Raw genomic sequence first — 72,089 nt, 5'->3', positions numbered from 1 at the left:
TCAGAATGATTTAAAAGCACTTCCTCCTTAAAAAGGGGGACAGAAAGGAGAAGGGAGGATGGTGGGGATTGAATGGAGTAAATCTCATTACATTAAGAGAAACAAAAGACCTATGGTAATAGAGGGGAAGAAGGGAGGAGATGAGAAACACCTGAATCTTCCTCTCATCAGACTTGGCTTAAAGTTAACTTGCACACACATGCTTAATTAACTTAAAAAATATCTTACCTTACAAATATTAAAAGGGGAAAAGGGGAGTGGGGTACAGAGACAGGGAGGGGGAGAAAAAGGGGGAACTAACAGAAAGAAGGGAAGAGAAAAGGGAAAAAGGAAAGAAAGGGGAGGCGTGGATATAGGAAGGCAAACACACTGAAGGTGGCAGTATTCAGATACAAAATACTGGGGAATACGGATAAGGGGGGAAAAGGGGAAAATACAGAGGGAAGATAGCATGGAGGGTAATAAAGAGTTAGTAATTACAACTTTGAATGTGAATGAGATGAACTCTCCCTTAAAATGTAAGTGGGGGAGGCTAGGTAGTGCAGTGTAGAGCACTGGCCCTGAAGTCAGGAGTACTTGAGTTCAAATCTGGCCTCAGACACTTAATAATTACCTAGCTGTGTGGCCTTGAGCAAGCCACCTAACCCCATTGCCTTGCAAAAACTAAACAAAAAACCAAAAAAAACCCCCAAAACATAAGTGAATAGAAGACTGGATAAAAAACCAGAATCCTACAACATGCTGCTTACAAGAAACTCATTTGAAGCAGTGAGGAAAGGTAAAAGGTTGGAGCAAAATATATTTTGCTTCAACTGAAGTGAAAAAAAGCAGGGGTAGCCATCCTTATTTCAGACAAAGCAGCTGCAAAAATATAGATAAGGAAGGAAACTATATCCTCCTAAAAGGTACCATAGACAATAAAGTGACTTCAATACTGAATATGTATACACCCAATGGGATAGTATACAAATTCTTAGAGGAGAAGCTGAAAGAACTACAGGAAGACATGACAGCAAAACTCTACTAGTGGGAGACCTCAACCCCCTGCTCTCAGATTTAGATAAATAGAATCAGAAAATAAACAAGGAAGAAGTTAAGGAGGTAAATAGATTGTTAGAAAACCTAGATATGATAGACTTATGGAGGAAACTGAATAGGGATAGAAAGGAATATACCTTTTTATCTGCAGTACATGGCACACAAAAATTGACCATATACTAGGGCATAAAAACCTAAAAATCAATTGCAGAAAAGCAGAAATAGTGAATACATCTTTCTCAGATCATAATGTGATAAAAATCATATGCAATATTGAACCAGGGAGATATAGACTCAGAACTAATTGGAAACTGAATACCTCATTTTAAAGAATGAGTGAATCAGGGGCAGCTATGTGGTGCAGTAGATAGAGCACTGACCTTGGAGTCAGGAGTACCTGAGTTCAATTCCAGTCTCAGACACTTAATTACCTAGCTGTGTGGCCTTGGGCAAGCTATTTAACTCCACTGCCTTGTAAAAAAAAAGAATGAGTGGATCAAACAACAAATTATAGAAAGAATTAATTATTTTATTCTAGATAATGACAATAATGAAACAACATACCAAAACCTATGGAATTCACTCAAAGTGGCTGTCAGGGGATATATTATATCTTTAAATGCTTACATGAATAAATCAGAGAAAGAGAAAGTCAATGAACTAAAAATGCAACTAAAAAAATTAGAGAAAACAAATTAAAACCCTCCAATTAAATACCAAATTAGAAATTCTAAAAATTAAAGGAGAAATTAATAAAAGCAAAAGCAAAAACACTATTGAATTAATAATAAATAAAACCAAGAGTTGATTTTATGAAAAAAAACAATAAAATTGATAAACCTCTGGTTAATTTGATTTAAAACAAGAAAGAAGAAAACCAAATTGCTAATATGATAAATGAAAAAGGTGAACTCACCACCAATGAGGAGGAAACTGAAGAAATAATTTAGAATTATTTTGCCCAACTCTATGCCAATAAATTTGACAATCTAAGTGAAACAGATGAATATTTGCAAAAATATAAGTTGCCCAGGTTAAATGAAGAGGAGATTAAATACCTAAACAACCCTATCTCCAAAAAAAATTCAACAAGCTATCATTGAACTCCCTAAGAAAAATCTCTAGGGTCTGATGGATTCACAAGTGAATTCTACCAAACATTTAAGAACAATTGGTTCCAATTCTATATAAACTCTTTGGAAAAATAGGGTAAGACAGAACTCTGCCTAAGTCTTTCTATGATACCAATATGATGCTGATACTTAAACCAGGAAGAGTTAAAACAGAGAAAGAAAATTATAGAACTATCTCCCTGATGAATATAGCTGCAAAAATCTTAAATAAAATCTTAGCAAAATGAATACAACAAGTCATTACTAGGATAATACATTATGACCAAGTAGGATTTATCCCAGGAATACAGGGTTGGTTCAATATTAGGAAAACTGTTAGCATACTCAATTATATCAACAACAAACCTATCAGAAATCATATGATCATATCAATAGATGCTGAAAAAGCTTTTGACAAAATACAGCACCCATTCCTACTAAAAACACTAGGGAGTGTAGGAATGAATGGACTGTTCCTTAGAATAATAAGCAGTATCTATCTGAAACCATCAACAAGCATTATATTCAATGGGGAGAGGCTAGAGGCATTCCCAATAAAATCGGGGGTGAAACAAGGATGCCTACTACCACCACTACTAATCAATATCATATTAGAAATGTTAGCTTCAGCAATAAGAGAAGAAAAAGAAAATGATGGAATTAGAATTGGGAAGGAAGAGACAAAACTCTCACTCTTTGCAGATGACATGATGGCATACCTAGAGAATCCCAAGAAATCATCCAAAAAACTACTGGAAGCAATTAGCAACTTTAGCAAAATTGCAGGATATAAAATTAACCCTCATAAATCCTCAACTTTTCTATATATATGACTAGCAAGATACAGCAAGAAGAGCTAGAAAGAGAAATCCTATTCAAAGTAACCTCAGACAATATAAAATACCTGGGAGTCTATTTGCCAAGGCAGACTCAGAAATTTTTTGAAAATAATTACAAAACACTTCTCACACAAATAAAATCAGATTTAAATAACTGGGCAAACATCAACTGCTCATGGATAGGTCAAGCTAATATAAGAAAAATGACAATTCTACCAAAACTAAACTACCTGTTTAGTGCCCTATCAATCAAAATTCCAAAAAATTACTTTAATGAGTTAGAAAAAGTAGTAAGTAAATTCATATGGAGAAATAAAAAGTCAAGAATTTTCAGGGATTCAATGAAAAAAAGTGCAAAAGAAGGCGGCTTAGCCCTATCTAATCTAAATTTATAAAGCATCAGTCATCAAAACTATCTGGTATTGGCTAAGAAATAGAGTGGTGGACCAGTGGAATAGACTAGGTGCAATAGAAGGAAATGATTATAGTAATCTGTTGTTTGATAAACCCAAAGGGTTCAGCTATTGGGATAAAAACTCTTCCTTCGATAAAAACTGCTGGGAAAATTGGAATTTAGTATGTAAGAAACTTAGATTAGACCAACACCTCACACCCTTTACCAAGATAAGATCCAAATGGATACAGGAGTTAGACCTTAAAAACAATATTATAAGCAAACTAGAAGATCAAGGACTAGTTTACCTGTCAGATCTATGGAAAGGGAAGCAGTTTATGACTAAGGAAGAGATGGAAAACATCACTAAAAACAAACTAGATAGGGGCAGCTAGGTGGTGCAGTGGATAGAGCACCAGCCCTGGAGTCAGGAGTACCTGAGTTCAAATCCAGCCTCAGAAACTTAATAATTACCTAGCTGTGTGGCCTTGGGCAAGCCACTTAACCCTATTGCTTTGCAAAAAAATAAAATAAAATAAAAATTTTTTAAATTAAAAATAAATTAAAAAAACAAACTAGATGATTCTGATTACATTAAATTAAAAAGCTTTTGCACAAACAAAACCACTGTACCCAAGAGGAGAAGAAATGTAGTAAACTGGGAAACAATCTTTACAACTATTATTTCTGACAAAGGACTCATTTCTAAAATATACAGAGAACTGTGTAAAAATAAATAAAGAAATAAAAAGCCATTCGCCAATTGACAAATGGTCAAAGGATATGCAAAGGCAATTTACAGATGAGGGGATCAAAGCAATTCATGGTCATATGAAAAACTGCTCTTATTAGGGGCGGCTAGGTGGCAGAGGCGGCTAGGTGGTGCAGTGGATAGAGCACCAGCCCTGGAGTCAGGAGTACCTGGGTTCAAATCTGGCCTCAGACACTTAATAATTCCCTAGCTGTGTGGCCTTGGGCAAGCCACTTAACCCCGTTTGCCTTGCAAAAACCTAAAAAAAGAATAAAAAATAAATCATTACTTATTAGAGAGATGCAAATTAAAGTATCTCTGAGGTACCACCTCACACCTCTCAGACTGGCCAATGTGACCATAATGATCATTGTTGGAAGGATTGTGGTAAGTCTGGGACACTATTACAGTGTTGGTGGAGCTGTGAACTCTTTCTGGAGAGCAGTCTACAACTATGCCCAAAGGGCAACAAAAATGTGCATACACTTTGATCTAGCAATACCACAATGTACACCTTAACAGCAGCATGGGGGTGATGATCAACTTTGATAGACTCACTCATTCCCTCAGTGTAACAATCAGGGACAATTAGGGGCTGTCTGCAATGGAGAATACCATTCTCTATCCAGAGAAAGAACTGAGGAGTTTGAACAAAGACCAAGGACTATTACCTTTAATTTAGAAAAAATAACTGATATCTTATTATCTGATCTTGCTATCTCTTTTACTTTATGTTTCTTTCTTAAGGATATGATTTCTCTCTCATCACATTCAATTTGGATCAATGTATACCATGGAAACAATGCAAAGACTGGCAGATTGCCTTTTGTGGGGGGGGGGGGGAGGAAGTAAGGTTGGGGGGGGGGAATTGTAAAACTCAAAATAAATAAAATCTTTAAAAAAATTCACTATGCCCAAAATGAAATTCATTATTCTTCTTCCTCACCAATCATCCTTTGTCTGAAATTCCTTATTATTGTTAAGGTCCTGTGACTCTTATAATCATTCTAGTTTGCAAACTCACTGTCATTCTGAATTTCTCACTCTCACTTATCCACATATCCAACCCAATGCCAAATGTTGTCATATTTGATTCCTTCTTTCTATTCACTGAAAAATCCTCCTACTAGGTATCTCTGGCCCATCTTTTCCTTATGATACTACTAATAATAATAATTACCAATAGCTAGCATTTGAATAGGGTTTTTTGTTTTGAAAATGATTTACATATCATTTCCTTTGGTTGTTTGATGTCATATCATCCTTCATCTATGTCATATACACACTCCCCAACTCAATAAATTTCACCATTATTTTTGAGGAGTATATATAAACTGTTCTACTTGACATTGAAAGTTATTCACCACACAACTTCTTCTTGTCTTTCCAATATTCATGTTAGTTTTCTCTACTTGCTATCTATGTTCTAGTCAAACCATTCTATATCATACAAAGGAATTGAACTCATTTCAGTGTCTTTACATTGGCTTCACCCCCATGACTGGAATGCTTCACCTCTATACTTCCACCTCTTTTAATCCCAGATTTAGGCTTCAGATCAAACTCCACCCCCACATGAAACCTTTCCTGATCTCCTTCACCCACTCAAATGTTGGTGCTCTTTCTTCCCAAATTACCTAGCATTTATTTTCCACATAATGTGTAAATATTGAAATATGTATAAATCATCTCTCCCACTGGAATGTTCCCCCAGGAACAATTTCCTCTTGTTTCTGCAACTTCTTCAGTAGTGCCTTGTCCTTAGTAGCTCTTTCATAAATGTTTGTTGGTGAATTGATTCATCTCTATGAATTTTTTTCTGATTAATCTTATACAACTTTATTATTTTTTTTCTGTCTCTATTCTTAATTCACACATTTATATAGTTGTAATTCATCAAAACATCATTTCCTTCTTCGGTCTTGTTTTTTTTGTCCTTTTCAATTGCAGACCTATATATAGTATAGGAATATAATTTAAATATTTATAATATATATTATATATATATATATATATATATGAATCTTAAATCTCCATCAATATTGCAAGGTCTTTGCATTATAGAGAGGATCTATCCTTTTGCAGGCATGTTAGCCTAGATGACCACTGAAGTCTCTTCCAAATTTGAAATTCTGTAATTTATAAAGACAGGGCAAGTAGGTGATGCAGGGGGATGGAGTGCCAGATACTTAATAGCTGTGTGATCCTGGTTAAGAGTCATTTAACCAGGGTGGCTAGGTGGCGCAGTGGATAAAGCACCGGCTCTGGAGTCAGGAGTACCTGGGTTCAAATCCGATCTCAGACACTTAATTACCTAGCTGTGTGGCCTTGGCCAAGCCACTTAACCCCATTTGCCTCACAAAAAAAAAACCCTAAAAAAAAGTCATTTAACCCTGTTTTGTAAAATGAGCTGGAAAAGGAAATCACAACTATGCTGGTATCTTTGTCAAGAATACCCCAAATGGGGACATAAAGAGTCAGACATGACTGAAATGAGTGAACAATAACAATAAATTGATAAAGACAGGGATTGTGCCACTTTAACAATTCCCACAGCAGTGCTCTGCTCAGAACAGTTATTGCCTCATAGTCATTTCCAAAGATTATGTGGATACAGTTCCTAATTGTATATTTTAGAAATAGAAATGGACATATTTTCCCCAAAGTGAAAGGGGGCTACCTTGAGAGGCTAACTGCTAGGAGAAAATCTACCAGACTTCCTTTCTTTATGATTTGCAGACAGACTGGTGCCAGACTGATACTATTCAATGTGGGAAATACTGCAGAGAATGAAAATCAGCAGGACTCAGCAACTGACTGGATATGGGGGGAGAAGGAAAAGAGAGAGAGAGGAAAAAGGGAAAGAGATATGAAGTGGCTCCAAATTTATCTAGAAGATGCTGTTACTATGGATGGTATTAGGGAAAATGGAAAAGTGGCATAAAAAAGGAATAAATTCCATTTTCAAAATGTTTTAGATATTGATAGACAATTTAGTTAGATACCAGAAGATACAAGACTAGAGAGATTGTGAATGATCAAGACTGGAGAAATGAATTAGGAAATTATTGTAAATAGGTAGTATTTGAAATCATGAAATGTTCAGATTTGGGCACTAGCTTTCTAAGTAGAAAATAGTTTCCTTCTCCTCTCTCTCAAACAAGTTCCTAAAAAAAGAGTTAGCTAAGTTATAATTTCCCTCCATGACAGCTAGCAATTATCTCTTTGGTGCCCCTTCGTAATGAAATATACTTGAATTTTGCACACTTTAAAAATTTTTAACTATGTGTATATCTAAGTACAAAGCTAAACATTTTAGTCTTAGGAGTTTGATTAAAAATTCTTGCAGTGGTATCCAAGAAAGGTTTCTGTACTCATTTTCCTATAACTACTTAAACTTTTATTTAACAGCTACTTTTATTAGATATACCTATTTCCTGGTAGCCTTAGGATTCATTTTTACAATTATAATAAAATATGAAAACTTCTATTACAGTTTAAATCTAAAACAACACAGTCTTTATGGCATAGAAGCAATCACTTTGCCCTTGTCCATATATAAGGTATGAGAATTAGGTTGAGCCTAACTTAGATAGGTCTGAGATTCATCATCTTATTACTCTATTGCCACACATACACATATACATACACATACATATAATATGTATGTATAGCATGAGTGGCTCTGACCTCATTATCTGAGGGGCTAGGTCTGTTACATTTCACTCTTTCTCTTTAATTCTCTAACACTCTGAGAGTTTGGAGGGGTCTCTGCTCTCTTCCATTGGCCAGAAAGCCAGAGATTGTACCCCCAATTTTAGGAGTCCCCAGCACTCCAATTCCCAGTTTAACCATTTAACATTGGATTAGCTTTTACAAAGAAATGTTTATTTTGAAGGTATAATAAGAACACACACACACACACACACACACACACACACACACACACACACATTCTCCCCAACATCTTGCAGGCATAATGCCTCCATATCACCTCAATTCCTGAGAGGAAAAGGAAATTAGAGTGGCAGCTTCATTCACTTCTAATAATCAATCCTCCCCAAATGCAGAGCTTTGCTGGGCTAGTGTGTCAGACCCTTGCTCCTCAAGTCTTCCCTGTTAGGATGGTTGCAACATTCAACCAATAATCCGGGGTTCCAAGATTCCCACAGCTTGAGCTTTTAGATCAAGGATCCCATTCCCAGGGTCCGAAACTAAAAAGAACAAAATAAGCAAGACCAAAACCTCAAGTCTGTTTCTCATAGGACCAAATAACCTAGGGGATCAAGAAGATGGCTACAGTCCTTTCCTCTTTGTGCTAGGGAATCTACACTTAATAAGGTGGCTCTCAAGACTCAAACCATTCTGGTTATGGAGCCAATACAAAGAAGCTGCTCCTAAACATTTGGTAGATCAATACAGAATGTCCACACATGCACCAGTTTCTCTATCTTACAGAAGCAGTTGCCCAGTTGCCTCCTCTGTGGGTGACTCCATCATAGATGATATAGACCTTTGCCAAACTCCCATTATATATGTATAAACACAAGTCAACTACTATTGTTGATGTGGATAACAAGTATATCTCTGTTTTATTTTAAAAATATAATCCACCCAAATCTGCATTTTAAAAACTATTAAAAGCTACAGGCATTTTCTCTCACTTAAAAATTTTTTGAAAAGTCAGTTCCCGATTTCTCCCTCTCTTTCCCGAAATATTGCTTTTCAAGTGGAAAAATATAATTTTGGTCTCTTAAATGAATTCTCAGAATTTAGAGTAGGGTTAATAGTAGTAGCAGCAGAGTGACACACAGTGGTATAAGAGGGAAGCGACAGAGTCCATTATAGATAGATATATATCTCAGAGCAACCAACTAAAGAGGTTCTTACACCTGTTTCCTAGGTTTACAAGGTTTAATTATTCTAGAATCTCAGGTCCCTGTTGTCTGGAACAGGTCCCTTATGAGGTCCTTTTGTTATAACAAATTTCCTTATATGAACCCACCTTTGATTTATTTCTACTCCAAATGAATAGTGTTATAGTTATGCAAGGGTAGATGTGTGTCAAGACAGAGACAGATACAGAAAGACAGAGAAAAACAGACAGTGAGACACAGACAGACAGACAGAAACAGAGACAGAGATAGACAGAATGAGATCTGGTCTCAGAATTAAAAATTCTCACTTCAATTCATCAAATCAATAAGTATTTATTAAACAGCTACATTGTGTTAAACAATGGGTATACAAAGAGAGGCAAAAAATGTTCTCTGATCTCTAGGAACTCAATCTATTGGGGGAGACAACTTGCAAAAAACTGTACAAACAAGACAAATATAAATTGGAGATTCTTTTTTTTTTAGTTTTTTTTTTGCAAGGCAATGGGGTTAAGTGGCTTGCCCAGGGCCATACAGCTAGGTAATTATTAAGTGTCTGAGGCTGTATTTGAACCCAGGTACTCCTGACTCCAAGGCCAGTGCTCTATCCACTGTGCCACCTAACCGCCCCCTAACTGCCCCCTAAATTGGAGATTCTTAAGTGAGTGAAAGCCTAGCATTAATAAGGAGCTGAAAAGTCTTCTTATAGAAGGCATGATTTTAGTTAAGACCTGAAGGAACCCAGTGAAACTAGGAGGTACATATGAGGAGTGAGAGGGTTCCAAACTTGGGGGCAACCAGAGAAAATGTCTGAAATCAGGAGATGGGGTATCTTACAAGAAGAATCACAAGGAGACCAGTGTCACTGATTCAGAGTATTTGGACAAATAATATGGAGTTATGAAGGTTTTAAAAGTCAAATGGGGGGCAGCTAGGTGGCACGGTGGATAGAACACTGGCCCTGGAGTCAGGAGGACCTGAGTTCAAACAGACACTTAATAATTACCTAGCTGTGTGGCCTTGGGCAAGTCACTTAATTCCATTGCCTTGCAAAAAACTAAAAAAAAGAGTCAAATGGATGATTTTATATTTAATCCTGAGAGGGAAAAGGAAGCCATTGGAGTTTGTTGATTAGGGGAGTGACATGGTCAGATTTGCACTTTAGAAAAATCACTTCGGAAGTTGAGTAAAGAATGGACTGGAGTTGAACTTGAGGGAAAGAGATGAGCCAGTAGTCTTTTGAAACACTCCTTATAAGGGAATCAATAGGTCTTGTTGATAGAATGGGTATGGAAGGTAAAAGAGGAGAGTAGAAAATGACACCTAGATTGTGGGACTGGGTTTCAGGGAGTATGGTGATATTCTAAGCAGTAATGAGAAAGTTAGGAAGGGTTTGGGGTAGAAGAAAATGTCCTAAGTTTTGGAAATATGGACTTGAAGACTTCTATAGGACACTCAGTTTGAGATGTCTAATGGGCAGCTGGAGATGTGAGAATGGAGATAAGGAGAAAGAGTAGTGTTGGATAAGTAAGTCTAAGAATCATCAACATAGAGATGATCATTGTATACATGGGAGCTAAACATATCACCAAGTGCAATAGTATAGAGAGAAAAAAAGCATAATAGTAATAGAGACGGTCACAGTTTATATATTTGTTCATACAGGGCAGAGCTTTTCTTGAGTTGGCCTGGATGAATATCTAGCAAATTGAATTGAGGAATGATAAAATTGGTAGGAGAACCAGGAGAGAGCAGTGCTACGAAATAGTGAAGAGACTATGAAGAGAAAAGGATGGTCAGTAGTGTCAAAAATTGCAGAGAGATCAAGAAAAATGCGGATCGAGGACAGTCAGTTAGATTTAGCAATTAAGAGATCATTGGTAATTTCAGGGGAGGAATCCAGACTTCAGAGTTTAGAAGGGATGTGACCAGTCTGGCCAATTCGCTTAACATTTCAGTGTTCCAAGCAGTTTTCTAAAACTACAATTTATAGAATAATGACAGTAAGCCTTATCTACCATAAAATGTTTTTCACTAGAATTTCCCCAAACCCATGAGAACATAGGTCCTGACCAAGTTGGACAGATAAAGAATGCAAGCAACATGACACAGTGGACAGAGACAGTCGTGGGGTCAAGAATATCTGGGTTCAAGGTCTGCGTCTGACATATATAGGCTGTGTAACCTGGAACAAGTCCCTTAGATCCTCAAAATACTAGGTAATTCTATAGATTATAAATTGTAGAACAGTTTGGGAATCTGCATTTCTAGGAGTTTTAATGGAATATCCTTTACCAGTGAAGTCATAGGAGTGATCCAAATAATAAATGCATGTATAAAATGACATACACATATGTACAATTATGAACAGAAACTCTACATCTTAAAGATATACACAAATGTAGTTAGTCTAAAAAGCTTTGTTAAAAAATGTTTGATATATACTGAATTTTGGTGGATGGTAGATATTGGTTCTTAAGGTTTAACCAGTAAGAATAATACTTGGATAGGTGATAACTTCTCAATATGACTGGTAGACATCAGTGTATTCAGAAGTTATGCAAGCAAAATCTCTTTCTCTTTCTCTCTGTCTTTGTCTCTGTCTGTCTGTCTGTCTGTTTCTCTCTCTCTCTCTCTCTCTCCCCTCACCTAAAACCCCTTAAGATTTATTGCTTTCTACAGGAGGCATTTCTCAGGTTCCTCAATTATCAGCACTTTCCCCTCTATGGTTATTGTGTATGCACATTTATGTAGCTATCTCTCTTCTAGTTAATACAAAGGATCCTTGAAGGCAAGAACCATTCTTGCTTTTTTTTTGTATCCTTAGCACTTAGCACAGTGTCTAAAACAGAGACTATGCTTTATAAATAAATGTTTATTAAGCCATAATAGCAATGGTAATTATAATACAACATTCACTTAATTGGGTTTTAAATATTTTTGTTAATTTTCTTTTAATATAAATTCTTAATTTCCCTTCAAGTACAACCTCAAGAACAGTCAAGTAAACAGCATAAAAGAAAAATAATAGCTGATAGTACATTTTGATGGTTTCCTTTTCATTAGAAATGTTTATACTTTATGAAAATTTTTCAATACTTTTCAATACTTTTTAACTGATTTTTGTTGCTCTATAAAGTTGTCTTCATTTATACAGTGGTAGTAACAATATTTATTGTTCTTTAAGTATTACTTTGTTCATTCTGCCTAGATTCCCTTTGTAGGTCCTTTTTAAGCATTGAAAATTATTCAAATATCAATCCCATTTAATGATGGAAATTATGCCAGTAATGTCATTTCCTATAGCAAGAAAACATAATTTAATTTCTTAAACAACTTTTGGATTTGAGAGAAAGAAGCTAGAATATACAATTCTATTTTTTGTTCTCTTCCTTTTAAAATTCCATATCAAAGGAATACAAACTTGTGTACTGCTTAGGAAGTTGTCCATGTAGTAGGACAAATATACTTATCCCCTTGTTCTGTGGTACCCCATAGTTTTGTGAAGGACAATGGAAAGGAACTGTAGGCCATGATGTTGTTGAGTCATTTCAGCCCTATCTGACCTGAGTTGTTTGTTTTGTTTTGTTTTTTTGGAAAAGGTAACGGAGTAGTTTGCCATTACCTTCTCCAACTCATTTTACAAATGAAGAAACTGAGACAAACAAGGGTAAGTGACATGCCCAGGGTCACATAGCTAGAAAGTGATTGAGATCAGATTTGAACCACAAAGATAAATCTCCCTGATTTCAAATTCAGTGTTCTGTTCATTGCATCACTTAGTTGATCACTGAAGCTCATACAGAGGACTATTCTAAATATTGAAAGAGATGTAGAATAAGAAATTTTAAAGCCTAGCAATATTCTCCCATTGATAGAATGGCTAAACAAATTCTGGTAAATGAATGTAATAAAGTATCACTGCACTGTGACAAATGATGAATATTATGAATGTAGAATGTGGGAAGATTTGAAAGACATGAAAACTGATCCAGGAGATCAGGGGATTAGAAGTGTGAGTCAGCAGTGTGAAGTGGCACTCAAAAAGACTAATGTGAATCTGGGTTTCATTGAAAGGATAGCTTCTAAGAACAGACAATAATCACACAAGAGACTATTTTGTTACTTCCACTTTTGCCTATATATGTGTGTGTGTGTGTGTGTGTGTGTGTGTGTGTGTGTATCATAAACAGTGTAATTCAAAGGAACTCATGGGTTCATGTTAGATCTCAACTTGAGCATTGTAGTTAGTTCAAATTATAAAATTTCCCTCTCCAATGAATAGTATGTTTTTATAAATGAACACCAGAATTTATCCTGGGAAATCTATTGTCTAGTAACAATGAGCATCCCAAGTAACAAAGTATCAGAGTTTTTATAATCTTCCTCAGTTTTTTCATTCATAAAATTAGGGATCTAGACTAAATATCTAAGGTCTGAGTTTTTTAATTTTATAAGGGTTCTACTGTCATTAAGGCACAACCATCTATTTGCCAAAGTTTACTTTTTGCAATCTACTTCCTTCATTAATTTCAAAATTTACTTTCAGACAATTTGTAACCAGAACAATTTGGCAGTCAATTTTTGATAATTTATTTCCAGAAATGACAATAAATGTGCCCAAAGCAATGTCACAACTTAAGTTTCTCATAATTGTTTATTAGATTTCTCTACAGTGTAAGGTACTAGTCAAAGTACTTACTTAGCATACTCCTGATATTTGCTATATATTTGGTAAACTTCATTTTTTATGAAGAGGCCACAGCCTGTCCCATACTGTCATCTGTATTCTGGGCACACATTGGGCATGACTATTAGTTAATGACATTTGCTACTACTTAGGATTATGATGGTCTCCCTGCATCATGTTTTATGCTTTCTACCATAATGTTCTCATATAGATGGAACAAAACTCCATTTTCACTCAGAATCTTTGCTACTACTATAATAGGATAGTGCTGTCATTTTTTAAAATAGTATTTTTTTTCAATTATATGTAAAGGCAATTTTTAGCATTCATTTTTACAAGATTTTTAACTACCAAATTTTTCTCCCTCCCCCTAAAATGGTAAGCAATTTGATATAGTTTATATATGTGTAATCCAGTAAAACATTTCCATTTTAGATAGTTGTGAAAGAAAAAACATACCAAAAGGAAAAAATATATAAAAAAACGAAAGGTGAACAAAAAGTATTCTTTGATCTGCATTCAGAGTACATCAGTTCAGGGCGGCTAGGTGGCGTAGTGGATAAAGCACTGGCCTAGCTGTGTGGCCTTGGGCAAGCCACTTAACCCCATTTGCCTTGCAAAAAACAAAACAAACAAAAAAAACAGAGTATATCAATTCTTTATCTGGATATGGATAGCTTTTACCAACATGAGTCTCTCTGTAATTGTCTTGGATCATTGTGCTGCTGTAAAGAGCTAAATCATCCGGAGTTGATCATCACACAATGTTTTCCCAGTTCTGTTCATTTTTCATTTTGCATCAGTTCATAAAAGTCTTTCCAGATTTTTCTGAAATTTGCCTGGCATTGGTATTATTGCTTTGGATTGATTCATTGTAAACATCTTTTATAATCACACATATCTTTAAAATACAGTTGATAACACAAAGTGTTTGATATTTGTACTTGACTTGCCCCTTAAAGGATGTCTACTAGGGTTAACATTTGAATGGTTTATTTTCATGGAATTATTAAAGAACTGCAAAGTATATTAGAGGTCTAATTCAGTCTCTTCATTTTCATCACAAAAGTTTTGAGAAGAATTTTGTTTTGAGAAGTTCTGGACACCAGAATTTAAAAGAATACTGAGAAGCTAAGAATGCTCAAAGATGCTACAATATTGGTAAAGAGCCCTGAGCCTTATAATATTGAAGGACAAGGAAAGATTCAAGGTGGGAGTGATGAAGAGAAATGATAGCTGTTTTCAAGAATATGAAAAGTTATCATGGAATAAGGGTTAGGCTTCTGTTTGGTCTAAAAATCAAGAGCATTGGATAGAAATGACAAAAGTCTGTTTAAGCTTGGTGTTTAAAAAAAAAAAAAAAACTTCCCCAAAATTAAAGCCCTCTGAAGAATGGGATGGGTTGCCTCCAGAAATGTTTTTTTTTTACTTACTTCCTCTTTCCAAAAGTTGGAAGACCATTTGTTAGGTATATTATTGTGGGCATTTCATTTATGTTGGACTGGTCTTTTCTAATTCAAATTCTGTTGGTCTGTGACTTACATGAATTAAGTGAACTAAAGTGGACTAAGAGGTTTAAACAAAGCTCGGAAATCAATACGCACAGTGCCAAAACTACAACAATATAAATTGTTGAAATAATCAAAACTGAGTACTGAGAAAGTATAATGACCAAGCTTGTACCCAAAGTAGAGACATTAAGAGGTATCTTCCCCTGCTTATTAACAAAAATGGTGGAGGGACCAGGGACTATAGATGTGGAAAATTGAATATAATATCAAATTAAAAACAAAAAAAGTTATTATGCCTGGTTTAAGTCTCTAATTCTTCTGACTCTACTACACATTGGCTTGGATATGGTGAAAATAACCAATAGTTTTTTGAGTAACTATAAGAGTATCTTTAGATGTTCAGAAACTACCTAAGTAATTTCTGCTATAATGAAAAATTTCAAGAAAGGTAAGTCTTGGGACAAGATTAGATACACTAAGAACTAGAAATAAGACCTTAAAAAGGTGTTTTTATTTTAGAGATTGAATTTTTTTTAACCTTAAAAAAATCTCATAATGACCCAAACAGAATTTCATAGGTTGTTTATTATCTAGTTCATACTAAAAATGAAAATTGCATTTTTCAATTTGCATTAATAAATTACCTTTCATGCCCCTGAGGCAAATGAAGTTATTTCTTGATAACTACCCCTAGAATTTAAAGTTAAAAAGCTGGAAAGTTTCATTTTATTTTCTCTTCAATAAACATTTCTAGGTCATCCTCTTTGAACTTAATAATTATCTACCTGTAATATAGAATCAAGAAGTAGCATCAACAAGAGTTAGTGAACAAAATGTTGAGGAATAAAATTTAAGTTTTTTCTAATTTTCTAACCAGAAATTTTAGTTATTACTAGGAAGGGGAGATTAAAAGCTGACCACTCTTGCATACTACATTCCAAAATTATATACTAGATTAGGAAATAAATGGATTGCTCATAATTTTATTATCACTTTTCTAAGGGCCTATAATGACTCAAGGATAGATTATGTCTGCTGGGGAGGCACTTGGTGACAAGGCAACATCTGTGAAAGACAAAGAAAACATTTTTATGGCTTTTTAAATGCATTTTTCCTAAGCAAAAAAAAAAAAAAGATGAACAGCTGTGTCGAAAGAGGCAGAAAGCATCTGTTTCTATCTTGATATCACTGAGGAAAAGCAAACTAGGCTTGAGGATTACTTAATTGCTTTATTTAAGACAGTGAGTCATTGTGATTCAGCCTGGCTTGAAAAATATATTAAAAATTAATTACAAAACTCTAAAAACACTAGTCTGTTTTCTTATCTCATCATTATTGTCTGACCACTAAAATTGTTCTTTACCTAGGTATAATCTCTTTAAATCTTTTTCAAATCCAAAGTTGCCTTTTCAAATGTTCATGGACTTTGTACTCCCCAGATTGACAAAATTGACAAAAGAAAATGGCGTATTGGAAAGGTTGTGGGAAAACAGGGAAATTGATGCACTGCTGATGGAGCTATTAATTAGGCAAGCCATTCTGGAAAGCAATTTGGAGCTAGGGCCCTACCAAAAATTACTAAATTGTGAATAATGTTTAATAGAACTATACCACCACTAGGCCCACACTTGAGGAGACTGAAAAAAAGAAGAGGAAAATAAGAACCTCTCCCCACACACAGATACACATATGCAATATACAAAAATACACATAGATGCAAATATATATATATATATATATATATAACATACATATATATGTATATGCAAATATATGCAAAGAATTGAAAAATCATGAGCAGCCCATCAGGCGAGGGAATAAGCTAAAAATAATATGGCTTATGGATATAATGGAATACTATTGGCTGGCTTCAGGATTTTTCACTGGCCAACTCCTCTGCCTGGAAAGCTTTCCCTCTTCTTCACAACCTATTTCCTTCAAGTCCTACCTAAAATTGCACCTTCCCTCCATTGACTATTCTCAATTTATACTTTATATAGTTTGTACAGTTGCATGTTGTCTTCCCATCAGACTGGGTTCCTTGTGAACAGAGACTCTTTCCTTATCTCCAGCACTTAGAGCATAATAGATACTTAAATGTTTATTGACTAGTGTGCTACCAAGAAATGGTCAAAGAGTTTCAAAGAAATCTGGGGAAACTTATTTGAACTAATAATAAGAGTAAATGAAATATTGTAAAAATGAGGAACTGAAGAACTCTGATGAGTGAAACTGAGTATCTTGAGAGCCAGGTTTTTGCCTTTATAGCAAAGTGTAGGTGCTTTATAGAACATAGTAGAGGATTAATAAATGTTTATTGGTTTTACTTGACCAATACAATAAAGCAAAAACACTTCCTGACATAAAGGTTGATGGATGATACACAAAGTGGGCATTTTTAGCCAACATAGGATTCTGTTTTGCTTGACTATATATATTACAAGGGGTTTTGGTTGCTGTTTTTTTTCCCCCTTGTGGGGAAAGAAGAGTAGGGAGAAAACATAAACATTTCTTCATAGGGGCAGGTAGGTAGGTAGTGTGGTGGATTGAGACAGGGCCTGGTATCAGGAAGATCTGAGCTCTGTGAATCTGGGCAAGTTATCTACTCTTATCTCACCTGTAAAGTGAGGATAGTAGCATCTACCTCTTAGATTTGTTCTGAGTTTTGTAAAGTATCTTACACAGTGCCTGGACACAATAGTAGCTATGCTATTTTAAAATTATTATTGATTTCATTTTAAAATTATTATTAAAATATTGGTTTATTATTATTAAATCAACACATTAAAAATATTGAATTAAAATTATCAACTATTATTCAAATTATACTGTTATTATCAAAATTATTGCTTTATTATTAAATATTGTTAAACTATTAATTATACTTAAAATTATTAAATATCATTAAATTATAATTTAAATTGTTAAATTTTATTAAATTTATTATTAAATATTATTTTAAATATTTTAAAGTCTATAGATACCATCTATATGCCTTTTTATGTTGATTTGTGGGTACAGAATGTGTATACACTTACAACTTTAATCCTCATTTGGTTAATATCCTAATGAACTATTATCCCCAATTTTATACTTCACATAGTGTCTTTTGAACTTCTCAGGCCCAGAATCAAAAACTGAGGCATTTAATATAACCCACAAGTTTTAACAAATTTAAGTGGTCATCCACCACTTAAAGACATCTAGGAAAATGGAATCTATAACCTGCTGAGGCAGCTCACTGGTTTTTGGGGAGCTCTAATTGTTAGAAGGTAGCAGGATGACACAGTGACTAAAGTACAGGGCCTAGAATCAGAAACTCATTTTCCCCGAGTTTAAATCTGGCTCAACACTAGCTGTGTGACCCTGGGTAAGGCATTTATTCTTGTTTTCATCTGTCAAATGAGCTGAGAAGGAAACAGAAAACTACTATAGAATCATTGCCAAGAAAACCCCAAATGGGGTCATGAAGAATTAGACTTGACTGAAAAATATCTAAACATTTATTGAGGCAGCCTGGTAATTGGGTTCTGGGGGTCAGGAAAACTCATCTACATTAGTTCATATCTGGCTTGATACTACCTTTGTGACCCTGGGAAAGTCACTTAACCCAATTTGCTTCAGTTTCCTCATTTATAAAATGGGGGTGGGGGGAGTAATTGACAAACCACTTCAGTAACTAAAATCCCAAATGGGAACCTGAGAGTCAGAAATGAATTAATAAATTGTCTTTTTCATGCCCTTAAGACATGAAAGAAAAACTGAACAAAAATTTATAAACTTTGTCCTGACATGAAATTTCATGCTTCTCTGCATTTATTTATATATATGTATTTATATATATTATTAATATATATTATATATATATTTATATATATTTTTAAAAATAATTTTTGGGGGGTGGCTAGGTGGCGTAGTGGATAAAGCAGCGGCCCTGGAGTCAGGAGTACCTGGGTTCAAATCCGGTCTCAGACACTTAATAATTACCTAGCTGTGTGGCCTTGGGCAAGCCGCTTAACCCCATTTGCCTGGCAAAAACCTAAAAAAAAAAAGAAGTAATTTTTGGCACACACCTCTACTAGCTTATAAAGCTCATGGAGGACAGGAACTGCACCCTGGATATCCTTGGAAATCCCCTTAATCTGGCAATTATTTGTACACACCAAACATTTATATACCAAAATGGTAGATTTAGGAAAACAGTTAGGATTTAATTTTTTCAAGTTCTTTTGGAGGCATTATTACATAATCAAATAACCAGGTACTCTACTAAAAAGTCTTTGTTTTCTATGTTGCACCACTCTCACTAAAAAACAAGAGCCATGCTTCTCCTGTGGCATATTAGTGAATTTATTTTAATTTGATAGTATCACATTCCTTATTTCTTACTCCTATTTTAGTCATAACCATAAAAGGACTACATCATGAGGCAAACTTAGGCAGTAAGGTTTCTGAGAAACCTGCCTCAAGGGAGTCTTGTCACTAAAATTTCTCCAGATCAATTGTTTAGCCCCTTACCTTTCCTACCCATAATACAACTTGACTGAACTTTAACTCAGCCTACCCCTCTACAGTTTGACCAATGATTATTTTAGTAATTTTCCTTCCATAAGATTGTATCACCCAGTGACCTGAGTCAACTTCCACAGGTTTACAGTACAGTAAAATGAATGCTAGACTTCAGTGTTTGGGAAACTTGGATTAAAGTTTCAATTCTTTACATGACTAATTGTGTGACTCTAAGTCACTTAAAACCTAAGCTTCAGTTTCCTCATCTGTAAAATGAAAAAAATTCCTACTCTTAACTACCTCATCTGGGCTATTATGAGGAATACGATTTCTAAACATTAAAGTGTTATAAAAAGGTACTTATTAAACTTCAGTTCATTGAGGGTAATTTATAGTTTAAACCTTAAATGAAAGATTGAGAATTTAAATCTTGGGGCAGTTAGGTGGCACAGTGGATAGAGCACTGGCCTTAAAATCAGGAAGACCTGGGTTCCAATATGGCCTCTGACCTTGGGCTTGTCACTTAATCCCATTGCCTTGCAAAAAAACAAAACAAAAAAGATTTTAAATCTCAAGGACAGACAGCATAAACAAATTAAAATCTCTACCTAAACAGAAATGTAAAGTCTTTGGTACTCACAAGCTTCACCTCTCTGCTTCATTCTTCATTTCCTATTCCTTGATGGCTCCATCCCAAACCCCAGTGGGTACAAGACTCCTACACCCTCTTCTATATTCATCTTAAATCTCTTGACAAAGTAGTCATGGGAGCAGTAATCTAATATACAAATAGAAGGGCAGTATTGTATAAATTCAACTAGGCACTAACCTCCTAGAGGGAATGTTTTATTTTTGTTACCTTTGACAGTAACCTACACATCTAGACACCCAAAATGGTTGAAATAATAAATTCAAAATAAACATTTTATATCCAAATACATTAATGACTTTTTCTTTTAGGATTTTGCAAGGCAAATGGGGTTAAGCGGCTTGCCCAAGGCCACACAGCTAGGTAATTATTAAGTGTCTGAGCTCAGATTTGAACCCAGGTGCTCCTGACTCCAGGGCTGGTGCTTTATCCACTGCACCACCTAGCCACCCCCCCACATTAATGACTTTAAAGAGAATGATTTTCCATGTGATACCAAGAATTCCTTACATAAAGTTCAATGAAGTGTCTATTTTTTGGGTTAACAACATAAAATTTGAATACATATTTGCCTACAGGCATGGAGAGAGTTTAAGAGGGAAAAAAAAAACCGTGTAACTGGAGAGGTCTAAGGAGTTAGGCTAAGAGGTTCAAAAGCTTCATGGAAATAGCACTTGAATTTGGCCTTTAATGACAGAATTTCAGCAGAAAGGAATATTATTGAGGAATTACAACAAAAGCAGAAAAGGTAGCATTAGGTTTAGAATACATTTTCACACCATAACAAGGAAGTTACAAATAGATATGACCTAAATGTAAATGAAAGAGATACTTTTAAAACTACTGATAAGGGAAGAGATCTTAACTAAAGAAATGATCGTGAAAGATAAAATGGACAGGTTTGAGTAGGACAGACATTTTTTGGGGTGAGTCTTAAGTTACAAAATAGGGCTTCTTTTGAAGGTAGCAAAAGTTAGAAGAGACAGTATCATTGAAAAATACACTCAAGAGAATAGAAGTTCAGAAGTGGACACAATCAGAGCAGTTGCTACTATTGTGTTATATTTAATATATACTTTAAAATAACATAACAGAAGTTCACTTTCATATACAATCATCTCTTCTGTTCTTTGTACATCGAAATGTTCATGTTTAAGTTCATATTTTAGTTACTTTTTTAAAAAGTAGCTTAGTTTATGTGAGAAGAGAAAACACTGGAAAAAGGTAGGAACCAAGATTGGAGGGGGTTTTGAATTCATTTAGAAAGCAAGTCACTAAGAATTTCCCAACAGGAGTGTCATGGAGGAAGATGTTTTCATTAACTAAAATGCTATCCAATTTTTTGATATTTTCACCGAAATCAATTTGGTAATAGCCAATGTACAACCCACCAGATCTATTTTTCTCCTTGAAACAAGGAATCCAAGTCTGAAAGTTAATCCTATACGTAGCATAGTTTTGAATTCAAAATATACATCCTTGGTCACTGATTTTTCAGATTAACAGCAACCTACTTTTAGAAAAAACAAATCTGTCCTGTCTTATTGAATTGAAGAAATACATATTCTCAAATGATTACAGTTTATACTTTTTAACAAAATCAAGGAAACAACATACTAAGATAGAATCCGGAAAGTCTGTCGAGAATCTAATTAATGATTCTTCTAGGCATTAAATAAGCACAGATCAGGACATTGCCATTCACATCCCTTTAGGAAGATGCTTTATGATTTTGAGTGGTTAAAAATTTTCTTTTACTTTATAGCTTAAAAATCTATTTAAAGTTTATTTCTTTACTGTTATTTTTTTCCTCCAAAGAGCTGAAGATATTGTTCAATTTTTTTAATTCTAAGATTTTCATATACAAAAAGTAAAAAAATAGAAGTGAGAAAGAAGTATTTAAGAGGTTGATGCTAATTTTTATGCATGCAGGACCCATCAAACAAGTTCTAAGAAAATAAAAATGGTGTAACTCCTTTTTTAAAAAAGATCCATTCTTCATTTTTTACGTTTTATGCTATGATAAATTAGTGATAAAGAAAAAGAAATCCAATGGCAAAATGATATTCAATTTCTAGTCTCCTTCCCTTCTCTAATTTTATTTATATTTGCCTCAAATCTCCTTAAATGTTTTTTGTTTTTCTTAATTCTTTGCCAGATAAAAACAAGAATGGTTATCTAAGCTAATTTTGGATTACAATTCTACTTATATTCCCCCAATGGTTTACATATCCCACAGGGAATAAGAAATTTTAATACATAAGCTTCACATAATAACAAGATCATTCATTCAATTCAATATTGCAAGCATATGGTTAAGTTGAAGGCGGAATTTTTCTATTTGTTTTCAAATAAGAGGGAGAATCTTTCCTCCACACACCATTAGGACATCATAAGTCTTTCTCTTAAGATATCTAAGAAAATTTATAGAATGTATAGCTTACAAGTCCTGCCTATACACCATTTATGATTAGTTCTTTTCTAGCTTCTTCCAGGCTTCAAACATTATGTGGACAAAATGACTTACATTATTTAGAGAGGGATGAAGATATGAATGCACAGATGTGCGCGCACACACACACACACACACACGCACATATATACATATATATTTGTGTATAAGCATGAATTAATTCCTCCTCCTTTAATTTTACATTAGTAAATTTTATGTATTTTCCCATCTTCTCTTTCCAGCCCATCTTTTCTGTAGGACAGAAAACTGGACATTTTTGTTTTTTAATCTGAGTACAATAAGAGAACAGTCTTGTTGCACACCACTAGCACATCTAAAGCACAGGCAGCAGGAAAAAATAAATTAAATGCATTGGTCAGTCAACTAGCTTTAATTAACTGTCCTGCAATGTACCAGGCACTGGGGACACAAAATTAGGCAAAAGAGAAAAGAGAAAAACAGGGAGTCAGAAAAATACAAGAATTCTTTGTGGGGAAAAGAAGAATATTAGAAACTACTAAACACAAAGTGAATATAGGTCTTGATTACAAAAAAGAAATGTCAAAAATGGTTTTTGCTTTACAATAACATTTCATTTGGCATAATGGTCAAATCTGTCTTCATCCAAATTCACTAATTTTTAAATTATGGATTTTGGGGAGAAGGGACATCTCACCCCCATGAAAAGTGCTTCTTGTATGTCTAACTCAGGGAAAGTTCTAAACATCAAGGATGTCTGACACAGGTTGGCAGGAAGGTCCAAAAGAAATTCCCTATAGAAAAGTCATTGTCGGGGCAGCCAGGTGGTGTAGCGGGTAAGAGTACCAACCCTGGAGTCAGAAGGACCTGGTCATTGGCACAGAAAGATAAAGAAATGAAGAGGCAGAGTGCTCTCACCCTATATAAGGTGACAGGTTCATTCACTTCAAGCACTTTCATTTAACTCCCTTTCCCCAAATGGGTTGAAAAAGATAGTGGACCTTGAAATGAATAAAATTATTCTTTCAAGTGGCCACTGGCAAAATCATGACTTCACAATACCAAAGACAGCCTAATCTCCTCAACTTGAGAAGCTGTTAAAGTTTTTATAGAAATCTCAAACTTCAATCATTCTATTCTCTGCTCATCTCTAATTGCATTACTGATTATTATGAGAAGTAAATCCAGGGACCATTCCACTTTCTTAGACATCACATTTACTCATTTTCCAAACATAACAGAAATGGAAAAAATATCAGAACAACAATCAGTTAATTCCCACAATCTGTGTTCCTTCTGTATGCAGTATTGCTTGAATCTATTAAAATAAATGTCTTAATAATTTTATTCCCCATCCAAAAGAAAATCTACTAAAGTGGGATTCATTTACAAAGTGTGCAAGAATATAAATTTTATAATAAATTCTTTCCAGTGTTAATTATGCCACATTATAAGAAACTACCTTCACAAACTCAGGAGACCAGAATAGGAATAAACATTCCTTGTAGAATAATTTGCTCACCAAAAAAAACCTCAAAGTGCTGCCTCAGGAGATGATGAACTACTTATGATTGAGTCTTGGTAGGTTAGTGACTATTAACTGGGAGGAGAAGGAAGAATTACATTCTTGTCCCATGCCCACAAACAAGTTTTATAAAAAGCTCAAGGGGAAGCCAAAGCAAAAGTGACAAGCTCAACATGCTCCACTCAAACACTTCTAGGTAACCATTCTACAGCAGAATCAGCAGAGGCCATCATCCTTTCTTTTCAACAACAGAGCAAAATGCTACTGTTTATTAGAAAGGTTTAAAGAGGCAAAATATGTGGCAACAAACAGCAGCAGCAATTCAAGTAAATTAAAATGTGAGTATTTTTAAAAAACCCTCTTCTATGTGAAGACTTAAGGTGAAGGGGTAAATGACCTATATAGAGACTATAGAGTCAAAAGCTTATGCATATTCACCAAATGTTAATTCACTTTACAATCATTGACAAGACTACTGTACATATGTTTCTGCACCTGCACTTGTAAAAGCAGATAAAATATTTAATATGTAATTTACAATGTATTTTACCAGCTCAGCATACAGGATGAATATAGAATATATCAAAGTAGTTGACAGTTATGGGCTTTTGCTAACCCTGCAAAAATAGTACTTCAGGTATCTGCTAATAAAAAAAAAATCAATTTGCTGTTTAGAAGTGATACAATTCACAACCTACCACAAAATACAAAGGGCTGCAAAAATGTATACCATTCCAACAACAACATATATAAGTTATTAAATAATGATTTGATTTAAAAGAATATAAATGAAGCCTTTAAGTAGGTCTTTTCTACATGCATATTATTATTCCTCATTAAAGGAAAAAAAATATGTAAAAAGGCCATTGGTAATTGCTTTGTTAACCGCTGTAGAAAATGCCAATTCTCTTGTCACACACTCCACTAGTTTAGCACTTAAGGTCTCTGCAGTGTTATAAATGTAAGTTTAAAATACTGTTAAATCTATAACTCCATTGGTAAAAGAATGTGACTCAGAATATGGCAGTCTTCATATTGGGGGTAATGATCCACAGTTTTGTTTTCTTTCTTTCTTTTTTTTTTTTAAGAATTTTCTTTGAGAGAATAGTTATCCAGAAGAACAACATCCTCCACTGCTCTGTCCCTGTGGCTCATCATCAATGATCTGCACGCCCCGCCTGGCCCCTCCTTGCTGACTGGAACCATTGCCTTTTGCTCTCTCATCCACTTGGGCTGTTTCAATCATTCCTGAAATTAAAAAAAAGATAATTTTTAAATGACTTATTCATTTATTAAGTGGCTATGTTGTCCCATACCCAGAAAAACTTAGATTTAGTAGTAATTTACAAATATGACACCAACATGTAATAAAAATTAAATGTCTAATTTCTAGTTATGTGTCTTTAGACTATCAACGAAGATCTATGAATGAGTATCATAGTCAAATGACATTAATAACAGGAAAAAAACAGATTCAAACATTTTGCTTTGAGGAAATGAAAATGTCTAATGTTAGTCTTTTTTTTTTTTTTACAAGGCAAATGGGGCTAAGTGGCTTGCCCAAGGCCACACAGCTAGTTAATTATTAAGTGTCTGAGACCAGATTTGAACCCAAGTACTCCTGACTCCAGGGCCGGTGCTTTATCCACTGCACCACCTAGCCGCCCCTAATGTTAAGTCTTTTAAAACTACTATTCAGGGGGCAGCTAGGTGGCACAGTGGATAGAGCACCAGCCCTGAAGTCAGGAGTACCCAAGTTCAAATGCGGAAAATCCGGCCTCAGACAGTTAATAATTACCTAGATGTGTGGCCTTGGGCAAGCCACTTAACACCATTGCCTTGCAAAAAAAAAAAAAAACCAACCCTAAATTTTTTTTTTAAAATACTATTCAGAAAGAATTAAGACTATAGTTAATGATGAAGGTGAACTTGCTTTGATAGACTTAAAGGATGATTAGATAAAGACAGACTTAAAGGGGGAGAAATGGAAAAATAATGCCATTTTATTGATACAGGGAACTCTAGTTGAGGAAATTCCATCTACTAATAACAATCCCCAACTTATACCTTTAGAGATGCCTGGAGCATTAAGAGTTTGCTTTTAAATTTTATTAACTAAATGCTATTTCTTTCACTTGTATTTTAAATATCTGCCTTCTTCTCTTACCTCCCCCCCTACTGAGAAAGGAAGAAAAACATAATCTCAGTTAACAAAAATGAGTAGTCAAACAAATAAATTTCTGCATTGATGGGGCATTAAGAATTTAAGTGAATTGCCTAGGGTCACACAGATCTTGTCCCTTTATAGGCTTCTTTTACAAGGTTTTATTAATTTATAATTTTTTCTTATTCTTTTTTTATAATTCCCATTATTTTACAAGGGTCTTTCATGATTTCTTTTTAATTTCTCCTAATTAGGAACAGTAATTGAACCTGTAATTTCATTCACAAAGGAAATTCCTTTTGACAATACAGGCAAGCACCAATAGTCTTAGCAGGTCTTCATGACTTGCCAGGGGCAAGGTTAGGTGACTTGCCTATGGTGCCATATTCAGTATGTATCAGAAATCAGGTCTTTCTGATTTTTGAAGTCAGTTTTCTTTATTTACTGTGCCCCACTGACTCCTACTTTTCCTATTAACCTATCTTAAATGAATTATTAATAGTCCCTGACATTTATAAAGCACAACTTCTTCATCCATTACTTAACTGTTTGACAGTTAGGTTCTTTCCAATTTTATAATTACAAAGAAGTATTGCTATAAATATCCAACCAAGATTTTTTTTTCTGATAATGCTCTCTTCATATTCCTAAAAATGTACTTGTATCAAGGATATGATTATTATTATTATTTTTTTTAGATTTTTGCTAGGCAATGGGGTTAAGTGGCTTCTCCAAGGCCACACAGCTAGGTATTTATTAAGTGTCTGAGACCGGATTTGAACCCAGGTACTCCTGACTCCAGGGCCGGTGCTTTATCCACTGCGCCACCTAGCTGCCCCTATATGATTTATTATTTAACCTTTGTAGTGAGCTGACAGATTATATGGGATGGAGGAGGAATGGGGGAATTAAACTACAAAAAAATCCCAATTGGGTTGTGAAGTTCACTAGGATTTTTTTTTTTAGAAAAGAAAATTAGGGGCGGCTAGGTGGCGCAGTGGATAAAGCACCGGCCCTGGAGTCAGGAGTACCTGGGTTCAAATCCGGTCTCAGACACTTAATAATTACCTAGCTGTGTGGCCCTGGGCAAGCCACTTAACCCCATTTGCCTTACAAAAAAAAAAGAAAAGAAAATTAAAAGAAATTAAGATGATATATTTATCTCAAGTATGGAAATTATTTTTTTTGTTTAGCAGAAAAAATATCGTGAAAGAGATAAAAGGATTTAATTTAATAAACAAGCTCTACATAATAAAAAAAAATTATCAAGATTTAAAAAAAAACAAGGGTAGCTAGGTGGCGCAGTGAATAAGGAGCACCAGCCGTGGAATCAGCAGTACCTGAGTTCAAATCCGACCTCAGACACTTAATAATTACCTAGCTGTGTGGCCTTGGGCAAGCCACTTAACCCCATTTCATTGCAAATATTTGTGGCAAACAAATATTAAGTAGAAAAATCGAAAGTGTGTAAAGGAATCAATAAACATTCAAATATTGCACTCCCTTTTCCTTTCAAAGGGATACCAAGCCCCAGTGATTTTTTTTAAATTAGACTTCTTTATAATAGATACATACAATATAAACTGAGACTGCCTTTTGTCTATCCAATCATAGGATATTAATAAGAGAACTCAATTCTAAGCATGCGCAATCTGAATGCACTTACTTTTACAAAGGTCAAGAAAAAGTTCCTCAATTCCTTTGTTTTGTTTGGCTGAAGTATGATAGTGCTTTGCTCCCACTGATTCTGCATACCTAGAAAAAAAGGAACTAAATTATGAGATGCCAAAAAATTTAAAAAACCAAAAAGTTCCATGACTTACATCAAATTAGTCCCTACTTATTTTGAGTTTCTTAATATATACTCCAAAATAATAAATGCAATTCATAGCTGTTATTTCAATTCTTTGTCATATTAGTGGTCTGTTAACTCTATCTATGTGTAAGTGCTTCCTCAGATACAGTTTGAACTAGATGTAGACAGTCCTTTTAGCAGCTTTCAATTATGAAAGTAAGCAATTCCATGAAGAGATTTTTTTCAAAATATTTTCAATCTCACTTTTCATATAACAACTCATTCATAACCACATTTACAAATTCTCATCACCAAAAAGTGTGCTACCTACTAAGTGGCCATCACTGTTGCAAAAACCAAGACCAAAGAATAGACAAGTATACTGATCTGCAAAGCTAAGGCTAGTATCTAGACCAATTAAATCACAACTCCTTGAAGTTTTCAGATATAACAGTAAATTCAAATTCAAATATAGCTGTAAATTCAAATATATATATAAAGTGATGATTAAAAACTTAAATACTAACATGGGAAAGCAGGAAGGTTTGGGCCTAAGACAAACTGATCGACAAATATGAATACACATAAGTCAACTATTTGGACCCTTCTTAGATCCTGTCTCCCCCCCTCCCCCCCTTCAAATAATATGGTTAAGATGGAATTGCCTGGGTCTTCTTTCTTTCCTTCTTTTTACCTTAGTGAGTGTAAAAGCTATTTTGGGCCAGACCAGACCGGACAAGAGGATTACAATAATATGGTCATGTTCATTTCTCAATGTCTCTGATCTCCTGGAGATGATCAACCAAACTCACTACCAGATCCTTCAATCCTAACCCCTTCAACACACCAATTCAAAGTTTCGATCTAACTCTACCCAAACCTTCCACTATGTCCTCTAGAATGTCTGTTTCATAGGCAACAAACTCTTTTTTGATACTAAATTTTTTCCTTTCCTATTCTTTGAATTAGCTCTTTCTAAAATCCAGGGGCAGCTAGGTGGCACAGTGGATCAAGTGTCAGATCTAGAGTAAGGATTGTTGCCTCAATTTCCACATCTATAAAAAGAGATGGAGAAGAAAAATGTCAAACCACTCCAAATGTCAAACCAAAAGAAATCCCAAATGGTATTATGAAAAGTCAAAAAGAACTAAAAATTTCTGAACAATGCTAATAGTTCTCAAATCTATCCAGACTGTTGACCTATTATATCACCAACTGCCTTTCAGACTTCTCAAATTGGACGTCCAATAGATAATTTATTTTTTTTTGTTTTTGTTTTTAGGTTATTGCAAGGCAAATGGGGTTAAGTGGCTTGCCCAAGGCCACACAGCTAGGTTAATTATTAAGTGTCTGAGACCGGATTTGAACCCAGGTACTCCTGACTCCAGGGCTGGTGCTTTATCCACTGCACCACCTAGCTGCCCCCCCCCCCATAGATACTTTAAATAGAATTCATCTTTCCCCCAACACTCCTGCCCCCCCCCAACACACACAAATTATTCCCTATCACTGTAAATGGAAATGCCACATTCTCCCAATCCCTTGCGCTGACAATCTAGGAGTCCCCCTATCTCTTGCCCTCCAAGCTGCTGCCCTCCTCTACCCCTTCTCTCCTCTGACACATCTGCCACTCTAGAGCAGACCCTTGTTCTCATGCCAGGATTATTGCAGTGTCTGCCCTGTTCAAGTCTCTCTCCAATCCAATGCATTTTCCTTTTAGTCACTAAAGTGATTTTCCTAAAGCATAGAGCTGACAAGTCATCCCCCCTACTCAATCTTATTAAACTTCAGGATCAAATACAAATGCTGTTTGAAATTAAAAGCCCTTTAGTCTTTCATACCCTAACTCTTTCTACAAGAAGTCTTTTGGAAATCCTCTTAATTCTAGTGCTTTCCTTTTGTTAGTTATTTTCTATATATCCTGTATACATCTTTTGCTTTATATATATTTATTTGTATATGGTCTCCCTCATTAGGTAGCTTTCTCCTTGAAGACCAGAACTGTTTTCTGCAATTTTTATATCCCCAAGGTATACCACCATGTCTGACCCACAGTAAACACTTAATAAATGTTTACTGACTGACTAAGACTAAAGACTCTTGAACTCTAACTGCCAAATGACATTCCACACTTACAAGTTTTAGCAGTCCTGGAATAAGCCTCTGGAATCTAAATTTACAATCAATAGGGAAAATAACCAGCTACCCAATTTGCTCATGAGGCCTTAAAAACCCAGAGGCCACGCCATTCACCCTCTTTGTGTACCCTTAGCTCTTCAACATCTTTCTACCACCCACTTTTTAATGTATTATATTTCTTTAAATAAATTGACTGAGTTCCTTGACAACTGGAACTCTCATTTTTTTCTATTTGTATCCCCAGAGTTAAACATATAGTACAATTCATGCTTCATTCATTCACTGTCCACCATTATTAGTTATATCATTTTGTATTCTTTTTGTGAAAGAGAAGTTAGATACCCCTTTAAATGTTTCTGGAAATGTTTTGAAAAGACTTATTTTTAAAAGGTTCACTAGGTCAAGTTGTCTTAGATTAAAACACTTCAAGGACGCATAATGGGTTAGAATCTCTAACACAGATTTATAAATCATGTAAGATGAGAAGGTATGTAATCTTTTCCATTAGAATGAATATGCAGAGATGAAAGAATTACAAAAATAATATGTAAGTGCTTGTAAACTAAATAGATAAAGATACCCAATTTTATGGAGTTATTTAAATTATCCAAATACTTTAATATTTCAAAAATGTGGCCAGACAGTGTGAACACTCCCTCTCTTGATGCAGAACACAATTCCTGTAGGGTTAGATGTAGGCTTTCTGACTTGTAAGAACTTGAGTGTGCATCCACTGGCACAGCCTTTTTAGGACACAAGGTCAGTTCCAATCATTCATTTTAAATCACAAGGTTTTTTTTTTTTAACATTTTAAAATTTTCTTGAGATTTCTCTTTTTTTTTGGGGGGGTGGTATTTACTTTTACAGCATGATTATGGTGATATTTTTCATGACTACACATTTTTACCCTATTATCAAGTAACTTGCTCTATCAATTGAGTGAGGTCGGAGGAAAGAAAAAAAATGGAATTCCAGGCTTTGGAAATGAATGCTGAAACTTGGTTTTTGCATGCAACTGGGGGAAAAGTAAAATAAAATAAAAAGGAAATCACAAAGAAATATATATATATATATATATATATATATGTATATGTAGTTCCAAATGTCTTCCCATCCCCTTCCAGTAAGAAAGCAAGGAAAATAGTCTAATGTAAATATGAAGACATGGAAAACAGATTTCCACATTAGTCATGTCCAAGAATGAAAAAGAAAAGGAAGAGAGGCAGAGAGGGAAGGAGGAAAGTAGGAACAAGGACTGAGGGGAAAAAGGGAAAGGAAATGAGAAAGAAGGTAGAAGGGGAAAACGAAGGAAGGGGGGAAAGGAAAGGGAAGAAAAGAGCATATGCTGTGACTTGTACTCTGAGTCATTCCTGTAGTTCAATGTAGATAGCATATGTCCTTTGTAGTTGTGCTAGGTTACTGTGTTGATCATAGTTGCTGAGTCTCTCAGAGATGATTATCTTTACAAAATTGTTGTTATTGTATGAATTGTTCTCCTAGTTCTGCTCACTTTATTCTGCATCATATATGTCTTCCAAGATTTTTTTGAAACCATTCACTTCATTATTTCTTATAGGATACTAGTATTCCACCATATCCATATACTGTAACTTGTCTAGACATTCCCATTGATGGGCATTCTTTCATTTCCAATTTTTTTGCCACCATAAAGACTTACTATAAATATCTCTGTACATATAGCTCCTTTCACCCTCTTTTGATCTCTTTAGAGAACAAGCCAAGTAGCAGTATCACTGGATCAGAAAGTATACAGTGTACTCAACCTCTTCAGTATGTCATTTCCTTTTTTTGTCAATTTAGCCAATCTGATAGGTATAAGGTGATATCTCAGAGTTGTTTTAATTTGCATTTCTCTATTAGTGATTTAGAAGACGTTTTCATATGGCTATTGATAGTTTGAATTTCTTCTGAAAAATATCTATTCATATCAATCAACCATTTATCAATTAGGAAATGGCTCCAATCTAACAATTAATAAGGACCTATTAAATGGCAGGCACTGCATTGAATATTGAGGACACAAAGAACACACTCTCTCCCCACAAGAAGCCAATATTCTAACAGGGGAGATAATACACACACACACACACACACACACACACACACACACAAACACACACGGAAACTTGGTGTGGTGGGAGGGCAAGGGGAAGAAGGCAGCAAAAAAGGTCTCCCATTGAAAAATATACCTGAATTTAGCCTTAAATGAAAATAGAATTCCAAGAAAGCATTGTAGTCATGAGGGCCCAGGTAGTACAAAAGGTCAACTGTGAGGAAAAAGTAAGAAGTCTCCTTTGACAGGCTGTAGAGTGTGTGGAAGAGAACACTAGAAAGAAAGGCTTGAAGATCAGTTTTGGAGAGCTCTAAAATGCTAAATAGAAGTTTCTATTTGATTCTAGAGATAATAACAACTGGAATTTGAATAAGATGGCAAATGTCAGACCTGAGTTTTAGAAAAACCATTTTGGTGGCTAGTTTCAGCAGAAAAGCACGAAGATCAATTAGGAGATCTTTGAAAATGGTAATGTAGAACTGAACAAGGTGAGAGGAGGGAAAGGGACATATAAGAGATGCTGAGAAAATAGGATAGATAACTAGATTTGGTATATGGGTGAAGAGCTGAGGATGACAATAAGGTTATGAACCTGAGTGATCTGAAGAAAGGTAGAATTCTTGATAGAACTGAGAAATTTAGAAGGAGAGAGAGGAAACGAATTCTGTTTTTGTCATATTAAGCTTGAAATAGCTGAAGGATATCTACTTTAAAATTTGAATAGGACATTAATAGAGCTCAGGAAAGAGACTAGGCTTCAAATTTGGATCCTAGAATCATCTGCATAAAAATGAAAACTGAACCCAGGAACTGATGAGGCATCTACTCAGAATGTGGAAAGCTAAGGGAAGAAAATTAGAATAGAGTCTTGGAATATACCATAGTTAGAATCACAGTACACTACAATGAAGTAGGAGAAGACTTTACTTGGGGGGAGGAAAAGGACAGGGAGGGAAGAACTTCACAGCTTTATTTTTTTGGGGATAAAAAATCACAAAGACTTACGTTTCTGCTTCTTGAACCGAAACATGCCTTTCTTTTTCCAAGTCAATCTTATTACCTGGTTAGAAAAAAATTAAATACGAACTTTTAATGGCTCATTTTCACCAACAAACCACAACAATCGCTTTACAATTTTCTAATGTTATAGATTAAAAACTTGACATATACTAAGTTAATAGTAAAACTCCTACAGATTCATAACCAACTGAAAAGCTAGTCCATTTGTAAGAGAAGATTCCTTATAGTTTCTGCAAGATGTTATTTCATAAGGTAGTACCACCAAAAATACCATGATCAATAATACAACTGCCAATTTTCTACTCAAACATAAAGAACATCGAATTATTAATTCTCTTCATTAAAAGGACTTCTAAGCCATTCTACAGCTGAACATTTTGTGCTCTAAATGTCTAGTCCCCTCAGAGGGATCTCTGTTGCCTCTCCTAGAAACCTCTCCCTCATGAAGGTACTTCCTTATGTTAAAACCCAGTTCAGAATCCATCTGGCTAGCACAATCCACTAGGTTCTTACTAAAACTACTTATCTTCATTTTCTTAGGTTCCTTATACCCCAGGAGCCTGCAGCTAAAAGAATAAGTCTTCTATTTCTCTTCCCCCACAGTATCATACTATCATTTTTGATGTTTACAAAGCATAACACAGACAGCCATACAACTGGGACAGAAGACAGATAAAAAAACAAAGAAAAAGGCTTTATCATGCTTGAGGTTCATAAGCCTTTTATTCAACATTAGCCTCAAGGCTCTAGGCCTACTTTTTATTCCTCCTTTGGCCCACCGGGTCTACTAAGTTTGACTTTGAGCCTTGAGGCTACGATTTTGGCTGGTATGTCTACTATCTTAATCCTTGGGACACTTTCTTCTCTGGTGCTTAATTATGAGTTCTGGGGCCTCAGTAAGTATTTCCATTTAATACATCATCTTCCTTCCCACTCTAATTTTATTTTATTCTTGATCCACTGGCTCTGCGCTTTAAAAATACCAAAACTATCTTTTTTTAGGTTTCAGAACTTGGATCACCTCATTCTTCCTTGGCCAATGCAGGGTAGAAAAAAAGGTAACTGCCTAAGTTTGGGGTTTTTGAAAGCTCTTCTCTCCTCTCACCTCATTCCATCATGTTTGTTCTAACTAATGTACCTCATGCAAATATGAAATCTCTGATCCCCAATATGTTTAGTAGAGACTCTCTCCCTAAAACTAAACTTTCCTCCTGAAAATGTGTTCCCTTACTTTAATTGTTGAGGTTCCCCATTCACTAGCAAATCTCAATTGATAAAACATATTCTAGGACCAATAAATACTGGGAGAGGGAGAAGAGGTTAAGTGATAATTATCTTAAAAGTCTAAAGACATAACTATCTTTAATTCAATTTGTTTTTGGCATTTTGTATTGTGGATGAGAAGTGTCAAACTCTTCAAAACTCCACAGTAAAGCTAAACCAGATTAAAATATTTAACAAAATAAATAAAAATACAATACAACATAATCTTAATTTGTAGTTTTCTAAGTTAATGTTACTCTTGGGATTTCATTTGTACATGAATTTAAAACATTACTATTGTAGATGGAAAGACTACTCTCTTCCGAATGACCATGGATTCCTAACACTGAAGAGGGCATGAAATTATCTTATTATAACATTTGGTTAAGACATACAGCTAATCTACCTTTCTCTTTGGGAGAAAATATAGAATATCATCTTGAAAGAATCAAAATTGTAGGCATGCAAAAAAAGAGAAAGATAGATGGTTAAGCATAAATACATTGCAGCATCTAGCCAATAATGCTTCAAGAATGAGTTACTCAAGGAATGTATGAACATGAAATTATACAGACTTGTCATGTGGAAAACAAAATAGCCACAGATGAACAACCCAAGAGCTAGACTGGAATAGGACCAAAATAGTACAAGATTCAGAGGGAGATCTCCAGGAAGCAGGGATTGTTTACAAAGATTTACAGAACGTACTACTCAAAAATGATATCAAATAAAATATAAAGAGGCTGTGATCTGTATCAAAGAACAGAAAATCTCTGCTGATAGGAATATGAATGCAACATATCAGTCTACTTGAATAAAATAATAGATTCGTTCTACTTTGTAGAAGTTAGAGGATCTGCTTTCAGTCACTACTAATAGTTAATATTCATGTAGTACTGAATGTGTCCAGTACTAGGCTAAATCCCTTTACTAATTCTCTCGATGCCCATAAAAACTCCAGAAACAAGGTGCTATTATTTTTATAGACAAGAAAACTGGGGTATAGAAAGATTAAGTGACTTGCCCAAGGTCAAAGAGTTACTAAGTATATAAGGTCACATTTGAACTCAGGTCTTCCTGGTTCCAAGTCCGGCAGTTCTCTTCATTGTGCCACTTATGTGCCCTTCAAACAGTATTAAACACTATTTAGAAGTTTGGACTAAAGACTGTCAAATTCTCTTGTGACTAAGATTGTTTTTCTCATAAAGAAAATAGCTAAGAAATAATGTTTCTAGACCACATCTGTGTTTCTATGGGAGTTTAGATAACTTTACAATGAGAAAATGACTAAGACCAGCACCTCTCATATAACCTACAATCTAAGAGAGCTGCTTTGGGCCATCGAGATGGTAGAGACTTACCTAGAGTCACACACCTATAGCATATGTCAAAGGCAAGATTTAAAGCCAGGACTACTTCACCCAATGCTTTACCAATAAAATAATAGTAATTTATAATGATTTGGTGATTTATATTTACGTAATGCAACACACCTCCTCTTTCAATCCTCAAAAAACTCTGTAAGCTAGGCAGGGCAAAAAATGTCTCTAGTTTTACAAGTGAGAAGGCTCGAAAAGGTTAAATGATTTGCTCAGTCACAAAAATAGTAAATTGGCCAGGCCAGAAATGAAATCCAAGTCTACAAGGATCAGTGCTCTTTTTATGTCATCATTTTGCTGCCTCTTTAGACTAGTAAAAAAAGCAATTTTTTTTCTATTTGAAAAAATGATTCATACTATTTATTAATGCGAACTTAATTAAATGAGGTTGATTTCCTAATTAAGAAAGTTTTGTAAGTCATCTTTTCAAAAATGAAGGCATTTGAAATTAATCATCTGCTAGCTCACTCAAATCAATTTTCAAAGAAAAGGTAAGTCTAAAAGTGTCCTAGGCCAAGTCATGTCTTCTCTCTGTGCTTCAAGATTCTCAACTTTAAAACAAAGTTTATACTAGATAACCTCAATACTTTCAACACTCAATTTCGGATTCTAGGTAGAGCTGTCTTAAAATACTAATCTCTGCCATTTGTGATATAAGTTATGAAATCTGAAATATTGAATAATAAATGCTTCTTTCATGAAATCTAAAGGACACAGACGAAGTTAAAAAAATTTAAAGAAAAAAGTACTTACCAACTATACATAAACAGATTTCATTTCCCAACATTTTCCGTAATTCCTTGACCCAGTTTTTTACCTGTGCACACAAAAATTTATGTATTTAAATACAGGTTTTGGAACACAGAGTTTTATTATTAACATGATGGAGCTATTATAAATAATCTACTATAAGGAAATAACTTTAGTCTTCACTTTTTTTTTAGTTTTCACTTTCTGTATTCAATCTTGAAAGTCACACATCAGACAACAAAATTTTACCTTCAGAAATTGAAAACAAAGTTCCTCTTTTTTAGGATTAAACCTCATCCCCAAGGCTTAAAAAAAATTTTTTTTAAGGCAATGAGATAAATAGGAAGTGAAAACAATCCTGACAGAAAAAAGATGTGTCAAAAGGAAGCTAAATAATCCCTCGGAATCATTTCTATTATGATTCTACAAGCAAAACCTGTCATAATTTATACAAGTGAATTGGGTATTCCAAAGTCTTTTACCACTACCATAAATAAATATAAATATAATATGAACTCCTTTGAAGTTTATTAAAATGAGATCTAATCTAATCAAATCACTTCCAGCTCAGTCAAAATCTACAAAACACATTAAAATTTAAAAACAAGGGGTGGCTAGGTGGCGCAGTGGATAAAGCACCGGCCCTGGAGTCAGGAGTACCTGGGTTCAAATCCGGTCTCAGACACTTAATAATTACCTAGCTGTGTGGCCTTGGGCAAGCCACTTAACCCCATTGCCTTGAAAAATCTAATAAATAAATAAATAAAAACAAAAAAACAGTTTCTTCAACTTCTCCCCAAAAAGCAGTTCAGGTTTCCAGCAGTTCTCTATGTAGGACAACAGAGCACACTTTGAGGAACATCTATAAGGATTACTGATCTATTAAAGAGAAAGGGATATTACCTCCTCCACTTGCTTAACAGTATTTTTCCCCCTACGTTTCTCAGTCTAGCATTGTCTAAGTTTCTTTGTTTCAATTACACATAGATTAACTTTCATCCCTTGTTCTATTTCCCATAAGGAGAATTTGACGGTATTACGTATGACAGAACTCACATGGGTTTTACTCTCACAAAAGTAGCTTTGCATTTACAATTTTTGGGAGGAGTTTTTAAAAGGCAATAGGGTTATGTGACTTGGTCAAGGCCACACAACTAGGCAATTATTAAGTATCTGGATTTGAACTCAGGTCCTCCTGACTCCAGGGCCTGTATTCTATCTACTGCTCCACCTAGCTGCCCCCCACACCTTTTTTTTTGTCCATAATTCCTTAAGTGAGAAGGCAACCAAGCAGATTTTGAGCTGAGTCATTTATAATTTTTTTGGCCTCAAAACATCGATAAAGAGACCTGCCATTAAAATATCATCCACATCTAGAGAAACTATGGCATCTGAATGCAGAACACAGCATAGTATGCTCACTTTTTAAATCTTTTATGCTTTTTCTTTCTTTCTCAAAGTCCCCCCCCCCGTTCTGATTCTTCTTTCACAATAAGACTATAATTAACTATAATTGTCCACGTACAACCTATATCAGATTGTTTGCTGTCATGAGGAGGGAGAAGGGAAGGAAGGACAGTAGAAAAATGTGGAACTTAAAAGTCTGCAAAAGGATGAATGTTGAAAACTATCTCTTCCCACTCTAACTTCACTTCTATTGACTTCCTGAACAATTTCAATTTTTAAAGTTTCTTTACCTCTCAGATTTTATTTTTAATTTAATAAACATTTATTAAGCAATTACCACTACCAGCACTTGCTAAGCACTAGGGATTCAACTAAAACAGTTCAAACTGGAGAAGATCACTCACAAAGGAAAGTGATAAGGATGAAGGAAAGGGGAGACAAGTGGGGAAGGAAAGGTGGAATGGATGGAATCAAATCCAAGGACAGTCGGTGAGACACAGTTAAGCAGTCCTCTTTACACTTTTGGAATTTTTGCTCTGCTCTTTACATAATTGCTTTACATAAAGAGCATGGGGCAACAGTCAAACTAAAGTTTGGCCAAACCACTAAATTATTGAGTGCTTAGAGCAGGTGTCAAAAAGGGCTACAGGAACCAGATTAAAAGATAATTGGAAAATGCTGAACAAAATAAAACTATAATACAAAATTAATGTTAATTTATGGTTTTCTACTGGTTCACAACAATCTAATCCTATTTGAATCTGACACTACAGCTTTAGGAAATAATGGAAGCTTATATGGTGACAAACATTCAAATTATCATGGTTATTTTTTTTTCTAATATATGAAAGTCTAATAGATAGCTTAACAGACTCCAACAAATAGATTTGTATGTTTGTATGTATTAACCCATTTCAAAAAACCTGAATCGCCAGTTATTTGACCATACTTTTTTGCTATATTTAATGAACAATAACTCAATTTAAGAAATATTAAGCACATACTATGCACATAGCATTATACTTGGTCTTGGTGATAAAACAAAAAACAAAAAACTAGATTGTCTCACAAAACAGATTTCATTATAACCACAAAATATTAAATAGTCTTTTAGCAAAAAAAACAAACAAACCTTCTGAAAGGAATCTTCATCTGTTATATCATAAACTAAAATAGCTCCATTTGAATCTCTGTAGTAAATTGGACCCAATGCATGGAACCTCTCTTGGCCTGCTGTGTCCTAGATCAGACAAAAGATTGTAATGAAAATTCTTCTCATTATACATTCTCAAAGGCTCAACCGTTAAAATACAATTGTTTAAAAGATTAAAATTTTAACATAAGATACTCTATAGGAGGAGAATAAAAATATTACAATAAGGAGAATCTAAAATGTTTAAATTTTTAAATTTAGCTTTTATTTCTAGAGCAACTAAACCAGCCAATGCAGACACAGCTTAATTTCCTCTAACTTGAATATCTATGTGCAAACCTTCAAAAATTCAATTCTGTTGTTCAGGATATTTTACTGAAAAGTAGACTGACATTTTAGAAAGTCTTAGATGGTTGAAAAACTGTTTACTGAAAAAACAGAAGAAAAATTTGGAAGGGAAAACTACTATAGCACACTCCAAAAACAAAACTATAAAAAAAGGAAGTTTAAAGATATAAAATCTTTTTGGATTGTGATTATTTAAACACTTGTGTTTATGACTGCTAAAATTATTTTTAAAACATTTTAAACAGAGTCAACAAATTAGCAAAAAACAATGAAACAACACTTAGCTAAATTGCCAATTTCCTACTTATTTAGGCTAACTAATTCCAATTTACCACAAAAAAAAGTTAACTTACCCATATTGCAAGATTTACTCTTTTCCCACCAATATTTAATTTCTTTGTTAGGAAAGATGCCTAGAAGAGAGAGAAATAAATACACATTATTATTGGGTTCTGTATAGAAAAACAGTATTGTATCATACCCATAGCTTTACACTAAGTAACAATTTAAAGATAAAGAATTAAAAATTGATGACGGAAAAAATAAGTGGCTAAATTTCAATTCAAGTTAGTATACAATTATCCTTTCAACATGAAGGGGCTAGGGTCACAGCACCTCCTCAATCAGGAAAATCCAGGTACAAGTTTTTGGCCCGCTCTTCATACCAGAGAAGTTTGAATATTTTTTCTTTTTTTTAAATACACAAAACTATACATATATTTTATACATTTCTGAGTTTCTAAAATTTTTTTTCTGTGTCATCTGCTGGCCTTCATGTGTTAACTGCAGCTTCTGCAAAAATTTTCATTTAATTTCATATGCTGATCCTCAATATATTGAAACCATGATGGGGGAAAGTTGCAATGTAGAAGGAATAACCATACAGTAGAGGGTCAAGTTATAAAATCCCCAGAACTCAGCATTTCAGAATACTTACTGTACAGTCTGCCCTCTGTTTTACATGTATAAAACAATCCTCAAAGTTTATTTTTTTGTTTTTTAGGCTTTTTGCAAGACAAGTGGCTTGCCCAAGGCCACACAGCTAATTATTAAGTGTCTGAGGCCAGATTTGAACTCAGGCACTCCTGACTCCAAGGACAGTGCTCTATCCACTGCACCACCTAGCTGCCCCCCTCAAGGTATTTTTAATCTCACTGGTATCAGACAACAAAAGAATTAGATTTTAATGAAAGTTCTATCTAGAAGCTTCTTTATAACATGGAACTGAAGGATATGTTATCAAAATTCAAATTCCTCTAGATCCTACACCAAGACAGGAAAAAAAGATGGATCTAAGGATGGATATAGCTGTTGTTCAAGGCCCATCAACAGTTTGGTTTCATGAGGACAATTAATTTTTCAGTTACAATATCTCTTGAAGATCATCTATGAAGTCATAGCAAGAATTGTTATCTGTGTTTGGGAAGAGATATCCTACCCCCATAAGAGAAAAAAAAAACGTAGATATGATTAAGTATTAAGTAACAGAACATCTCTAAATGAGTGTTCATTTTTAATACTTTCTCATTAGTTTATAGTCTCTCTTGCCTTTGACCAAAAAACAGGATTATCCAGCTTTGATAAAGAACTTCATTTATCAAATTTGGCTCCAGTAGCAAACATATACAAGATACTCCTTCCAAAATCTAAAGTCATATTCTCCAATCCTATCTTTCCTGTGTAACTTTTGCCACCCATATTCCCGATTCCTCCACAGAAGGACCACTCATTGTGCTAGTAGTCTTCCCACTGACGTCTTGACATTGTGTGAGTATCAGAGAAAAATGAAAGCCTCTATCAGTTATCCCTTACATCCCTTCACTAGAAGACAAGACCATCTATTTTCCTGATCATACTCTCTATTAACCTCCCTTATACCACTCTTGCACAATTCTTGGTTAGTAATAAACTGCATCCTGCACATGTCCACATTTTGCTTTTTCATTGTCTGCAGGAGTCCTTCATTTTCATTTTCTAGAAATGGTGGCATCATTCTATGCTTCATAGTCATAGAGTAATACAAGAAAACATGGCTGTTAATCAGACTGGCTATTATGACAGAAAAGGAAAATGTTGGAGATGTGGGAAAACTGGGACACTAATGTATTGTTGATGGAGTTGTCCAAAGAGCAATAAAAACTGTGCATACCCTTTGATTCAGCAATACCATTACTAGGTCTATATCCCAAGGAGATCCCCCCAAAGGGGTAAAAGACCTCTTGTACAAAAATATTCATAGCAGTTCTCTTTTTGTAGTAACAAAGAATTGGTAATTGAGGAGATGCCAATCAATTGGGGAATGGCTGAACAAGCTGTGGTATATGAACATAATGGAATATTTATTATTGCTCTATTAAGAAATGAGTGGACAAATTTCAGAAAAACCTGCAAAGACAAACATGAACTGATGCTGAGTGAAATGAGCAGAACCAGAAGAAAACTTTAACAGCAACACTGTTGTTATCGTCTACAATAGACTCCGCTCCTCAATAAAAGAAAACTAAAAGATCTGTGATGGAAAATGTAATCCACATTCAAAGAACTAAAAAATATGAATCCAGATCAAAGCATACTATTTTCACCTTTTAAAATTTGTTTTTTTACTTTTTTTCCACTCTTTTTTCACAGCTTGACTAATATGGAAATATGTGTAACACAATTGTATGTGTATAACCTATATCACATAAGTTGCTATCCTAAGGGTGAGGGGAGAAGGGTAAAGAGAAAAGTTTATGGACAGACTAATTCTACGGATTATCCAACCAAGCACACATGGTAATCTAGACAACAGGTTAAGGAGAATGAGATTTTAAGTAAGATAGTTTCCTTATTTTTCAAGGTTAAAGACTAATAGAGGGGATAAGATATCAACACAAATTATATAATGATCTGTGTATAAAATGCCAGGCATGGAGTCAAGAAGACCTGATTTCAAATCTAAACTCAGACACATTCTAACTTAATTCAAGACAAGTCACTTAATTCTGTTTGTCTTAGTTTCCTCATCTATAAAATAAGCTGGAGGAGGATATGATCTAACACCAGTATTTTTTCCTAGAAAATCCTGGAGGGGGCCACAGAGTGGGACATGACTGAAATGTCTAAACAGTAAAACACAATGTGTGAAGACATTGCTTTGATCTCCAAATTGAGACTCAAAGCATCCAACACATCTTATTGCTAAGATACATCAAGCATAACAAAAGATATTTTACCCCTTGAACTAGTTATGGTTTTCAGTAGAAAAAAAAAATCCCAGGACTTCTTGCTAAAAGTATTTTCATTATTAAGGACCTTTTTTAATCACTCAAGAGAAAAAAAAAGCTGTATTGACTCAGTCAATAACTTTCAGCCTATCATTGTCATTTAATTTTATATCAAAGCCATAATACATAAATAAAACAAGCAACTAAGTTTTGACAATACATATCACATTCTATAGCCAATCTTTAACTCCAGAGAGGGAATGTATAAATCTTAAATTCTCAAAGACCAACTCTGGTTACTCTCATTAACAGGAATTCAACTACCTTTTAATGTTAATTTATTTTCATTAAAATAGTCATTATTATCTCCTAATATATAAATACTAGTTAACTGATTCTTGACTTCACTCTACAATTCACTAGTCTTTCTAAAGAAAAGACTTCATTTACAAGCTCAAGCATTCCTCAAACGATTTAAAGCCACCCATATATTGTTTACAATTTGGGGTGATTTTTTTTGGGGGGGGGGGGTTTGAAATTACAAAAAGTGCTGCAATAAATACTGTGAGGTAAATGGAAGCCTCTCAAACTATATTACAAAGTACCAGAATTAGGAATGAAATGTGACTTGTTTAGTGACATTTCTCCCATTACTCCAAACTGTCTAACAGAAAGGTTGCAGCAATTATAACAGTAACTCTTAGTTAATCAGAATTCTTTTGCCCTAGTTTATCTTTTACTCCTCTGCCCTAAACCTAGGTCAATGACTTTGTTCACCTATGGAGTTCCTAAGTCTTTAGGTTCACACTCCTGCAAAAGGGAGGTATGTCAAAGGTGGAATTTTGAACTTAAATTTCTGAAACAAGCTACTGGAATTCCCCTATTTCATATATAATGACCTTCTTTAGATCAAATTACGAAACTGGGCAAGGTCCAAGTCAAGATAACAAAGTACCTCCCTTAGTTAAGCCAACCAGCCTGTGCAAAGGTACTTAAAAGAAGCCTCACAAAACTAAGGGCCTTTGAGGTAGACTTTTGGTTGGGTCTTTAGCAGCATCCTTTCACTGGAATGCCTTCCTTCCCATGTGGACTTTTCCCTCCCCTCTTACTCATCTTGTCCCATCCCATTCCCCCAGCTTCTTGGGGAGCCATATCCCCTCTTTGGCTGTACAAAGGAGGTGACTTGATAGAACTATTTACATCAAGTTGTAAAACATAATTCAGTTTTGCTCCTCCTTTCTGGTGAGCTTTCCAATCTTTCTTTGTAGAAGAAGGAACAGATTTGTTTTGTCTGGTCCTACTTCATGTCTTCTCACCCTGTGCAATATTTCGCCATATCCTTCCACATATTCACCATATACTTACTCAAAGTAAAACGCCAGCTAGATAGAGCAGTGCACCAGCCCTGAAGTCAGGAGGACCTGAGTTCAAAAACTAACCTCAGACATTTAATTGCCTAACTGTGTGATCTTGGGCAAGTCACTTAACCCCATTGCCTTAAATAAATAAAATTTTTAAAAATATATCAATTAAGAAGTCTTCTGGTTCCTTTAATTCTTCCCCTTAAGTGTTTTTAAATTGTGTTACCACCAACATGGATGTCTTCCACATTCATACACTCAGAAACACTGTTCTTAACAGTCCATTTCAGCGTCAGCTACATTTCCATACAAAGCATAGTGGTATTAAGGTAGTAGAATCCAGTTGAGGTACAGCACTCATGCTTTATTTAACATAGCTCTGAAGAGCCCAGAATCATTTCCTTGGCACTTTGAGATAACAAATGGCAGCATGACATGGTCTTATAAGGGTGATTTCAAGATAGGGCGAAGTGTTTAAAATACTATTTATGTGTCCTAGATTATATAATGTAGTTGGGAAGGTATAACAAAAATGCATTCTATATAAAACCAGGTATAAAATATACAAGTACAAAGGGCTATATGAAAATTACAGAAAGGGGAAGATTATTTTCAATAAAGGCTTGAAGAACAGGAAGGATTTCAAAAATGAGAAACTTGAAGGGAATGCATGCTAGGGATTAGGGACAGTAGAGGAAAAGGCAAAAATGGCTTTGGAAACAGTAAATAATTCAGTTTGGAACATATATATATATAAATGTGTGTGTGTGTGTGTGTGTACACACACATATATATGTGTGTGTAAGGGAGACAATTGAGAAATAAAATTAGAGTTAGTCTTAAAGAGAAAAATCAAGTTAAGCTGTCTGGACTTTATTCAGCAAACAAGTATCGGTGAAGATTATTGAGTAGGGAAGGGTTAATGTAAGAAGCTGTGTAAATAGAATAGTAAAAATGTAGAGAAAAAGAGACTAGTTCATCAAGAGGTAAAGCAGACTGGTCATGCTGTGGAAAGAAAATCAATAGAATTTGGCAAATGAATATATTTTTATTGCCCTACACCCACTATAACCAAAGATAACTTCAAGATATCTAGTCTGGTTGACTACAAGAATAGGAATATTATTAAAATACATGAAGTTATGTATCAGTTCAGTTTGGGAAATTATGAGTCTGAGGTTCTGGACACTGAGGTAAAGACAGTTCAGAACTTAGGAATGACATGAAGTGTAATGCAAAGGATTCTGGATTTGGAATGGGGAGATATAGGTTAGAATCCTGGCCTGAAGTATTGTCATTTTACTTCTGAGTCTCAGGTTTCTCAACTGTAAACAGAGGATAATACTTATACTACTTATCCAGCTATGTCAATATATGGAAAACAAATTTTATACTTTTAAAGTGCCAGATAAACATGCTATTTCTAAAGGACAGATATTGAGATTTTAGATCCATCTGCACAACTGGATAACTAAAGGGAAATAAAAAAAATTAAAAAGATAAAATGTGGAGAGAAGACCAAAGAAAGAACTGAGAGAAAGGGGAAGGAAGAATCAGTGAAGACAAGTTAGAACAGGATTAGCCACAAAAGTAAAATAACTTTAAAAAGGAGGTTCATGAAAGCCAAAGAAAAAGGAAGGAGGAAGATGATCATTATCAAGAAAGACAGAATGTTCAAAGAGAATGAGGACTGGGAAAAGGTCTATATATTTGGTAATTAAGAAAACATTAATAACCTAGGGCAGGTCAATTTGTTTTGGCAACTAGGAGGCTACTACTGACTTTTGAGAAATATGGTAGGTACCATTTAACAAAGATGGTAGGGTCAGATTTCAATAGGTTAAGAAAAAGTAAGATTAAGTCTCTAAAAATTCAGCAAGGAAGGGCAGCTAGGTGGCCCTGGAGTCAGGAGGACCTGAGTTCAAATTCGACCTCGGACCCTTAATAATTACCTAGCTGCGTGACTTTGGGCAAGTCACTGAACCCCATTGCCTTGCAAAAAAAAACCCCAATCTTTTCTCTTTAGGGCAGCTAGGTGGTGTAGTGGATAGAACACTGGCCCTGGAATCCGGAGGACCTGAGTTCAAGTCTGAACTCAGATACTTATTAATTACCTAGTTGTGTGACCTTGGACAAGTCACTTAACCCCATAGCCCTGCAAAAATAAAAAAACATATCAGGGTGAATAAAAATTCAGCAAGGAAGAGTAACATGAAACAATATTAAGGGGACTAGAAGATTGGACTAATTCTTTTGAACACAAGGAGCTGTGAACAAGACTATAGACAAGGATAAAGAGATTTGTAGAGAAGGGAATATTTAAACTAAAAGAGATCATTAATGAAGCAAATCAACAGAGGAAGTAGGAATGGGAAATATCAGATCCAATTAAGAGCACAAGTAAATTGCTTAGTCTTGGGCAAGGGAGGAGACAAGGAAAAATTGGTACATTTTGAATAAGGACAGAAGAGAATCAATCAACATTTAATAAGCATTTACTATGTGCCAGGCACTGTCCTAATCAGTGGAAACACAAAAAGGAAATACCTGCCCTCCAGGAGTTTACAATCTAAGAAGCTAAGAAAATTCAGTGGACTAATCTCAGATATTGATGCCTGATGAAATGATACATTTCTCGGGGTGTGTGTGTGTGTACAACATTTTGTTATTAGATCCTCATAAGAACTCTGTGAGGAATATCAGGCATTACCTGCTTATGTTTTATAACTGAAATTCTAGTTCAGGGGCTGTGACTACTAATCAGTCACAAAATTTGCAGTAAACCTAGAACTGGAAACTGGGTTTTTGACTTCTCATCTAGTAGAAATCCCTTAAGGGAAACAGCACAATTCTCTTAATTCCAAATTTAAGAATAAGAAAAGAAAGCAAACAAAAAATCTCAAGGATTCAGGGGTGGATTTTTTTACTGGCTACTTATCTTGTTCAATCTTTTCAGACTCTTCCTTGACACTATCTGGGGTTTTCTTGGCAAAGATAGCAAAGTGGTTTGCTATTTTCATCTCCAGCTCATTTTACAGAAGAGGAAATTGAAGCAAACAGGGCTCTGGGCTATGTGACTTGCCTAGGATCACACAGCTACTAAGTGTCTGAGGTGGAATTTGAATTCAGGTTTCACAGTCTCAGCTGTGGCATTCTAACCATTGTGCCACCTAGCTGACCCCATGGAGCTATTCAACATATATCTGAAAGGATAACACAGCTTTGAAGTTCACTAGCAAGACAATAGGGGAGAAGGAGACTTTTTATATGTGTTTATTGTATTTTATGAACCTGATTTGTTCATAGACTTATAATGGTTTAAAAGTGTTAGGGCAAAAATTCTCAAAAGTTAAAATTAGACTGGTGAAACAGGATATTTAAAAATCTACACATGGTGTAACTAAGTGGTGTAGAAAAATAGAGCACTGACCCTGGAGTCAGCAGAACCAGAGTTCAAATCCAGTCTCAGACATTTAATAATTACTCAGTTGTGTGACCTTGGGCAAGTAACTTAACCCCATTCCTTGCTAAAAAAAACCTAAAATCTATATACAAGGATTTATATGAGAGTACACAATTCATTAAACTTATCTTTAAGATTTCTTTGCTTCTCTATAGTTTTTCAATTTTGACAAGTTTTTATCTTCTTAGCCAAAGTATTTTAGGATATTTCATGCAGATTTACTTATAGCTAAAATGCTTACCAATATTTTGCAGGTACAGTTTTAGAGAGATAATTTATAAAAATGAAACTACAGACTGAGCTCAATCAATAGTCACTTTAAGCCAACTTTTCTCCTTTACTACCTGTGCACAGTTCAGGGTCTAAACAGGTTAGGGACAAAGTAAAAAAATCTTTTCAAATCCTTTTTTAAAAAAAATCAGTCACTTCTGAAGTTCCAAAGCAGTTCTTAAAAATAAAGACTCCACCATTAAAAAAAGAAATATGCCAACTGCATAAATTTGGAGTTATATGACTGCTGGATCTTATTTTGAGTGAGATCAAACTTGCCCCTAAAATTTTCCAAATATTGCATATCTCCAATTTTCTACTTGATAAAACACAAATATAAAGAAGTCATCTATTTCTTTAATGTCAGTGAGAATTTTTTGATCTCAGGGGACATGAATTCTCTTTCTTAGTATAAAGATTGTAATCCATTTTCTAACAGATTATCCCACCCATGTTATCCCTTAATTTCTCCAAAGGACTGGCCCAGTCTGAGAGAGTCCTCAGCCAAGTCCTTCAAATTCTTTTTTGGGGCTAGAGATGGGGTGTCATGGCAGAAATTGAAGATCAGAAACCCTAAGAAATGGACTAGATTACCCAGGAGTTGCCCTGGTACCCACAGAATAGTGGCTATGTATTGTAGCCTATCTCTACCAGTCATGTCTCTCTCAAGGACTGGGCTCGAAAACAGTTAATTTAGCAAAAGTGAAGACAGAGCCAAACAAAGTAATCTCCATGAATACCTCTAACAAAGTACTTTAGATATCCTCAAAAATATATTGACATACTTATTTATAACCCATCCCTTGTCCTACAGACAAATAGGTTACATTGACTTGAATCTAGCTGGCAAACTGAAGAATCAATTTCCAGATTTTATTTTGCTGACCTACTCTCATTTAGAAAGCCCAAAAAAAGGAGGAGGGGAGAAAAAAAGGAGGTTTGGACCTGATTCCAATAGTTTATAAACTATTTTTTGTTTGTTTGTGGGTTTTGTTTTGTAAGGTAAGTGACTTGCCCACGGACACAGGTAATTATTAAATGTGAGGCCAAATTTGAACTCAGGTCCTCCTAACTCCAGAGATGGTGCTCTATCTACTGTGCCACTTAGCTGTCCCAGTTTATGAACTTCTGATGTGAAAATCCTATCCATGTCAGTAGATCAACATCAGCCTAGAGCTCTTTGAGCAAACCCTGATTACAAAAAAACCCCCAAGAACTCAGAAGTAGCATCTTACTTACTATGGGGGTCTAGGGCAAGGAAACTCAAACATTAGCTGGATAATTCTGATGAAGTTAGGTAACTTCTCTCAGTCTCAGTTTCCTCAGATATAAAAGTGGCACCTACCTCCAGGTTGTTTTGAGAATCATACAAGATAATATTTGTAAAAGTTTGTAGCAGAGGGCCTGGCACACAGTAGGTACTTAAGAACTCTTTTCTTGTCTCTCATCCAATACAATGCAAAGGCAAGCTAAAAACCCAAGTCTTCGGATTCCTAATCTTTCCATAATTCATAACCTCACTGAAAAGGAGTTTTAGAGCATTTCTGTTTTTTACACTGGAGTTTCCCCATATTATGCTCCACTATGTCATAGAACTGAACCTAACATTCACATTTTATCATTAAAAACAGTTTCATCTTTATGCTTTGCTGCTCTCTGGGGCATATGGAAATGTGAAGTCTAAGTAAAAATAATTCAACATCAAAGTAACCTAATATACAGTTAAATAATACATGCGTGTGTATATATATACACACACACACATGTTTATGTAATACACAGAAGACATTTTAATAAAAATATAAATTATATGTGTATGGCCGCATGTGTATACTGTATTCAAGTGTATGTATGTGTAATATGTATCCTTACTGACAGAAGTCCAAGGTTCTCATGCAACAGGCAGACTGTAGAATTCTGAAACAAAACACTCTCCAACTGGAGTTTCACCAAAACTAAAACCTATAACCATAGGGGTTTATAATAAAGCTGGAAATCTAATTTTTCTGTCAAGTCCTGAATAACCTAAAGGTGTCACTTGCTACACAGAAACAAGATCACTATCTCTTCTGTTTAAGTATTTTTAGTGGATGAAGGCAGCTAAAATCAAAGTGCCATTATTTTATGTTGAATGCAAGTCAAATATTCAAGATAAGCTAGAAACTTCAAAGTTGTTATCTTCTGTTTTCACATTAAAACACCAAGCACGTTTTAAGTGTCATGCAAAACATAAGTTTACTCTGAAGGCCTGCTTAACTGGTTAAATTTCTATATTCTTTGTTCTTACTGAGTTTAGTGACCTGTGCACAAGATTCCTATTTGTTACATTGTTTAATATATATTGACACTCTTGCAAGAGTTAATGTATTAGGGGGCGCTAGGGGGCGCTGTGGATGGAGTCACGAAGAAGAGTTCAAATCCAGCTTCAGACATTAATTATCTAGCTTGGTGACCTTGGCCAAGTCATTTAAACCCATTGCCTTAAAAACTAAAAAAGATAAATGTGTTAAGACTATACAGCTACTTTTAGTCCACTCATTTTTTTGTGTCATTAAAGAGTCCCTACCAGGGGTGGCCTGGAGGCACAGGGGATAGAGCATCGGCCCTTAATAATCCAACACTTATTACCTAGCTGCATGGTCTTGGGCAAGCCACTTAACCCCATTGCCTTGCAAAAAAGTTTAAAAAAAAAAAAGAGTCCCTAACTACCAGAATTCAGATTATTTGTTCACTTGAGATTTTTGAAACAAGAGCCAATTACCTGCAATAGGAAAAATAATTGGGACACTGCATCCAATAAATACTATGATATTAGTAGACATATACATACATATGTATACACAGACAAACTTAGGATATATAATTACTTAAGATCTAGTATAACAACGATAGCTGACATTTTAAGATCATATTTTTGAGGTTTGAACATCACTTTACATGGTTTCTCAATGTATTTTTTTTAGGTTTTTACAAGGCAAATGGAGTTAAGTGGCTTGCCCAAGGCCACGCAGCTAGGTAATTATTAAGTGTGTGAGGTGGGGGCAACTAGGTGGCGCAGTGGATGGAGCACCACCCTGCAGTCAGGAGTACCTGGGTTCAAATCTGGTCTCATACACTTAATAATTACCTAGCTTGCTGGCCTTGGGCAAGCCACTTAACCCCATTTGCCTTGCAAAAAAAAAAAAACCTAAGTGGCTGAGGTGGGATTTGAACTCAGCTACTCCTGATTCCAGGGTGATGCTCCATCCACTGCACCACCTAACTACCCTTGGCAGGGACTCTTTAAAGACACAAAAAGATGAGTGGGCTAAAAGTAGCTGTAAATTCTAACACATTTATCTTTTTAGTTTTTGCAAGGCACTGGGTTTAAGTGACTTGCCCAAGGTCACCAAGCTAGATAATTATTTAATATCTGAAGTTGGATCTGACAGCACCTAGCTGCCCCCTCTCACTGTATTTTAAAATTGGATTCTCATTTGAGCATGAAAACGTGATGCTAAAAATCTAACTGAAAAAAACCTGTGGCTGAAAATTGTGTCTGCTTTTGCCTTATTCTCCAATTCGACTATAGTTTGCATAGGATCAACAGCTCTAGATAGAAAGATGTCTGAGAATATCCAAGTCCCGCATTTTACAGATGAGGAAACTGAGGCCCGGGAAGGTGAAACGATCCGGAGTTGTTTGGCAAGGTCTGGCCGGGTGCCTTCCCAGGGGAGGGAACTGTCTATATACATTCCTGCTCTCCGGTAATTTGCTGGAACGCACTTTATAACCATATAAAGTCATTCCAGGAAAAGAACACATTTCGGCAAGTCACGGCGCTGAGTTTCTTCCTAGTGAAGTTTCCACCCCCCCCAAGAGCCAAGGGGCCGCCGGGCCGGTCATTCCCCGGCCACCCCCGGGGTCCGGCTCTGCCCGCCGGGAGGGACAAGATGGAAGGGGCAGAAATACCTCGTCAAGGCCGGGCCGCGATTTCGGAGGGCCTCGGGGCCGCGCCCCTCCCGGCCGCAGCCCCAAGGTGACAGCCCCGCCCCGCCCCCCGGGGGCCCGGCGCACCTGCAGCGTGGTGATGTGCTTGTCGTTGAACTTGTTCTCGCAGTAGCGCAGCACCAGCGACGTCTTCCCCACGCAGCCCTCGCCCAGCAGCACCACCTTGAACGAGTAGGCTCGGCCGCCGCTCGCCCCGGCCCCGCCGCCGCCGCCGCCGCCGCCGCCTCCGGCCGCCGCCGCCGCCGCCATCCTGCCTGCCCGCCCGCCGCTTCCCTCCGAGCCGAGCCGAGGCGCCTTCACATCCGAGGCCCGGCCCTCCCCGCCCCAACGCCGCCGCCGCCCGCGGGCTCAGGCCCGGCCCCGCCGCCGGCAGCGACCACGGCGGTGACAGCGACCGCGCCGGCCCCCACCGGGCGGGCAGGACCGCGAGCGGCCGAGCCGAGGGCCGAGCAGCGAGCGCGGGACACGTCAGGGGCCCGGGGCGAGAGCGCTCCCGCTCCGACTGCCTCTAATGGCGTCTTCTTCCTCCTACGTCACGCGCGGCGCTCACGTGCGCGGGGAGGGGCGGGGCTAGGGAGCGAGCCGGAAGAGCCGCGCCGCCGCCCGCTCCCGGGCCGCCGAGACTCCATGGCGCCGGCCGAGCGCCCGGGACCACGCCCCGGCCCCCGCCTCCGCTCCTTCCTCCGGCCTCCTCCGCTTGCATTCATTTACTTAAATAAAACACAAAAAGTGCATACGTAGATAATTTACGTCTATGCGTACTTACAATTCTTATTCATGTTTACTCAATAAATCCCGTGTTTTTAGATAGGAAATGCTTCCGTTAATTAGCGTTTATTAAGAGGCTGGGCACCGGCATAACAGGCAAAAAACAGTCCTGCCCTCTGAGAACTCACACTCTAATGGGGGCACCGGTGGGGGGGAGGGGGAGGAGGATGTCGGTCCTTCTTTGGAAGAGAACTTGACATCAGCGCCCCTGGATCAGTGTTGGGGGGGGCTGCTAAGTCATCAGCCTCACCTTGGACAAGGGAGGAGGGGCAGCTAAGGATTTGGGGGGCTGCTAAGTCATCAGCTTCACTTTCTCCTCTGGAGTCATCTGGGTCCAGTTGTGGAGGGTCTTGAACCTTAGGCAAGGGAGGAGGGGGCAGTTAAGGATTTGAGGGGCTGCTAAGTCATCAGCTTCACTTTTTCTTCTGGAGTCATCTGGGTCCAGTTGTTGGGGGTCTTGAACCTTAGACAAGGGAGGAGGGGGCAGTTAAGGATTTGGGGGGCTGCTAAGTCATCAGCTTCACTTTCTCCTCTGGAGTCATCTGGGTCCAGTTGTGGAGGGTCTTGAACCTTAGACAAGGGAGGAGGGGCAGCTAAGGATTTGGGGGGCTGCTAAGTCATCAGCTTCACTTTCTCCTCTGGAGTCATCTGGGTCCAGATTTTGAGGGTCTTGATCTTTGGATAAGGGAGAAGGAGGACAGCTAAGAATTTGAGGGGGTGCTACTAAGTCATCAACTTCACTTTTTCTTCTGGAGTCATCTGGGTCCAGTTGTTGGGGTTTTGATCCTTAGACAAGGGATGCTAAAGTCCCTTACCTGAGGGCCCCAATACCTTGATTTGGTGTCTAAGTCTGGAGAAAACACAAAGGATCCCCTGAAGTTGAGTTTTCAAATTTAGATCAGGAGTGATTTGAAATATTATTGGTCCAGCTGAAAATCCATTTTAGGGTGACAACAAGAGCAACAAGCCAGGCCCCCCCTTCATGGGGAGGTTGGGGGTAGATAATGTTAGGCTCTTTGATCTGCAGCTTTCTCAATGGAAAGGGAGGTGGGGGCTGCAGGTGATTCCCTCAGGAGAGGAGAGGGACTATTCTCATTTGGGGGATAGGCTGGGAATAAGGCTGGAACTTGGATAAAGAAAGGCATCTTTATCTATGCAAGGACACATGGGAAGCATACTTTCAGGGTTGCTTTTCTATATCCCTAGACCCTTCTGAGGTATACCTTATCACAAGGTCAAATGGGTAGGAAGGAATTTTCTCAAGCCTGTATCTTAGGCAAGGGGGAGTTTCTCCTAGATTTGTATTTCTATATCTCAGAACTTCTCTCTGGCAAAAGCTCCAATACCAAATAATAGTTTATCCCCTAGTGACTAGATAAGAATCTGGACAACTAGAAATGGCCCTAGATTCAAGGAAATCAGAGTTAAGGGAATGGCCCAGGATCATCCTGCTAGTACTCCATGTTTAGGACAGAGTTGAACTCAGATCCTCCTGACTCCAAGTCTGGTACAATAGTTTTAAGAAGTGATGTAAGGACAATTTGGAACAGAAAAATGTTTTATGATTAATCTATTCCCCCTACATTGACATCCCCCTACTTTACATTACATTAACTTTCCTTACATTAACATTCATGATCCCACCTATACCCATCCCATTTGTCCAAGATGAGGTCTATGAATTTTTAGTAAAATACCTAGCTTCTCCCAGACCAGGCACAAGATAAGCCCCTATTAACAAAACAATGAATCCCTGCCTTAGACTGAAAAGATTAAGTCTTCAAGCTAGCACCTCTTATCTACATATCCTTCCTTACCTCTTCTCTCTGAGTTACAGCCCCCATCAACTATATCTAATTACCTCATTTTCCTGCCCCTTTAAAAGCTCACTCACTCCTCAGTTGAGTTGCTTGTGATTGCCCCAAATAACCTCCCTATACCCTTCTTTACCACATTTCTTGATGGCTTGCCTTCCTTTGGGAAGCTAGCCGGCTCTTGGGGGGCATTATCCACCAATAATCTCTCATACTTCTATATTCCTTATTGTTCATCCTTTCATGGATCTCTCTTTCTCTCTTAGCTTCTTTAACTCAAATGAACCTTTTTTTATTCCTAAATTTCTTCTGGATCAGAGTTTGTCTTTTATAATTCTTTCATGTTCTACCCGATCTTTTAGTCAGCTACATTTTTCTCTGGCATCAGGAGGACTGGGAAAGACTTCTTGAAGGTGGAATTTAAACTGAGATGAAACTAGGAGGGTCAGCCTGTGAAAGAAAACTACTTTTCCTCCCCCTCCTCTCTTTTTTTCTGATTTTTCCCCCCAAAAAAATTTAATTATATTTTTCCTAAATTAAAAAGCAATATTTCTTCCCTCACATTAAACTATGAAAAGAAAAAGAAAAAAAAACAAACTCAGATTTGCAACAAAACACATTTCTAGATTTAGGAATATTTGTCTCATCACTGTGGGGGTAAATAGTAGCAGCTTTAATTTTGATCGTTTGAAATTCTGGTTTGTCCTTTCACTGACCAGAGTTCTACAGTCTTTCAAAGTGCTTTTTCTTCATTGTTTTCTCCTGGTTCTCCTCATTTCACTAAATATCACTTCATAGAAAGATTCCTAGTTTGCTCTGAAACCATCCATTTCTTTATTTCTCATGTAGCACTAATATTTCAGCACATTCAAAGACTATAATTAGTTTAACCATTTTCCCAATAGATGGGCAACCCTGAGAGATTTTTTTCGTTCTTGTGGACACTTCATAGTCTATCCTGGAGTATTTCCCAATTAATTAATGAAAGCATGTTTTACACATACTTTACAGAACAAGGAAAATATTTTTGTTACTCGAAATAAGAGTAGGTATAGAATTGTTGTCTCTAGTTTTGATGTGTTGGTCATAATTTATTTTACCCTAAATCCTTGTGCATAAATCCAAAACCAAAGACCTAAAACCTTGTCCAGAAATCACATTTCTATAGAAAAACAGAATCTACTACATGAAGTCCATGAAGCACAAAGTTTTCAGAGATGCATCGCCTGAAAAATACTGCTACATTTTAGGATCCTTTGATTGCTCCTAAATTCAGATCAAATGCCACCTCTCTTTATGAGACTTTCCCAAATCCCCTCTAGCAGTTAACACCTCTCTTTTCCATTCTATTTACCTAAAATACATCTTTATTAGGAGGGAGGGAGTGCTGGAGTCTGGAGTCAGGAAGAAAATCCAGCCTCAGATCCTTACTAGCTAGGTGACCCTAGGCAAGTCACTTTACCCTCTTTGCATCACTTTCCTCATCTGTAAAATAAACTAGAGAAGGAAATGGAAAATGGCTCCATTTACCAAGAAAAACCCACACACAGAGAGTCTGACATGACTGAAAAAACCACTAAACCAAAAAAAGTTAACACAAGGGTCAGCCAGATAGCTAAAACAGAGTAGGAGTCAGGAAGACCTAGGTTCAAATCAGACCTCAAATACTAGCTGTGTGATCCTGGGCAAGTCATCTGACCCTGTTTGCCTCAGTGTCCTCAACTGTAAAATGAGCTGAAAAAGGAAATGGCAAACCACTCCAGTCTCTTTGCCAAGAAAACCTTAAATGGGATCCCAAAGATGACTCAAAAATAACTCAGCAGCCACAATAAGTTAACACATTGGATAGATCACAGGTCTTTCAGTCAAGACAGACTTTCAGATACTGCTGCAAACATTTACTAGGCAGGGGACTCTAAATTTGTCACATAACCTTTCTCAGCCCCAGTTTCTGCATCTGCAAAATAGAAATAATAGAAGTCTGCATTATGGTGTACGGGAACCAAGGTTAAATTAGGAATCCACTCTCCCTTCAGAAAGTCCCCAAAGACTGAAATAGTGCAAAGGAGGGTAGGGGAGGAAGATTATGCCTTTCACTTATGGAAGCAGTATGATTATCTGTATTTCTGTGATTATCCCTTCTGAAGTCAACATTGCCGTGTAAAATATCTTATGTTACATATCCACAGACAACTTAGAGAGTTGTGAAGAACAAATGAGATAATATTTGTAAAGTCCTTTGCAAACCTTAAAGTACTATAGTTATTATTAGAAAAAGGGACCTGAGCTGTTATATCATTGAATGGGGAAACTCCAAGCTGTGGAAATTCCCCCTACAGACAAAATACTGTTAACACCTTCTCTGCAACTTAAATTCTCAGTTGCCAAAGGCATTCAAAGTCCAATGATTGAAGGTCATATTACCAGTTTGTTCAAGGCAGGATTTGAAGATGGACTTTCCTGTTTCTGAGATCAGCTACTTAGCCACCATACTAAAACTCCTCTTTATTGTTATTGCTATTGTTATTATGTTTTTTTGGTAGATACTAGGTCCTTAATAAATGTGGATGGATTACTTCTTTGTAACCTATGCTTCTCTTGACATGCCTACTTTTAACCTAGAGATTCTCTTGAGGGACCTTTTTGGTTATACCCAGGTTGCCTAACCTGCTGCATCCATCCCCTACCAGGTTGGGGGTATCTTTGGTTGGCAGCCTAAGGCTTTAAAATTGGCAAGACTGAGTCATCCCCCTTTTCTTCCATATTTTCAGTTTCTCTTTTTTTTTTCAAAACTAATCTGCTGCCACATCCAGGGTGGAGGCCAAGAAGTGAATCAGTGAGGGAGAAGTATTATCCTTCCACTGATATGCCTCTTTTACCTGTTCCTCTAAAGAATGGGCTTGGAAGTGTTGTTTTTTCATTGTTTGTCTTCAATTTCTAGTCCTGGACATGATTCCACAGGACTGGAGATGTAAGCTGAGATTGCAGGCAGAGTGGTAGAGCCAGTCAGCTCAACTTGGAAGAAGCCATGAGAAATCAGGGATTCCAACCCAAGAAAGGTTTTGGACCTGGAACTGGATTTGTCCTCTATGGGAACCAGGCTAGGCTCTAATCTACTCTTAGATGTTAGAGACAGAGCTAGTGCAAGTTAGAGGAAGGATTATGCTTCACCCAAGTTGGAGAATATGTTAGTATATTATCATTATGCCTTTTGAAGTCAGTATTTCTTTTTTTTAATTGAAATTCTATTTTGTCAATTATACATTATGAAAATTTTCAATATTCACCATTTGCATATTTATAAGTTACTCACTCTTCTTTCACCCTCCCTTCCTACCCCCCCATTCTTCAGTGGTGAATAGTCTAGTGAACATTGTACATGTACATTTGTGTTTAATATATTTACACATTAATCATTTTGTGTATAAGGAATTTGGACTAAGAGAAAAGAAAGAAAACCATGGGATAGAAAAGGCATAAGAGAAGTGTTTTGAAAAGTAACCACTTTGGGGAGGCTAGGTGGCGCAGTGGACAGGAGTACCTGAAGCTGTGTGGCCTTGGGCAAGCCATTTAACCCCATTTGCTTTGCAAAAAAAAAAAATAACCCTAAAAAAAAGTAACCACATTATCCATTCAGATTCAGTGGTTTTTTTGTTTTTGTTTTTTTTTCCTCTGGATGTGGATGACATTATCTAAAAACAGGTCTTCCAGGGCTGTCCTAGCTTTCTGAACTGCTAAGAGGAGTGGCATCTGTCATAGTTGATCTACTCACAATGTTATTGTAAATATGCTCAGTGTTCTCCTGGTTCTGTTCCCTTCCTTCAGCATCAGTTCATCTAATTCTTTCCATGTTTCTCTAAAAGTCTGACCATTGATGGTTTCTTATAAAACAATAGTACTCTATAACATTTATATATACCATAACTTGTTCAGTCATCCAACTGATGGGTATCCTTTTGATTTCCAAATCTTTACCATTACAAAAATATTTTTGTACATGTGGGTTTTTCCTCCTTTTTATGATTTCTTTGGGATACAGACCTAGTAATAGTGTTGCTAGATCAAAGGGTATGCACAATTTGATTGCCCTTTGGGCATAGTTCCAAATTGTTCTCCAACATGGTTGAATCAGTTGACAACTCCACCAACAATGCATCAGTGTCCCAGCTTTTCCATATCCCCTCCAACATTGATTATTTTCCTTTTTTGCCATTTTAGCAAATCTGATAAGTGTGAAGTCTGAGTTGTTTTAATTTGTTTTTCCTCAAATCAGTAGTGATTTGGGGGCAGCTAGGTGGCGAAATGAATAGAGCACTGGCCCTGGAGTCAAGAGTACCTGAGTTCAAATTCAGACATTTAATAATTATCTAGTTGTGTGGCCTTGGGCAAGCCACTTAATTGCCTTGCAAGGAAAAAAACCCTAAGAAAATAATGATTTGGAACTTTTTTTATAAGACTATAGATAATTTTAATTTCTACATCTGAAAACTGCCTATTCCTATCATAGTTTATCAATTGGGGAATGATGCATATTCTTATAAATTTCACTCAATTCTCTATATATTAGGTGAATATACTATTACTTCCCATTTCAGGTTCCTAGTCTCTACCAATGTGATGCCATTAACCCAAAACCAGCCACTCAGAATGATGACACATTTAAATCTTAAATATAGTGATTTAAAAGATATAATAACACTTCAGTTACTCACATATTAGATTGACTACATGAAGAATAAATACATCAAAATTCAGATATGCTTCTGGATCACACTTTCTCACTGAAGCTCTCAGTATCTTTGTAAGAGAGTGGATACACCTGCCAAGGAATCATATGATGGAGAAAAAGCTATGTGCTTTAACTCAGAATTTTAGTGTCCTCTTTCGGTTTTAAAAACTATCCATAAAAATTCCTTGATTAATACAGATTTTTTTGTTGTTGATATCTTGTTAAATAGAGGTTTCTACTGCTAAATTGAGGTCACTCATGATACGCTTGATCAATAATGCTATATAGAAGTTGACCTTAAGACCTTTGTTAGACTAATTGAACTGAAAAAAAAAGAATAACTTCATCAATAAACTCCAAGCAGGTGCTTAAAGGGAATCATTTTTAATACAGATATATTTAAGCTAAAATAAACATTAAAGGGAAGCTTGAATAGGGAAAGTTTCTAAAGGAGGCTTAATAATATTCAAGCATAGCAGATATTTATAGGGAGGGGACAGGGATGTATCATCAGATTTTTCTTAAAAAATGTGAATGGTTTTTATGTGAACCTCAGATCTTTTGGAACAACCATTTTATCACATCTTTCCTCCTTCTACCTTCTTGAATCACAACTCAACCTTTTGATTCTCATTTGGTAGACTTGGTTTTCAAGATTGGACTAGAAGGAGGAAGATGACTACCAAGGTCTGAGTTTTGACCTGTTCTCTGTTTTTAGTAATAGGAGAACTATAATGTCCAATTATATTACATTTGGCCTCTTTGTAATGTATGGACATTAGTCAAGCATTTCACAATTACAAATGGTCATGTGTATTGAATTACAGCAAAAGTTATGGCTCAATGGGTAAGAAGTGGGTAAGAACCACAATAACAAAGTCTTAATTATATTTCTAACTTTATTTCCTATATTTAATTTAAAAGGCACAGTAATGTAGTAGTTCCATTTCTCTCTACACAGTACTGGTTCACATTCTCAGGCCCTTGTATAGCCTAGTTTTCATATATTAATTACACTTGGAAACTGTTACAACTTAAAAAATCTGATATGTCCCTAAGTACTGAAGAGGCTTGTTTATTTGTTTGTTTGTTTGTTTGCTTATTTATTTATTTATTTATTCATCCATCCATCCATCCATCCATTCATTCATTCATTCATTCATTCATTCATTTATTCATTCGTTCATTCATTGGTTCATTCGTTTATTTGTTTGTCTATCTATTTATCTATCTATTTATTCATTGATTCATTCACTTATTTTTTAAGATAGATTTTATTTATTTTGAGTTTTACAATATTTCCCCCATTCTTGCTTCTCTCCCTCCACTCCCCACAGAAGGCATTCTATTAGTTTTTACATTGTTTTCATGATATACATTGATCTCAGTTGAATGTGATGAGAGAGAAATCATATCCTTAAGGAAGAAAAATAACGTGTAAGAGATAGCAAAATTACATAATAAAATAACGGTTTTTTCTACATTGAAGGTAATAGTCTTTGGCCTTTTGAACAGGTTTAATTAAAAAGAAAAGGTATTCCAATAAAGTACTAATAACCCTCTTCCTTATCATAACCGCATATAGCTTGTTTCCCCCAAAGGTCCTTTTTAAAATATTTTCTTCTCAGGTTAAATATAGAAAGATATTCTGAGATAACATCAGTGCTCATATAACATCAACAATCTGATGTAGGTAATTACCTAAACATATTTCCACATTAGTCGTGTTTCAATCTCTAGTCAGACACCATAGATTTTTTCCCTGGATGTGGATAAAATTTTCCAACATGTGTCCTTTTATATTGTTTTGGATCATTGTATTCCTGAGAAGAGCTAAATCAATTATAGTTGATCATCATACATTGTTGTTATTATTGTATAAAATGGTCTCCTAGTTCTGCTCAATCTACTCAGCATCAGTTCTTGTAAGGATTGGCTGCAAACATTGACTATAAAAATTGTTTCCTAGCCATTTGCCTTTCTTCTAATCTTGGTTTTATTTGACAAAAACTTTTTAATTTAATGTAATCAAAATTATTCATTCTGCATTTTATAATGTTCTCTATCTCTTGTTTGGGTATAAATTCTTTCCTTCTCCATAGATCTGAGAGGTAAACTGTTCTTTGCTCTCCTGATTTTCTTATGATATTGCCCTTTATGTGTAAACCATGTACCCATTTTGACCTTATTTTTGGCATATTGTGTGAGATGTTGGTCTATGCTTAGTTTCTGCGATATTATTTTCTAATTTTCCCAGCAGTTTTTTTTTTATTAAATAGTGAGTTCTTATCTGAGAAACTAGAATCTTTGGGTTTATCAAACAGTAGATTACTATAGTCATTTAATCCTATTTCTTGTGTACGTAATCTATTCCACAAAGTGGAAAAAACTTAAAGCTTGCTTATAGTAAAGAGTGAATCTTATCTGATTTTTTATTTGTTTATTACTTATTTATTTATTACTTACCATCCACATCCAGAGGAAAACACTATGGAGTCTGAATGGGGACCAAAACGTACTATTTTCACTTTTTGAAATTGGTTTAATTTTTTTCTTACTCATGTTTTTTTTTTCCTTTTGTTCTGATTCTTCTTTCACAACATGACTAATATGGAAATTGTTAAACATGGATTTTACATGTTTAATTTATATCAGATTACTCACTGTTATGAGGAGGGAAGAGGGAAGGGAGACAGAAAAATGTAGAACTCAAAATCTTACAAAAAAAATCAATATTAAAAACTATCTTTACAAGTCATTGTGAAAAAAAGACAAAGAAGATTTTAAAAAGATTTCCATCTTGTCTGAGGGGTGAATGGGCAAGATAGTCAATATTTTTCTGGGATTAGGAGTCAGCTGTCATGCGTCCACTGTATTTGTGAAATTTCAGAATATAATTTGTGAATAATGTAGAACTTTGGTGTATGATTGGCTGTTAACTATGATTCTTACTTGTTAATCAATCTGAGTTAAGGAAGTTTTCCCCAATTATGGCTTATGTCAGGTTAGTCTGTGCTCTTAAAAAGACAGTCTTGATATTACTATAACTATGCTCATCCCTTTTCCTTTCACAGCAAATTTCTGTAATCAGGATAGGTGAGCAATGGAAGTTTTTGTTTTTGGAATACTAAATCTGCTGATTAATAGATTAATATTAAAACATCTAAGCTAAAGTAATAGGACACAGATAGGAAAGATCCTATTGTTCTTATTCTGTATTTATCATCAACACTTTATCCTACATATCTAGGTAAATAAGTTCTTTAGCCTGCCATTCACTTGCTGATAGTTATATATTCATATATAAGATTAGACCCTTGAATGAAAATCAGATTTATAATATCTATTTCAATAGGCTTGATATGTTCTGTGATTATACTAATCATTTAAGATTTGTTGGAGATTCCCTACTTTCCAGGGGACCCTGACTTGGAAGCTGAGACTGCAGATGAAGTGATCCAGACCCCTTGATGTGTTTAACAATCTCCTGTGCTTGTAACAGCCAAGTGACCCAGAGCCCCTGCCATGCTAACCCTGGTTGAGGTCTCACTAAACAGCTACAGGGCTCAACGATGACCTGGAAAAATGCTTACTCATGATCCAAGATTACCTATGGTTCAGCCATTTGTGGTTTCCATGCTTAAAAACCCTCCCCCTGCCATAAGTAAGTGTGCCCCTTTCTTAGGAAGGAGGACTTCACTCACAAGTCATTTCCCTCACTATAGAAAATAAACTTCTATTTCCTCACTCTTCTGTCTCTTGTCTGCTCTGCTCTGTCTGACTCCTGTCATCCACAAATTAGACACCATTTCAGTTCTGTTAACATAAAGTTTTCCAATTGAATGGAGTGGGAAATTTTGAGAAAGCAACAGGATCGGATTGCTTTCTCTATGAACTAGGAAATTCTATTGGCTGATTATAGCAGAATTACCTAGGAATCTCTGCAAGTGACTTGGAACCAGAGAAGCAGATCTATTAGGAAGAACTTCCTTCAGAGCTGTCCTGAGGAAGAGATCAGTTCCAGAATGTCCAAGAGGTGATGTTTCCAGAGATGAGATGACTACATGGGACTTCTAGGACTTGAAATGCTCTAAATAAATGGATGTTGGGAGTGGGTTATCAGTTAATAAGGAGAACTGAAATTATTTAATCTCGTTGATCATTATTTCATTTTTTTGACTTTTTGTTTCATGTTTGCTGAGTTTTCTTGGTTACCTTGTTGATATGTAAATTTCCCCTCCCCAAATAGTTAATGGTGAACCCTATAAGTCTGATCTGTAATCTGACTTAGTTTACCTATAGAGTCTATATTACAAGGTTTGTCTCCTTAGGAGATATATGAGATTATGATTTCGCTTGTAGTCTTTGTGCTTCTCACCCCATCCTTTGATGTCTCTTAAAGTAGACTATCATCCAGTCAGAAATCCCTAATAAAGTGTTTAAATGTATCATCCTTGAGGTTGAGAAAACAAGATTAAACTGGGGAGAAATTGTATATGAGAAATGTAACATGAAAAATAACCTTAGTAACTCCATTTTGCCTTTACCCACCATTTTATTTCAGCTGCTTATAAATCACTTGATTTTGAATAAATCAAAAGATTATTATTCCCCTTCCCAAAAGTCACCCAACATAAGGAATGTCAGATTATCCCTCTCCCTTTCACCTCAGCAGTGTCACCAATAAGAAACCTGGTGCTTCAATTCTGCTTTCTTTAGCCTCCAAATTATATATTAACTGCAGAAACTAAGGTTCTAGGAGCTTTTCTACTTGGAGCCTTGGACCTGGTTTATTTCTACAAGTGCATGCATTGCTAAATAAATCATTGTCTGGATGTGATTACTCATTTTTCTTTATTCCACCATAACAAATGTGAGTGCCAATGTTAATGGCAGCATCTAACTAAGGGTTGTGGCTGCAACAGTAGTATCATGATTGGGCTTAAAACAAAGAAAACATTGGCACTGGAGGAGGCTCTTGGGAAAATTATCTCACTTGTTTGGTCAAGTTATGTTTAATGGAGTTGAAATCTAAACTGACTATTTAGCATCCTTGCAAAATTACTTATGTGCTAACCATGCTTGAATAGTGTTCCATCCCCCCCCCAAAATGATTGTGGACATTCAGTCAATAAACATGTGTTACACATTTACTTTGTGCCAAACACTAGGGAACCAAAAAAAAGTAAAAAGACAATCTCTACTCTACAGTACCTAATATTCTAATGGGAAACATGTGCAAACAAATAAACTATAAACAGGATAAATTGGAAATAATCAAAATAGAAAGTATTAGAATTAAGAGGGAATGAGAATGGCATCCTGCAAAAGGTAGGATTTTTGTTTGGGACTTGAAGGAAGCCAAGGAAGTCAGGATACAGAGATGAAGAGAGAGAGCATTCAGGGTTTGAGGAATAATCAGTGAAAGTGCTGGAATTAAGGAGATAGAGCATATTGTTCAAAGAATAGTAGAGACTGGTTTCACCGAACACTTGGAAAGGTGTGAGGTATAAGGAGATTGGAAGAAGGGAGCAAATTATTAAAGGCTTAGAAGGACAAATCAGATTTTATATTTGATCCTGGAGATATTAGGGATCCACTAGAATTTACAGAGTAAGAAGGTGACATGGTCAGATATGTGTTTTAGAAAGATTTCTTTAGAGGCAGCAAGGTGGTGTAGTGGATAGAGCACCGACCCTGGAGTCAGGAGGAACTGAGTTCAAATGTGAACTCAGACACTTAATAATTACCTTACTGTGTGGCCATTGGCAAGTCACTTAAACCCACTCACTGCCTTGCATTAAAAAAAAAAAAGATTTCTTTAACAGCTGAGTGGCAGATGGTCTTCAGTGGGAAGAGACTCATGACAGGCAGAACAATCACCAGGCTATTACAATAGTCCAGTGATGAAGTGATAAGGCAAAATGAATCATAGTGATGCCAGGGTCTGAGAAGAAAAGGGAACATGTATGAGATCTATCATGAAGGTAAAATTGACAGTTGTTAACAACAGATTGAATAAGGGTAGAGAAAAAAGAGCAAGGAATTGAGGTTGTGATCTTGACAGAATGGACGATGGTGCCCTCAACTATAATAGTGAAGTTATAAAAAGGGAATAATTTAGGGGGAAAATAATAAATCCAATTCTAAACATGCTGAGTTTAAGATATCTACATGACATCTAGTTTAAGATGTCCACTTGGCAGTTGAAAATTTGAAACTGGAGATCAGAAGAAAGCAAATATGAGAATCATTAATATAGAGATGATCATTGAATTCATAGGAGTTGATGAGATCGCCAAGTCAAATAATATAAATGAAGAAGAGAAGAGGGCCCAGAGAGCCTTAAAAACACTTATGGTTAGTGGGTCTGAACTGGATGAAATACCAGAAAAAGAGACTGAGAAGGAGTGAAAATAATTAGGAGGAAGACCAGAAGAGAGTAGTGTTACAAAAACTAGAGAAAAGAGAGTATCAAAAAGATGGTGATCAATACTGTCTAAGGTTACAGAGAGGTCAAGAAGGATAAGGGGAATAGATTTGAAAATTATGAGTGAGTAGTTTTAGTTAAATAATAATTGTGTGTAATTATGATGATGAAGGTTGAAGAACAACTGAAAAAATACACCCTCTACCTAATATGCAATAGTGGAGGATTTGGGATTATGTCTGTAGAAGAGTGACTTCACTTGTCAGTATAGTTTATGCTGATGGTATAGCACAACCTCTGAGTCATTTACCTCAATTACTACTTTCCCAGATGTTATTTGTCCTTTGTTCTCATCAGGAAGGTGATGCCATGACAAGCCCATGAATTGGATTTGATTGGAGGCTGCCATGCATGGCCACCAGTCTCACTTTCTCCTCCAGAGATATCTGGGTCCAGTGATCAAATATGTATTAGGCCAACAGGAGGTGTCCCTGGATTCAAGACCAGGGTTAAGTGTCTTGATGAAAGTCACATAGCTAGTATCAAGTATCTAAGTTCACATTTGAACTCAGGTTCTCTTGACTACAGAGCTGGTGCTCTTTTCACTCCACCATCTAGCTGCCCAATGAACTTGCCCAGATGAATAAGTATATGAGAACTCAACTACTATTTTGCCTCAGGACTCTAAGGTGGTGTTGAGGTATTGGAGAGTATCTTTCTAACATCAGACAACATTTTCACCAGCCAACTCATATGATTTACCTTATTTATCAGTTGAGAATCAGTTTAATTAGTTAACAGAAAGTAGCATTTTAGTGTGTAACACATCCTCCCACAAGTAGACAGAGAATCAACAGTGCTGACTCCAGCCCCGCAGGACATATTGGTCTGGTGTTGTCAAGGCAACCACAGGGGAGACTCAAAATTCAATAAATCTAGGTGCTTTTAGGGGTGAATTAATTGAATGTTTGACCAAATATAGACCTCACATGATCTTAAAAAATATCCAAATGGCCTTTGGCAGAAAAATGGTTCTCCACTCCTTAGACTCTAAGGGAAAGTAGGCTCAAGTTTAGAAAGCACATGTAAAGGTGGCAATTCACAGTTTCTGGTTCTTAGAAGTCATTTTCTCCTCTTCATAGAATGTCCAAGAAGTCCCTTTTTGTAGTTTCTTTGCTGGGATCTTGGTGAAATCTATGCTCAGTGTGTCCTTGACACCCAATGGAAATATTAATGCCACTAGGACATAGATGGAATTCCAAAATCCTCTAAACCCTTCATAACTTGAAAGTTCTACTTCTAGCCAAAAATGTGGTGAGGAAGGATTGAAATGGAGATATAAGCAGAGGCCAAGACCAAGACCTCTTGTTCCCCATTTGTTCCCTCTTCAGGGGCTTTGCTGGAACACAGATATTCCAATCTCTGAAATGATTCTCTGATTCCCAATTTACTTGATAATTTATAGATGACTCATATGTCATGACCTAGTTTTTTCAGCCTATCAGAATAGAGTTATTCTAAAACATCACTCCAGTTCCAAGGACATTTTGCACTAAGTCTAATGCCTATGATTCACTGTCTCTAAAATCTATGGTTGAGACTGAGTAATCATTTTTCCTGTTAAGGTACTGGGACCTGCCCTAAGTGGGGGGGGGAGACGCCTTAATTTGTTCAAATTTACACCCCACCCTTACAGTTGTTTTTCCTAAACTTTCCCCCCTCTGTTTTATGCTTGTTATTCTGTTATTCTTTATTACAAGGGACGACTCAATGAATAGGAGAGGAGGAAGGGACATATTTAGTTCAAGTCAATAAGTATTTAAGAAACTATTATGACTTAACCTCATGGCCTTGCAAAAAAAAAACCACCTAAAAAAAAGAAACTATTATGCTCTACTTGGGATACAAAGAAATGTAAAAAAAAAGTTCCTGGGAGCTCACAGTCTAATGGAGGAGACTACATTCAAACAGCTATGTACAAAGAAGACATATAAAGGACTGGAGATAATAGTCAGAGAAGGCATTTGTATTTAAGGGGTATTCAGGAAAGGTATCTTGCAAAAGGTAAGATTTTTAGCTGATACTTGGAGGAGGCCAAGGAAATGAAAAGGTAGAAAATGAAGATAATTACAAAATGAAAGAGGTATAAAAATGAAAGATGTCATTTAAAATATGATAAAAAAGAAAATCAATCAAGAACGAAGAATAGAATTTAGATATTTGGGAACATAATAAAGAGTTTTTACCAAACTTTCAGATGTAAGACTTTTATATTTGCATTTCAACTTTTATTTATTTGGAACTGAAAACTCACTCTCAATTTAGAATGATCATCATCACTTAGAACTGTTTATCCACAGTTAAAATGTTTGTAACTGATATTAGAATTCACTGTGATGTAATTATAACTATTGGCCACAAAGAGGCACTGGCAACTCAGTGGAAAAAAAAAAAACATGTACCTGGAAGAAGCAGATGATTCCTGTATAAGGAGAAGAGAAAGATACATCTGGATTACTAGCTGATTGGCATAAACTGCCACATTAAAAAAAAGGGACAAGATTTCTTTAGAAGTGTTATAAACCAAGATCACTGCACAACTGGCACATCACATTAACAGCAGTTTCAAGGCAGTGATTTAGAGAGGAGGAAGGACCTGAGAATGGCACCAAAGAGTCATTCAATTAGGCACATCCAATCTGCTGGTAATAGCTCACCCTGGAACTGATTCATGTTCTGAGGATGCTGATTCTACATCTGTTTGTATCGACCTTCTGATTCCATACAACATGTTCTCCAGGTTAAATTCAAAAAGAAATAGTTTCTCTAGACCCATTTTAAGTCATTGACAATGCTGAACCTTTGGAATCACATACTTACTTATACCTAATAATTTATATGCCAAGATGTTTAGATTTTTTTTTTTTTAGGTTTTTGCAAGGCAAATGGGGTTAAGTGGCTTGCCCAAAGCCACACAGCTAGGTAATTATTAAGTGTCTGAGACCGGATTTGAACCCAGGAACTCCTGAATCCAGGGCTGGTGCTTTATCCACTGCGCCACCTAGCCGCCCCCGTTTAGATTTTTTTCTTTTAAAAAAAGACAAGGCTACTTCCTTATTTCATCATGCAATGTGTTTGAATGTAGGATTATTGAAAAACAATCTTGTTAATATATCTTTTTTTTTACATAATCTTTAACTTTCTCTCCTTCTCCCATCCTGGATATACCTTCTCTCTCACTCTCTTTTAAAAAATTTATTTATTTAAGGCAATGGAATTAAGTGATTTGCCCAAGGTCACACAACTAGGCAATTATTAAGTGTCTGAGGTTGGATCTGAACTCAGGTCCTATCCACTGAGCCACCTAGCTGCCTCCTACTGGGAGCTTTCTCTCTTTTTTTCTTTTAATATTTTATTTGTTTCCCAATTATATACAAGAGTAGTTTCTACCCAACATTTTCTGTAAGGTTTTGAATTTTACATCTTTCCTCCACCCTCCCTTCCCTCCCCATCCCCTCACAGAAGGCAGTCTGGTAATCTCTAAATTTTTTCATGCTACACATTGATCAAAATTGAATGTGTTGGAAGAGAAATCACATCCTTGGAAAAAAATAAAATATTAGAGATAGCAAAATTATGTAGTACATAAGACACTTTTTTATAAAAAAATTGAAGGTAATAGACTTTGGTCTTTGTTTAAACTCCATAGTTCTTTCTTTGAGTACAAAAGGTATTCTTTGTTGCAGGTACTTCAAAATTGTCCCTGATTATCGCATAGATGGAATGAGCAAGTCCAATAAGATTGATCATTATCCCCATGTTGCTGTTAAAGTGTACAATGTTCTTCTGGATCTGCTCATCTTGCTCATCATCAGTGAATGCAAGTCTTTCAAAGCTTCTTTGAATTCCCATCCTTCATGGTTTCTAATAGAACAATAGTGTTCCATAATATACATATACCGCAATTTGCTCGGCCATTCCCCAAATGATGGACATTCACTCAATTTCCAATTCTTTATTCACAAACAGGGCTGCTATGAATATTTTGGTACAAGTGATGTTTTTTATCTTTTTTGCATGATCTCTTCAGGATATAGACCTAGTAGTATGGTATTGCTGGATTAAAGGGTATACACATTTTTATTGCCCTTTGGGCATAATTCCAGATTGCTCTCCAGAAATGTTAGATGAGTTTGCAGCTCCACCAACAATGTATAAGTGTGGGAGCCTTCTCTTATGTCAAAGATATGCATATATATATATATATATATATATATGAAAGGAATAAAAGCCATGCATCAACCAAATCTGACAATAGATGTCATCCCTCACCTTTGCAAAGAAGGAAGAGAGGTACTTTTCCTCATCTCTTCTGTGGGGTCAAGCCTGGTCATTACAATTAGAAATGGTCTATTCTGAATGTGGATCTTTTAAAATTATATTTTATTCTTTAAAAAATCATCCAAAATTCATCTTTTCTCTGTTCCTCTGTAATCTGGCCCACCACTGAGAATGAAAGAGAAATAAAAGCCCTGTTACAAACATGTAGAATCAAGTAAAACACATATTTGTTTTAGCCATGTCATATATGAATACATCAATAGTGTATATTTGTAAATGGGTGTATATGTATGTATATGGGCTTGTAAATATGTATGTATTGTGTATACATACATCTCATTTTGTATTCTGAGTCTTTCATCAATTATGAAGAACTAAGATTTGTCATAACATTGAACAGAGTTTCTAATTTTTTCAGGTTTCTAATTTTTTATATCATATCATTGTCATTTCATAAATTGTTCTTTAGTTTTGCTTACTTCATTCTCCATGAATTCATATAAACTTCCTAAGTTTCTTAAACCATTCTCTTCATTTTTTTCTTATAGCACTATACCATAACTTATTTAGTTATTTCCCCAATTTGTGGGCACCTCCCCAGATTCCCATTCTTTTCCCCCCTCAAAAAGATATACAAATATGTTTGTACATCTGTAGTTAAAGTTTTTAGATCTAATTCCCCCTTCTCTTTTTCTCTTTCTTCCTATTTTCCTGTTAAGTGAAATATATTTCTGTACTCAACTCTGTGTGTATGTGTGTGTGTATGTATTCTTCCTTTGCAGTTCAAATAAGAATGAGGCTCAAGGGTCAGCCTTCTTCACTCCTTTTTCCTTGTTTGTATAGATATCTATTTATACACTTTGAGTTCAAGAATCTTCTCTAAGCTTTTTTTTCTCCCCAGCTCCCTGCCCTGCTATGTTCTTCCCTTCTTAAGATAATCAAGACATATGGCATCACTTCCCTGACGTTGTGGTCTTCTTCAAAAATGAAGAATAAACATTGTAATAGAACTACTCCAAGATCAATGATCCCTGATGATGATACAGTTCAAAGGGGAAAAAATATATCACTTTCCAATATTTGAATGCAAGCAGTTTATCTTTGTTTAGTCCTTTTATTACTGTTTGTGTTTGCCTTTTTATATTTCTCTTAACACCTGTCTTTGAACATCAAAGTAACTATGCAGTACAGATATGCATTAAAGTCCTCAGTTTCATTAAAAGTTCATCCCCACCCCGACTCCCATAGGATTATAATCAATTTTCTTGGCTATAATCTTAAATCCTTTGCTCTCTGGATATATTCCAAGCTCTCTGTTTTTCTATGTAGTGGCTGCTATGTGAATTAGCTTTTTCTGGCTATTTGTGGCATTTTTTCTTCACCCAGGAAACTCTGGATTTTGGTTATCATGTTTCTGGAAGCTTAATTTTGGGGTTTCTTTCAGGACGCAATCAGTGTGTTTTGTCTTCTTCCACTTTGCCCTATAATTTTAAAAGTCCTGGTAATATTTATTTTAAGATTTCTTGCAATATGATGCCTAGAGTCATTTTTTTTTAAGTCTTGAAATTCAAATAGTCCTTTGATTCTTAAATTTTTTCTTCTCAAACTTTTTATATCAGTTGTTATTTTTTCAGGTTTTTGATTTCCTTTTAATATTTCTTGTTGTCTCATGCTGTCATTGGCTTCTGTCTGGTCTATTCTGATTTTCAAAGAGTTTGCTGCTTGGGCAAGGTTTTATACTTCTTGTGCCAAACTATTAATTTTCTTTCCAATTTTTTCTTCCAGAGTTCTCATTTCTTTTCCAATTTTTTTCTAGCACTCTCATTTCATTGATTAAAAAAAACTTTTAGAACTATTTTAAAAGAAAATTCTTGCTTCATTTTTTTTTTTTTAGCTTTT

At 35.9% G+C, this 72,089-nt stretch overlaps 1 protein-coding gene across 1 annotated transcript; it reads right to left on the bottom strand.

The window, feature by feature from the left end:
* Positions 1 to 25,179: 25,179 nt before the first annotated feature.
* Positions 25,180 to 52,372, bottom strand: RAB21 (RAB21, member RAS oncogene family). Its single transcript, XM_074226161.1, has 7 exons — positions 52,175 to 52,372; positions 40,172 to 40,231; positions 39,450 to 39,557; positions 36,914 to 36,977; positions 33,504 to 33,558; positions 28,157 to 28,245; positions 25,180 to 25,574 (listed from the first exon to the last, which is right to left on the bottom strand). Exons 1-7 carry the CDS (start codon positions 52,355 to 52,357, stop codon positions 25,435 to 25,437), a joined length of 699 nt encoding a protein of 232 aa, XP_074082262.1. The 5' UTR covers positions 52,358 to 52,372; the 3' UTR covers positions 25,180 to 25,434.
* Between the last annotated feature and the right edge of the window lie 19,717 nt (positions 52,373 to 72,089).

The sequence above is a fragment of the Macrotis lagotis genome, chromosome 2 (assembly GCF_037893015.1).
Source record: "Macrotis lagotis isolate mMagLag1 chromosome 2, bilby.v1.9.chrom.fasta, whole genome shotgun sequence".
Taxonomy (NCBI): domain Eukaryota; kingdom Metazoa; phylum Chordata; class Mammalia; order Peramelemorphia; family Peramelidae; genus Macrotis; species Macrotis lagotis.
This window is presented reverse-complemented; position numbering and strand designations above follow the sequence as displayed.

Coding starts and splice junctions, on each gene's coding strand:
- RAB21 (XM_074226161.1), bottom strand. CDS start 52,357: ATGGCGGCGGCGGCGGCGGCCGGAGGCGGCGGCGGCGGCGGCGGCGGC. Junction 33,559..36,913: donor AATCTGTTTATGTATAGTTG/GTAAGTACTTTT, acceptor TTTTCTAACCAG/GTAATAAGATTGACTTGGAA. Junction 28,246..33,503: donor TCGGTTCAAGAAGCAGAAAC/GTAAGTCTTTGT, acceptor CTTTTTTTCTAG/GTATGCAGAATCAGTGGGAG.